Source organism: Pagrus major, chromosome 4 (genome assembly GCF_040436345.1).
Source record: "Pagrus major chromosome 4, Pma_NU_1.0".
Lineage (NCBI taxonomy): Eukaryota > Metazoa > Chordata > Actinopteri > Spariformes > Sparidae > Pagrus > Pagrus major.
The window spans coordinates 5,829,343-5,899,980 of record NC_133218.1 but is presented as its reverse complement, the minus strand read 5'-3'; the positions used below and the strand labels follow the sequence as shown (position 1 = coordinate 5,899,980).

The 70,638-nt window shown below is 38.5% G+C and overlaps 6 protein-coding genes across 9 annotated transcripts; 2 read left to right on the top strand and 4 right to left on the bottom strand.

Moving 5' to 3' along the window:
• Positions 1-1,897: 1,897 nt before the first annotated feature.
• On the bottom strand, positions 1,898-4,422 carry mibp2 (muscle-specific beta 1 integrin binding protein 2). 2 transcript variants are annotated; one of them, XM_073464139.1, is made up of 8 exons: positions 4,156-4,422; positions 3,480-3,570; positions 3,217-3,265; positions 2,806-2,995; positions 2,652-2,723; positions 2,450-2,556; positions 2,242-2,330; positions 1,898-2,158 (listed from the first exon to the last, which is right to left on the bottom strand). In XM_073464139.1, exons 1-8 carry the CDS (start codon positions 4,179-4,181, stop codon positions 2,150-2,152), a joined length of 633 nt encoding a protein of 210 aa, XP_073320240.1. In that variant the 5' UTR covers positions 4,182-4,422; the 3' UTR covers positions 1,898-2,149. The 2 variants fall into 2 exon arrangements, with proteins under 2 accessions (XP_073320240.1, XP_073320241.1); XM_073464140.1 differs by lacking the exon at positions 3,217-3,265 and having other exon boundaries at positions 4,156-4,389.
• A 6,828-nt stretch (positions 4,423-11,250) lies between these two features.
• Positions 11,251-14,069, top strand: LOC140994953 (uncharacterized). 2 transcript variants are annotated; one of them, XM_073464813.1, is made up of 4 exons: positions 11,251-11,339; positions 12,050-12,230; positions 12,331-12,569; positions 12,872-14,069. In XM_073464813.1, the coding sequence occupies exons 1-4, from the start codon at positions 11,316-11,318 to the stop codon at positions 13,193-13,195; spliced, it is 768 nt and encodes a 255-aa protein (XP_073320914.1). In that variant the 5' UTR covers positions 11,251-11,315; the 3' UTR covers positions 13,196-14,069. The 2 variants fall into 2 exon arrangements, with proteins under 2 accessions (XP_073320914.1, XP_073320915.1); XM_073464814.1 differs by having other exon boundaries at positions 11,272-11,333.
• Positions 14,070-15,011: 942 nt separating this feature from the next.
• On the bottom strand, positions 15,012-16,784 carry LOC140994794 (hyaluronan and proteoglycan link protein 3-like). The gene is made up of 5 exons (XM_073464576.1): positions 16,664-16,784; positions 16,334-16,556; positions 16,097-16,242; positions 15,556-15,858; positions 15,012-15,301 (listed from the first exon to the last, which is right to left on the bottom strand). The coding sequence occupies exons 1-5, from the start codon at positions 16,782-16,784 to the stop codon at positions 15,012-15,014; spliced, it is 1,083 nt and encodes a 360-aa protein (XP_073320677.1).
• Positions 16,785-20,662: 3,878 nt separating this feature from the next.
• LOC140994987 (lactadherin-like) lies at positions 20,663-36,531 on the bottom strand. Of its 2 annotated transcripts, none has more exons than XM_073464860.1 (10): positions 36,347-36,530; positions 32,074-32,199; positions 30,877-31,008; positions 27,376-27,489; positions 26,832-27,013; positions 26,599-26,754; positions 25,194-25,338; positions 24,305-24,489; positions 24,045-24,200; positions 20,663-22,631 (listed from the first exon to the last, which is right to left on the bottom strand). In XM_073464860.1, exons 1-10 carry the CDS (start codon positions 36,420-36,422, stop codon positions 22,488-22,490), a joined length of 1,416 nt encoding a protein of 471 aa, XP_073320961.1. In that variant the 5' UTR covers positions 36,423-36,530; the 3' UTR covers positions 20,663-22,487. The 2 variants fall into 2 exon arrangements, with proteins under 2 accessions (XP_073320961.1, XP_073320962.1); XM_073464861.1 differs by having other exon boundaries at positions 22,397-22,631; positions 24,305-24,507; positions 36,347-36,531.
• Positions 36,532-39,125: 2,594 nt separating this feature from the next.
• LOC140994450 (monoacylglycerol lipase ABHD2) lies at positions 39,126-61,949 on the top strand. Its single transcript, XM_073464078.1, has 12 exons — positions 39,126-39,328; positions 41,191-41,269; positions 41,784-41,825; positions 42,398-42,613; positions 46,893-47,068; positions 48,469-48,636; positions 49,974-50,157; positions 51,275-51,367; positions 52,349-52,450; positions 52,639-52,708; positions 52,803-52,887; positions 57,296-61,949. The coding sequence occupies exons 4-12, from the start codon at positions 42,405-42,407 to the stop codon at positions 57,502-57,504; spliced, it is 1,296 nt and encodes a 431-aa protein (XP_073320179.1). The 5' UTR covers positions 39,126-39,328; positions 41,191-41,269; positions 41,784-41,825; positions 42,398-42,404; the 3' UTR covers positions 57,505-61,949.
• Positions 61,950-64,208: 2,259 nt separating this feature from the next.
• LOC140994793 (retinaldehyde-binding protein 1-like) lies at positions 64,209-70,421 on the bottom strand. Its single transcript, XM_073464575.1, has 7 exons — positions 70,387-70,421; positions 67,555-67,714; positions 66,894-67,098; positions 65,448-65,626; positions 65,185-65,343; positions 64,984-65,094; positions 64,209-64,355 (listed from the first exon to the last, which is right to left on the bottom strand). Exons 1-7 carry the CDS (start codon positions 70,419-70,421, stop codon positions 64,209-64,211), a joined length of 996 nt encoding a protein of 331 aa, XP_073320676.1.
• Between the last annotated feature and the right edge of the window lie 217 nt (positions 70,422-70,638).

The window sequence follows — 70,638 nt, the reverse complement described above, 5'->3', positions numbered from 1 at the left end:
AAGAGCTGCTTTGTGCTCTGTGAATAATACAACACACACTGTCTTTGTTAAACCTCCATAATATCAACATGTGAGGGCTGTTTTATTCCAGTGACACATTCAGCAGAGGGAAAACAGTGACTATTAAATGGAAAAAGATCCAAAAATATCATTTAGCTTGTTTTCAAAGGTAGATCAGTCGAATGACTTGTTATAAAAATAAGTTGGACTTTTTCTGAACTAAAATGGATACACAACATAGTGAAAGTGATCTTTTAAACTGTAACTATAATGGATTAGAGTCTGAACTCAAACTCTGTAGCAAAAGTACAAAGGGGAAAAAAGGACTTCCCACATGTAGGCCAGGAGGTCTGTTCAACGTACATACAGCTCTGACCTACTTCCATACGTGTCTATAATAACATTACATAACGTGTTCTTTCACAGCAGAGTGAAGAAAGGACAGCGAGAAACCGATTTCACTTCCTCAGAGGGGCCCGACACACCCAGCTCACTTCAGACTTCTGTGGACGATGAATTCAGATCCCATCAGCTGTATTTTTCCATTACAGTAAAATAAATGTTGTCCTTACACACGAACAATATTACTTCACAAGACGAATGCATTGTCATGGCATTGCATAACTTCACCAGCTGGCAAAGTTTCTCAGTTTAAAGCTTTCCCTTCTGCAGGCAAAGATGAAAATTTGTCTTACACTTACATAACACAGCTCCTCCTCATAATCCACGGCATTAACCACATATTGTGTGTAGGCCTATTATACACTGATGGAATTTAATTAAGTAAATTTACTCAAGTGCTGTGCTTAGGTGCAATTTTGGGATGCTTGTACTTTACTTTTCTAGTATTTTAGGCCGATTTATCCACTCCACTACACTTGGGGGGTAATTATTGTAGCTTTTACTCCACTACTTCACTTTAGTTACTAGTTACTTTGCAGATTGCTCACAGCATTAGAGTCCAAGTAGCACATTTTTAAATGAACAAAACAGATTCCAATAATCAGAAAAATGCTGAACATTGGATCTGATAATTCACTATAATTTATTTCTACTTGTACTTTTGACACTTAAGTACATTTATTGCCTGAAAATTACTTTCAATACTTAACACATTGACTAAACTTTTAATATCAGATACTTTAAGACTTTTACTTGAGTGCTATTGGTATGAGTGACCATCACTTTCAGCCAAGTAATATTTAAATGATGAGTCTTTACTTTTACTCATGTATGACTTTTGGATACGACTTATGCATACACATAAAACCCTGTGAATGTGTTGTTGCAGTAATAACACAAGCTGTTGTTGCAATCAAAAGGTTACCGCAGCTTTATGGAGCATCTGACAAAATGGTTGACCATTTATTGCAATTGAGGTGAAGAAAATTTCACAATAAATGTCTTTGGGTGTCATGTTAAACCACTGCTCTCAAGTCATTCACTCAAGAGTGCTCCAAGCGATCTGCTCGCATCCATTTATATTACTTTCCTGCCCAGAAATTCTGGACAGCGACAAAAACAAAAACTTATAGCCCAATATTGTGACACCATATTACATACAGGAAACAGGCTATTGTAAGTAAAAAGATCTTTGAAGTTGTCTTGTTCTACGTTAATGTTCAAGACACGCTTCTAGGAAAATGGCCCCTCTGTGTCTGAATTTAGATAAGAGTTGTGCTGTAAACCTAAGGTCACGAGGTTCAACCTTGTGATTCCACTTATCACTCCCGTCAACTGTTGCCTGGGAGCAAGATAGTGAAAGCTGTCTGCACGCCGTGCCTAACATAGCAACGGCCCGGGGCAGTGAGTGTTGAACAGGAGACCGTATTGAAGACTTCATAGAGTTACATTTTAAAAAGGTTTCAGCTACTTATAAAAATCACAAGAGAAGATAGTTGGTAGGAGGTCATTTATTGACGTATGCAACTAAATGCAACCATCTTCTGAACGCATCATCCACTCTCTTGGAGTATAGGCTGTAACAAAGCAATAAATATGGTCGATATAAAAATCATGCCAGCATTTGATGCCGTCAGTTAAACATTTACATATAAATCATAGCAGTCAGCTAAATGAGCTGCCAGGTAGAAACTTAAGGCAGGGTGGTCTTCTGCTTGCAGGCTGAGTATGTGTTCCCTTTAGCCGATCATACGACCTGCAAACCAAGAAAGAATGTATCAGAAACTCACATTTAGATTAAAAATGTTTTGGAACAGGGTCGCTTGATGATTGGTGTACCTTTGTTTGAGATGTCTGGATGTTGTTCAGGATGTCGCCGTAGACAAAGTTGAACAGTTGTTCCTTTGACTTGGTTCCATCTAGCTGCACTGTAATAGCAACACACAAACATTTAATCAACAGGAGAAACTTTCACTTTTAAATATGAAAATGTAGTCACATGCAAAATAAAGAATACAAAATGTAAAATAAAAATGTATATACTTACAAACGTCAACACTTGATGTCTCCATGATGTTCTTGTGTTGCAGATACATGGGCCAGACGTGGCCATCGAACAGGCCGGGGGGGTCTGGCACCGTGTAGTTCCTCGAGCTGCAGAGAAAGAAAAAAAACACCAATTACATGTGGTAGTGAGACAGCAGGCTAGACTACACAAACACCAGATAGAACAGTGTGAGAACACTTACCACCTCCTCTTTTTGCATTCTTCATATGGGATGGAAATAAAGTAACGTTGGTTCAGCACGTCGATCAAAGGTCTGCGGGGGTGGAGACAAATTAGCCTCAAGGCATACTGGTCCCAACACAAACAGAAAAATAATTATCACACTTGCTTCTTACCCGTAGGTGTAAAGCAGGAAGCCCTCCACAATAAGGATGTGAGTCTCCTCCTCCTCCTTATGGTCAGACTTGGGGACGATCTCATCATCCAGGGTGTTATTAACGCCATGAGATTTCTCAAACTTCACCGGGTTCTCCAGCCATGCGTAGATCGTACTCATCATGGCGTCCATGTCCAGAGCAGTAATGACTGAAGAGCGAAGCGGAGGGGGGAGGATGGAAAGAAAACGAGAAGGGAAACGTATAGAAAATTGCAAAAGAGTATGTAAGAAACATGTTCAGGATTTAAGTTTGTTTATTTTGCATGCAGATTACAAACGTTGCAGCAGTAGCAAACACACACACACACACACACACAAACATACATACACACACACACACACAAACCCTTTCATAAAAACCCAGGCTTACCATCGTACTGCTTAAAGCCATCTTCACCAACTTCAATCTGATCTTGGGGCTGAAACATACATGGATAAGATGTACCCAGGTACATTCCACTAGTGCTGCACTTTGCTATATGGAAGGCTCTGATAGCGTTTTTACACACTAACACAGGCAGCAAAGTGTTAACTTCATACCCCACCAACTTCGGCTACTCAGAGCAATCCCTTTTGTTAACTATATCCATAATTTCAAAAACAAGAAAAATGTGTGTTGTGCATGTGGCTCACCTTGAAGAAGTCATCCTGGTGCACCACACAACAGTTGGGCAGGTTCTTGATCAGTCTGTTGGTGAGGGTGGTTTTCCCTCCATTGGTTACGCTGAACGGAACAAAGCAAAACATGGCAATGAATGGAAGATGATGCAACACACATAGAAATATTAATTACTACACCATCACATCAAAATACAGTGCCTGGGGCATCCATTTGACAGTGCAACACCTATCGTTAAATATGTAGAATTGAACTTGTAACTGATATAAAAGCAAAACAAACAGCAATAAGTCATAAACGACCACTATTTTATCAGTTATTTACACAATAATACATATTTTGCACATTTTATTGATATAAGGCATTAATATCTACTACATTAAGCCGGAACAAAAAGGGTGGGTCAACTGGCCATATGGCGGACTTCCTTATCTCTATAACATGTTTGTAACCCTTAGCTTTAGCTTTGTTTATTCGTTAACCAGAGGTGATTAGCAGAAGCTGTAAATTAACACCGACATATCTGGTCACTGTACGGTTATAACTGCGGTACAACGAAAAAGGAAGCGACCATTTGGCGGATGTCATGACCGCCCTTCCCCACGTGTGCCGGGCTTTCACGGCCTAGCAGCTCCGTTAGCCTGCTAGCATGTAGCTTAGCTCCCACCCATTCATCCTGCCGGAACTCACCCGCCGATGCCGATGATGTACTTCATGTCTGCGGATGGTCGAAGCTCGTAAAAAAGGTCAAAACGTCAATAAACCGGTTCGGGATCACAGTGATCAGACGGAAGAAAGCTTAAAAAGAGAAGGTTACAGCAGGAAACGTCAACTACTTGATTCCTCCATGGCACTTGAGTTAAGTGAGTAAGGTAAGCGCTGAGACGGGCTGTCACACGGACGCGGTCTTCCGCCGAGAGAGGGCCGTCAGTTCAATGGAGCTGCTACACATACTGGAGAGAGCGCCGTGATTGGCTATTTAAACACCTCGAGCCGCACGGAAAACTCACAACCAGCCAATCACGAGCGAGTGCGACCGCAGCTCCTTCCCACCTCCCACCTCCGCTCACCCCGCCCTCCAAACCATAAACTATGATGTAATTCATTCTTACAGCAAAAAATGAACACAACGTGAACTTCACTTACTTTACTCCAGTTTGTGCTATTTTATCCCTCCACCTAACTATTTTTAGAGGCAAACATTGTACTTTTTCCCTTTCGTCCTTTATTATCTAATAAAATGGGATGCATTGTTATAACATTGCAATAATACTAGATATATTACTGAAGTTACAAGTAAAACTACTGGTATTAAAATAATACTTAAGTAAAAGTATTCTTCTTAAAAGTTACTCAGTATTACTTACTTTTTAATGTAATTAAATTTGACAGCAAAAAATGAACAAAACCTGTACTTTACTTACTTAACTCCAATTTGTGCTATTTTATTGCTCCACTTCACTCTCTTTAGAAGCAAATATTGTACTTTTTCCTCACACTTATCTCACAGCTATAGTTACTTAGCAAGACATTTGATTAATTGATAAAATAGGATGCATTGTCATAGTACAAACTATTTAAAGAAACAATGAAGAGTATTGAAAATCTGTACTCAAGTATGAGAACAGTTACATTACTTAAATATTACTCAATTTCAAGTAACACTACTGGTATTGAATAATACTTAAAAGTACAAAGTATCTTCTCAAAAGCTACACAGAATTGGCCTATTAGTTACCTTTTAACAGTTGTTATTTAATGCATTATCAATAGCCAGTGTATTAACAATCCAGTGCTCAGGGGCCATTTTCAATATAATTTCACAGATATGATATAAGCTACTTTTCATTTATAAAGATTTAAATGGACAGTTTTTTCTTGGATATAATTTTTTTGACAGATTGCTGCTGTCTTAATGTTAATAATCTTCCACGGCCATCCTTTGGTGTTCTGGCACAAACTACTAACATTTTTGAGTGCAACTTATAGATGAGAAAATTTTAATCAGAAAAGAAAGATCTTCATTGACTGATTTTTAAAAAAAAATTTTTTTAACAAACTTACCAAACAAACTGAATAAACAAGCTGACCTTAAAGGACAACACTGTTTTACCTTGTTTATATGTGGCGGACCCTGCCACCTATCTAGCTTCAAACAGTGCTCTGGGGACCTTATTTTCCTCTGAGAACAGTTTGTTTATTCACTCATGGAAAACCTAAATATTTCTGTATTATTACCTCATTAATATTGTAAAAATTTAATTTCTGAGTCTGAATTTCTTCTCCAAAACTACATAGTGCCCCTTTAAAGGTCCTGTATTATGGCCATTCTCAGTATAGAGAAGCCATGACATCTTGTTTAAAGCACATCTCTGTATGTGGGCTGTGTACCTCTCTGTGGATGAAGCTTTTTTGTATATTTATACTTTTCTATACTTTATATAGCACCTAACCCTGCTTATTAATGAAAAAGACATGAAAATCTCACTTTCTATCATGATTTTCTATCAAAATCAAAAGCTACCATATTGAGGTACTGCTTATCATTCTGCTTCTGCTTCATTTTAAATGCAAAACATACTATACGTTTTTTTAAGAAATTATGTTTTTCTGCAGTTTAAATCACGTGGTATTTTATAAATTAGTTATACTACAGCTCCGCCTGAGCCACACTACATTAAAACACTGCTTACATTAAAATACAAATCATTAAGGCTGCGAAAGGGACCCCTCTTCAAAGCCACTCTCAATTTTCATACTCAAACATATGGAGCCCAGAGCCAGCTTTATTAGAATGATGATGTAAACTTGAAAATGATAATGTAATGCCACAATACAATTATAATTCTGTTTTTGTTATTATTTCTATTTCTGTAGCAAAAGTAGGTCCTTAGTATTTGTAGTATTTTTGAACTGTGTTGGTGCCACTTTCACCTGAGTTTTGCTCATCACTAAATCTTTGAAAAATGAATCGATGTCGTAGACTTGATTAGAAAAGACTAAAATAGACAAGACCTTTGTCGTCACAAGGATAGAGAATATAAGTTTAGTATCTAAGGAGGGGAAAATGCCTTGAAAAATAAAACCTAAAACCATAAAAGAGGCGGGTCATTGTTGGTAACATATAACTTACATATAACATATAACTAATCTACAGGACGACAGGGCCTCTCTTTACTGCTAGGACCTTAACAGGTATATGTTAACTACAGTCACCTGTCACATTTTTCCCTTAATTAATGTTCTGTGTCAGCCTAGTTGCATTCAGCAGTGTTATCAGTGTACACATAATATACAAGATAAGGCTGCCATACCGCCAGACGAGACAATTCCCTGTTAAAAGGTTTTTTTTTCTCAATATGGCAAGTTTTTCCTCACTCGACTCGAGGGTCGAAGGACAGCGGATGTCGTTCACTGTACAGTTTGTAAAGCCCACTGAGGCAATGTGATTGTGATTTTGGGCTATATAAATGAAATTTATTTGATTTGATTTGAATTCATATTAGTGCCTGAATCAGGGACACACAATAAACAAAACACAACAGATCTGAACGCAGTACATTTTTGTGGTGTTTATTTCACCAGCTGACCTCTCCATTTTTTGTTTAGAAACTTCCCAACCAACTCCATGACACAGTTTCCTGAGGTTACACCAAAATATTACTTATGTTGGGGTTTACACCCTTGAGAACCTCAACTATGAAGAGGAAGTCGCCAAGTGTGGAATTGAGCTTGTAAGATTTCTATTCATAGATTGACTCAGATTCATTCTGTCAGTTTGGAGCCTAAAATGAAGATTTTCTTGAACAAAACAACAAAATTTTCTGGGACAAAATGTTGCACAAAGACATTTATATTCATGGATTGAATCTGGTATAATGTCTCAAGGGGGTCAAGCAAAGATAACTTACCCTCTCCACTTTTACTGATGCTATGATAATGGCTTGATATCAGCTATTTACAAGCATCCCTGGACTACCATGTGATATATTGGCAATACTGTCACCTTAAAAGCAACAAATTGTGACTTCCTGGAGAAAGATCACCAAATACTGATGCCTTTGGGTTGGCGTCCGACCCCAGCTGCCAACTGAAAGCGTCAGCATTTGATGACCTGGAGATGAGACTCACCAATCAACAATCTTTTTCCAGGAAGTAACATTTTATTGCTTTGAAATGCGACTGACATTCTTGGTACTTAAAGGATACCAAGAAGGCCTAATCTTGTTTTTCATGCAGTTACTCAATTTGGTAAAGAAGACTTTTTCTGTCAGTCTCTGTGTTTGTTCCATTTGTGATGTAATGTCATGTAATGTCTGCTGAGTTACGCTTGAAACTCTTCAGAAAGTCGCTGGAAATAATACCTTCTGATTGAATTAGATTGGGGATGTCGAATTTTATTTTATTAACTCATATTTTTATACAATATTTCAATGTCTACTATGACAAAAGTCAAGGTCACTGTGACCTCACAAAACACATTTTTGACCCTGGCTCAAGAAATTATAAGATAATTACAATACAATTTCACACAAATGTCCAATAGGATAAAATGATGAAGTTACGACATTTGATATCCAAAAGTGGTTAAATGCACTGTGACATTATAAATGTTCTTCATTATACGCCATAACTCAGGAATGGCAACTTTACTCATGCGGAGGAGGAGGAGGCAAACAACTGTGAAACTGTAACTCTAGTTTAGTATTTTATTGTCTGGTTGTCAATATTTCACTGTTCAAAAGTGATGGGGGAGGCAATATTTCTTTGATGGAGAGAAACTAAGAAATAAATAAGTTTTTGTAAAATAATTAGTTTTTTGTTTTTGTTTTTTTGTCTGACTTTACTTTCCTTGCCCAAGAAGAGTTACTAGGGACTTGCTTGAGACGTGGGCCAAATTACTTTGGTCACATGTCTATATTTAACCTCATCATATGTTTTATATATAAATTGTTAAACTGAAAAATTACGAGCAACTATAGCTATCAAATAAATGTAGTAAACACGGGGAATTGCAAGTATTGGTATAAAATGGCATAAATTGGAGCACAACTGGACCTAACTTGCCAGATGAAATGATATGAATCAATGTAAAAATCAACAAGTAAGTAGTAACAATAAGAAACTGAATAACATTTTCAATCAATATGGAGCTAAAAGTGCTTTACATGTTCTAAAGTTATAGAACCTGAACACTTATTTTTGTGTTTTCGGCTTTTATTTGATATAATATTATTTTAAGATTTTATTTTGTTTCAGTTTTGTCAGAATGATTTTGGGGCATTAATACAAATGTCTATGTACTGTGGCTGTAAAATGACACTGTTTGCTCTTTTCTTTTCCAAACTAATACAGCTACAGTTACTTAAGTTTGTGTCATCCTAATGTAAACTGGTGCCTTTACCTTTCACATGACACTTCCTTACCGTTACAAGTCTGTCTATGGCCATTTTGTGTAATTTACATGCTTGTATGAACTGAGACTCACAGCACTGAGACGTAATGAACATCCAGCTGTGACCGATTTTATATGTGAAGATTATGTCACTGTGTTTCCTGACATGAACCTAACAAGACCTGAGATACTGAATCAGCTTCACAGCAAATATTAAACCGTCCCACATATGAAAGTCTCATAGACGTGCAAGATACTGCAGGGTCTGTGGACATACTACACTGACTGTACACTGTGTTCTTCTCTGCTTTTTTTCCCTCCTCCTCCTCCTCCTCCTCCTCCTCCTCCTCCTCCTCCTCCTCCTCACTGTTCGTTCATCACATTTCACCTCAGATTTTCAGGAGTCACGTACGTGTCATCCTGCATTCTTCATGTTTAATGTGATTGTATTTCCATGAATGTCACATTTTCTGCATGACTGTAGTGTTAACAGTGAATGTCAGGAAATCTAGATTTTCTTCTATCCAGTCTGGTCAAGTGATACAGTTGGTTGATCACGTTAAGTCAGAGCAAAGTTAGGATCTAGTGTCCCTCAAGATGTCTTTTTTGTTTTAACTAAGAGATTTAAGGAAGTTTAATAGTTTCTGCACATTTTGTTCTGTTCATTGTTAACTGAAAGCAGCCAACATCTGACTGCCATCTGCTGGCTGTGATTAAAACTCCATCTGAGAAGTTTTCTCTCTATAAAGACCAAAACACAGTTTTGTTTTATGCTTCTTTCTTTCTTGAGCTTTTAATTTCAGGATTTTTTTTTTAAAACCTGAAGAAGAAATGACCATATCTTGTTGCATCATTTTCCTTTAAAAGCTTTCCAAAGACTTTTCATTCTGCAAAAAAGATGCATGCTTGAATGCAATTACATGCAATAATTCTGAACAGATAAAGGCAGAACGATGTCAAGAAAGGAGTCTCTCCAGGAGGGGCTGACACATTAACAAATTGATCTTTCTCATTTTGTCACACACATTAACAAAAAACAGCATGTGAATGGAGTTAAAAGCAGAGCAAATACTGGGAAACAGCTCAAATGTAAGCATCCCAGGAAGTGATTAGATTAAAGGATCACACCGAAACCCTGTGACAAAACCGTGCTCCCTGTTTATAGAGAACCAATTTCAAGTGTAGAAGTCAATATACAAACATATACCGTATAAACAAAAAGGGAATTTCAATTTCCACAATACATGTTTAAAATAAAAGTCAAACTCAGGAAGGATATGATCAATTAATAAAACAACATATCTGTCAAGAAATAATAGACACCCAAGACAAGTGCAAAATGTGCCTGATTTTCAGTTCAGTGAGGTTGGGGAAGTGTTCACTGTTCTCTTGGCTATGAAATGGGTGAAAGAGGGAAAAAGTAGAGATGTTGTGTTATCAAGAGGCAGTGGTCCTTGAATTCCAGTAAAGATGAAGATTTTGTTTGTGTGGGTTCTTGCTCATGTGGGTCTGAAGGTAAGTGAGGAGCTGGAGAGGCGAGCTGAACAAGCTTTGCAGGGAGGAGCTGGAAGTCAAAGGTCAGGGGAATAAATTGGAAGAGAGCGGGGGTGTAGTAGTGAACACTAGTGAAACACAGACAGGAGGGTTGTTTTTTTGTCCTTTAATAAAAAGTAAAAAATGAACAATAGTGGCACATTGATATTATCTTTCACTTGACAGGAGATTATTTATCAAGACACACAATTAATGGGAAGTATGGAGATACTACTGGTTTCACGGTGGGTGGATATAAAAAGATAATTGGATCTAGTTTGTCTGCACTTTCTAACATTGCTCTAGCAGAAATAATCATGTAGACAAGACATTGTGATGAACATCGTTCACTTATTATAGAAACTGAGGTTTTTCCCATTTGCCTCGTGTGGGCTGGGAAAGAATATTGGAAAATAAGTTCACAGTATCATGTGCGATATTCTACTGTTGATTGTAGCATTTATATAGCATTTATTTATATATGCTCACCTTGTAAATTATTACGTATTGCAGCATTACCCAATACTATCTACACTGTAGATATGGTGTAGTACAAGTCACATGTCTTAACATCTATATGTCTAGTAGCTTTTCTATGTGTATATATAGTATATTTCAAAGGTGTCACATATTATAGTTTTAATGCACATATTTTTCACCGTTATCATGGAAACTAAACAATCTTCTAATTAAGTACTTCAAATAAACTTTATAGAATAATATAATCATATTAAAATAAGAATAATCGAGAGAATTTAGTTTTTATTCGTGTTTTATTTGTGCCGAGCGTCTCCTTCACACTCCAGTCCAGTAGGTGGCGGTAATGTCGCTGGTTTGCCATCCGTCATTAAAAACCGGAGACGAAGAAGTAGAAGAAGAAAAACACCCATGATAAAACTTATTTAACTTTTCTGCGGGAACGATGGACAGTGGTCGACAGGTAAAAGTAAGATAACACACGAACAAAGTCAATGATTATCATATCTTTATAATTATAACAACTTATGAATGTGTGACCGTCGTGTTAGTCTCACTTTTCAGCCATGTAGTAGATGAAATACCTCAGAGAAGTTGTCTTGTTGACTTCACTTCGCCAAGCTATTAGCTAATTGTTTAGCTAACATAGTTATCGCGCAGGTAACGTTAGCCAGCTAACGAACGCAAATGAAATTAATGTGTATTTGTTGGTGTTAACTTTTGAATTTCCTCCAAAGCACATAGTGGTGATTTAGGAGATCCGAAGACATAATGCTATTCTTAAAAATGTAAAGGAAAAACACGTTTAACACGATAGAAACTTAACACCCGGCATCATTCGTAGCCAAAAGTTAGCAAGGCTAGCCGACTAATATCGTTAGCCTTTAAAAAGTCATTCTGTAGAAACAAAAGGGCTAAAACTGTTAAAATCAGAAGCAGACGCTTGTTCATTGAAATGAAAACACACATGTGCATTGTTGTTGTTTTGCTTTGCATTTGCCATAATAACAGATGTTTAGATATTAATTATATCGTCCTATCACAATACTGTCTAAGTAACTCACATTTTTAAATTGGCTGTATTTCTCTTACAACCAAAGCAGACAACATGGCTCTTCGTAGGCATGTAGTTCCTGGATGTCTCAGTATTATTAATAACTCATGTTTTATCTATTCCAGGTTCATACATCGATCAAGAAGGGATTGTCCATTCACACTCTGAAAAAATGCGTCAACTGCTGCACGCCAAGCAGATATCATTGTCCAATATGTTCACCTGTTGATTTCAACCCCACACATTACCTACACAAAGCTGAGAATCATATGAAATATCATCTAAAGAGAGCCGTTTCCTTTGAGGGTAATGTTTTTACATTCTCCCATTTATGATTGATTAACAGTGTCAACAAAATGAGTCATTACTAACTCTTTCCCAATTTAATGTGTTGTTCATATTTCAGAGTACACGATCCTAATATGTGGGCTGCAGTGCAGAAAACTGCGGCATTACCACTGTTTGTACTGCTCAGCCACACTGATAAAGAAAAGAGATTTCACTGACCATCTACTAGCCTGCCGCCATAACCAACAGAAGAGAGCTGAGAAATCATCCCAACTACAGACAGAGGCGTCAAAAAAGGCGTTTCAAACTGCTCCATTGCCGACTCCTGGAGAGAGTAACGTCCTTTCAAATGACATAGTAAGGCTGTATTCACGTTTGATGCACTTTAAAGTGAGCTTTTTGTCACAAAAGATGTGCATTCATGTCTCCTGAATGCATACTGTTTGTCATGACACTTTTCCAGATTTCTTAAAGCAGTTTTCTAAAACCTCCTTTGCGTGTTTTCATTGTGTCATGTTATCTATTATGGCTGCAGATGTTTCTTAAGGACATGTGGGGGAAAACTCACTTTGATTGGCTATGTAACTAGATCTGCAATTAAACCCTAAAGATTTTCTTTTTTTTCTTTCTTAAAAAAAACTTTTTTGTTGTCCTCACAGGAGCTCAAAGATGACAGTGAGGAAATAACCATCATCTCGGATACAGACGACCAAGACGGCCAAGGAGCGAGCAGCAGCCAGTCAGTGACTCCAGTCATCCCCAAGTCAAATGAACTGGACACTGTGGACATGATGAGGAGGAGTACGGAGCCAGAGCCTTCAAAATGTGACCGAACTGTACAGACAAACCTTGAAAGACCACAAGACTGCGATGAATTCTATTTCATGAACCTTGTGAAAATGTTTAAAAAGCTGTCCCCTCAGAAAAAGTCAGTCGTCAGGATGAAAATCGAGAGACTCCTCTTCGAAGCCGAGTTTGAGTAGGGAAGGGTTTACACACGCACGCACACACACACACACACACACACACACACACAAACAAAAGAAAAAAATAAGCTATTTTTTAATTTACTGTTGATTACGTTCGATTGTATCTTTGTGCTAGCCCACTGCATCTTCAGTGGAGGTGAAAAACTGGATTGTTTACAAGTTCTAGTTCAAGTTTTTACTACCGCCTCAGCTAAGATGCCTCATTGCCTTCTGCCAGTTTCACCAAATTTACTACATGCAAGCAGCATTTTGCAACATAACATGACTTCCTCTTGTGGTCATTTTGAAATATTTCATTGATTAAAACAAATCTCATACTTCTCACCCATACATTAGCATGTAAAAGACCAGTAGGACTCACAAATTTAACCTCAATTTGTTAGATATTTGTTGAACACTGCCACCATCTGATATTTGCTTGCAAATCAACTTGTGAAACTGGCCACTTGTTTGTTTACATATTATAAAGTGTGATTTTCTGCAACAAGAAACAAGATAAGAAGGTTGGACTGAAGTCAAAAACAACCTACCCCTGGATTTTATGAATTTTATGAGTTTATGTTCTTTATGTTGCTAACGGCTGCTTTTCTTATATCGTTATACCTACAACTACAGAGTGAATTTAAGGCTGATATCGCCTACTAATATGTCAGTTGGGCTCCAATGTTAACACCTTTTAAGTGTGAAACTGTTCGATGGAGAGAGAAGATGTTTGGTTGTTGCGTACCTCAGACAGTCAGCTGGACATGACTGACACTTGGTCCAGTGTTCTCTAGAGACTGACTAAATGAAGCTGCTATTTGTAAAAACCTGAAATATATTGTTGTTGTTTTCTATTAAAATAAAGCTCCTGTTTTGAGTTGTTCAAGCAGAGTTTTTTCATTCCTTCTCGTTAAAAGAGTTGTGTTCTGTTGGTGTACAAACAGCTTTTGTCTCAAGATGAGAATCTTCTGTAGAAGCGCTTTAATGGTTAGGAAAGACATTTGTTATACAAAAATGAGTTATATAAATATTGATCAGCCAACAACAGCCTTTATTGTGAAAATCACCTGAGACACATGGTTATACGACAGGCTTGTCAGTAACAAAATCTCAACTCAAGGCTTCTAACTAGCTTTTTCTGAGCTTTGAAATGAATGATAAAGCCTACATCAGCTGATAGAAGCTCAGGTACAAATGTTAGCTTGCAAATGCTAATTTTAATAGCTTATAATTGGTGAGTCAATAGAAAAGTAAATGCTTTGCCCTTATGGACAACAAGAAATTCACAGAAAATGTATGGGTGCAATATGTAAGAATTCATATTCATTTGAATTCATACTTCAAACAAACAAGGAGCCGCACATCACAAGGGTAACTCCGAACTGCTGGAAACAGTAAGCTAGTTAGCTGAGTTAGCCGTGCAGCTAGCGGTCTGGACTCGGAGGTTGGAGTGGTATGAGAAAGGATGGACTGGGGCTAGCCTTTAGCATGCTAATTTCAGTCAGTATCTCTGCAACACAATACAAAGACTTCTCTGACTTGACATCAAACTGTTAGTTCTTTGCATTCTTTTGATAATTTAAGTTCATTTCTGGATGTTTTTAAACTTTAATTCTTACATATTGCACCTTTGATAGAAAAATACAATGAGACAAAGATATAATAGTAAAAATAAGGTTTACACCAGTGGTGGTGCATTTTTAAGCTTGTAAATGCAAGAGATATTCCTATAAAATAGGAATATCTCTTTTATGGTCATAAGAAATCAGTGTCGTCATCACATTTCTGCACAACACAAGATGAATAAATGCAGGGCCCTCCCCTGCGTTTATTCATCATCTGACTTGTAGCAGTAGGCTCCGTGCTTGTGGTGGGGAGGTGGGAACCCAAAGCTGCGCACCCCCGGCTCTGAGGGACCACAGTTTCTTCGTGGCCTGGTGATTGCATACCGAACGCTCCCATCGGCCAGCCAGCCGGCGTCACAGTGGTCCATCCCTGAGAACTTCCAGGCGGCGTAGAGCTGTCCGACTTTGGCGATCTCTGCACCGTACTCCTGACACGTCTGCTGAGCCTCGGTCAGGTTCATCTTGTGAGAGGGCTGAAGATAGTAGACTGTACCTTTGAAGGCAACACATTTATTGGTATATTTAGATAAACCTCACGCTTGTTAGATAGGGTCATGTTTTGGATCTCCAACATCAGACAACAGACACACATCTCACTAGAGTTTTTCCTTTTAGCCCTGGTGTAGGTGCAGTCAGATTCTCTCTCTACGAATCCATCCATCTTTTCTTGACCTTGTGACATTTTCCATCAGGATCAAGGAGCCCTGGTCACACACCAACCCTCTACTTACAAAAAGGCTGCCTCACCTCTGATTGAAGAGGAGAAGCAGAAGACATCGTAGCGATGAAGGTGCAGGTGTCTTCTGCCGTAGCTCCTGACACCCGGGGCGAGGCCGTGCCCCCCGCATGGCATTCTGGGTTGGGTGATGGGGTACTGAACTGTCCCGTCTGCCAGCCAGCCTGCATTGCACCAGTTCAGGCCCTCCTTCCAGGACTGGAAGAGCTGCGAGAAGGTGGCCAGTGTGGCGTCCTGCTCCTCACAGGCCTGCTGGGCTCCCAGGAAGCTCATGTAGTAACGGCCATGAGGGTGCTGGTAGGGGAACACCACGCCTGGGTGGAGGAATTCATTAGACAGATGTACTATTACGCAAAGTATGTGTGTCATTCTCTGCAGTCTTGTAACATGTTTTAAAGATGACTCAAAAATGAAATGCTTTCTAATTCATCTTTTGTCAGCGTGTTTAGTTTAATCTCTTTTATCTCTGATTAGAATTAAAAGTAGGATCTAATGTTTGGTCTCACTCTGAGAAAGGAAGTCATGGTGTCAGTGTAGTTGGACATATTGTACCTCGTAGCTCCAGATGAACTGAGGAGCTCTTGTCCTCCAGTCCGTCCACCACCTCGCAGCGGTACCAGCCTGTATTATTCAACTGGAGTTCAGTCATCACAAGAGCAGCATCTCCTGGAAAATCCTGTCTGAGCTGCACACGACCTCTGACCAACAAAGAGGCAGACATAATGTGAGTTAACATTCAACACAGTCATACAGAATAATCATACAGTTATTATTTGTCATTTCATAAACCTGAACTCTCCAAGACTTCGACTCCGGAGGCCAATCGCCACCAGCACGTCTGTCTCAGGTCCCCCTGCAGCGGGCAGCCAGGACCACTTGACCCGGACCTCCCTCGGAGGGCTCAGCTCAGGCTCGTGCCAAAACCTGCACGGCATGGTGGCGTTACCCCCTCTGACTGCAAACACTGACGGCTGAGCAGAGTCCACAAAGAGCTTCACACCTCTGAAGTGGACTGTAGGAAATACAGACAGAGTGGAGCTGACTAGAAAAACACATTGTACCTATGTGTATTAAAAACATGAGCCAGATAAAATACATTATTATTGAACATGTGCACACTTTCTTTGTTGATGTTTCCTTTGAGGAAGTTGTGGTAGAAGAAGTTGTCTGGGTTTATGGCAGCAGTCGAGGCCCAGCCTGAGAGAAGCAGCTGAGCGAGGCCGCAAATTATCATCATCATCCTGGCTGTGATGGCAAATCCTGATCATTAATGTCTGTTCAAAATCCTCAGTCCTGTGGAGTGAAATGTGATTAATCTGATTTCAGTTAGCAGACAACCTAACTGTAATTCGATGCTCTCTGGCATCAGTAAAAAAAACCTCTCCTACTTCCAGGTCATCCGAAGGTCACTGCAAAAGTTTTGACTCGGGCCAGGACCACTTACACTGGATACCTGCTTCTTTTAGGTTTTAATCAGAGATTTTATTGATCACTTTATTGATTATTTAATTGATACATGCTTTTTAACACATCTTTTAATGCCGTGTGTATCTTGCCTCTCCCTGAGATCCTTGGACTCGTCATTCCTTGTTGTTTCAAGGTTTATAGGTTAATACACAAAGGTGATGAGCCCTGCAGTCAGGGCTCCGGTTAGGGTTAGATAGAGATCAAGGCTGCAAACTCAGTCTTGTCTTCAAAATCAAAATCACTTTAAAAAAAACCCACTTCTTTTAATTTTGCTTTGCTGTGATTTATAACATTCTGTTTTATGCTTTGTCTTTGTGTTTCATGCGTTAAGGTTTTATGATTTTGGTTTGTTTTATTCGCTTTGTGTCCTGTAAAGCACTTTGTAACTGTGTTTTGAAAGGTGCTGTATAAATGTATTATTATTACTGTATAGTTATGAACATCGGATGTGATGACAGGAGAGGGCCACTAGAGGGCAGCACGAAACTGTGATCATGAGCTCTAACCGTACCACAATTACACTTGGACAACTTTGATGCGCTTTAAAAGTTAGTTAGATTGTTTTATTATAAATATTTAAATGTCGATGGTTTGCATTTTAGTTTTCAGCAGCTTTGCTCCACATTGCAGGTAGGCTATGACTATTTAAGTAACAATACATCATTTTTTTCGTGTGGAAAACACACCTGCGACAATGTGTGACTCAGTTCAGGACACACACCATGTTCGAGGCTCATTCATCATGTTTAAATTGAATTTATTCACTTACCGTAAAGCACCTTGATATTCTGCTCCTGTGGTTTAAAAAAAACCTCCAAAGGCAAACTTCTGGGGAGCAAAAGGAAAAAAGAGACGCACAGGAGTCAGACGACTGTCTTCAAGAGGACGCAGGAGTTCTGATGTGTACGGGCGATTTTCTGGACCAAAACCTAAAAACATCAAGAAAAGGCAAACGTGTAGTTTTCCTCCAGTCGCTGTCGATCATAAAAAGGTGCAACTACGGATAATAACTGTATTCTAACTGTTCACCTCACCAGGCTGCACCCTGCCACTCCAGCTAGATGTGCGCACCTGAGCGCAGACAGCAACCCAACCCAACCCAACCCGTGACCCAACCCGTGACCCAACCCCAGCACAGAGCTGCAGCACACCCCTGATGCGTCCCTGAAGTGGGTGCACACTACTGTTTTAGCTGAGCAGAGACAGTGCAGATTTCACCTTAAAAATGGGTGTAATTGACGTCTTTTCAAATAAAATCGGGGCTTTTGCAGACTTGGATTACGCCGGACCAGCTGCATTGAAGTATTTACATTTTCTATTGTTTTTCTACATTTTAAAACAAGTCCCCGTCTACTTCAGTTGTTTAGCAGAATGCTGCAACGCTTCTTTTGAAGCTCCAGAAATGTTTTGTGGATTATGAAACTTCACCTGACTTTCCATCAGCATGAGTGGAGCATTATAAGAAACTCGAAAGGGTCGTGAAACAGTTTAGAAACTGTTAACAAGTCTCTCATAAGTGCCTAAAAAGTCTTATAATCTATAATGTAACAATAAAAGTGTTTAATAAAAACTGACCTCTTTTTGTAGCACATTACTGTTTAAAGCTAGCATGAAGGAAGTTTCAGGAGGGGGTGCTGTTCTGATTTCTTGCACAAACTGTTTGAACCACACAAAGATGCTGTGAGTCTCCTCCATGCTGGACAGCCGGTGTGACGGTGTAACTGGTGTTCATTTTTACTGGCGAGGGTCCCAGATGTGCTGGAGGTGTGGTTTGAGAATCCCGTCTCGAGAGGAGTCCTCGGCCCTGTCCGCTGACCAGGAAAAACATTCCGATCACCCTGCTCATCGATCCAAGTCATGTATATGTATATTAATGTTGACGTGGCTTGAACACTAGGCTACCATTCCACACGGAGATGCCGGGGTCTGCGACCTGCAAGCCACTTCACAACGAGCGCTACAGAGCACACAATGACAGTATAGGTGACGTTCCCCCTGTTGTAAATGGTCAAATGTAATGATATCAGCCTGAAAATCACAGGACTTATCTATTGTGGGGAAAGAAGTCAGCAGTATGAATTTAAAAGGTGTGTGAGCCTGCTTTCATATCGAACAGAGGGGGAACAGTATCTGACAGTAATACTCCAAGCTGTCAGGATGTGCTTTACCTGCTATAATGGAGCTGGATTTAAGACAACTATGATACAACACCTGTCTTTCAGCCTGCTGTTTACAACAGTAATTACTCCCTGTTAGACACTCATGGTCCTGCTCCGCTCACAGTCCTGGTATGTTTGGCCCCTGGCAACAGCTTTCATCTATGAAATGATTGTGGTGGAGGACGGAGCATCTCTCACACATCTGTCCTCGCTGTGTACGTCTATACTGTACGTGGATGTGCATGTTTTCCACAACATAGCAAGGTGTCCTATAAAAGATCACAGTGCTTCCAGGAAAACACAGCTGCTGGCTGGAGTCTGTGTGGGGACGCTCTGCAACAAACATCTGCTTTTTGACTGTTGGAGGTTTTCACCCAACATATTCATCTTTAAACAGCTGCATGACAGGATGCGTTTGTTATGTTTCATATTACTGTAATAAGAAAAATGTTATTCAGTGCTTTATGTTGGTGGGAAGAGGACCAAAACAACACATATATGCATTAAAGGAACAGCTTACAGAAAAATGGAATTTCATTATAGAGAAGTTAGTTAAACTCAATAACTGTGTTTTAATGCTATTACATTTAAAGCAGTGGATAAAGCTCTTAATTGACTTATTTTTTGTGCCTCAGCAATCTAAATAGACAAACTTGCGACTGAACAAACTGAATAAACAAACTGACTTTAAAGGGCAACACAGTTTCATACTTTGTTTATGTGTGGCGGACCCTGCCACCTTTCTAGCTTCAAACAGTGTGCTGGGGACCTTATTTTCCTCTGAGAACAGCTTGTTTATTCAGTTATGGAAAAAATACATGCTGAGTTTGTGTCATTACCTCATTAATATTGTAAATATTAAATTTCTGAGTTTGAATTTCTTCTCCAAAACTACACAGTGCCCCTTTAAACAATTTAAAGCTCATAACGCCTCTATTCTTACATTCTTATGAACGTCTTCTTTCTCACTATTCATTTGTGTGTCTTCTTGCTACTATTATTGTTATTATACGCCTAAAGAAATCTAAATAACTTAATGGAAATAAACACACGTTAATCATCTTATGATATCTTACAATGGCCTTTAAAGCCTATTAAATAATGCTCAAGTTCCTTCATATGAAACAACACTGTACTTTTGCAATTTGAGCTTCAGTATGTTGCTCATGGATACCTCAATGTGCAGCCAGGGAATCGAACCAATGACCTTCCAATTACTCTATGACCCACTCTACCTCCTGAGCCACAGCCGCCCCAAGCATGTGCCTCTCCCTCATGCTGCCCCCTTTAACTCCCCTGTATGTGGCCTCACTGATCAGTCTGTTCATGCAGAAATCAGCCACCAACACCCTGACATGGACATTGTCTGACCGATGGGACTGTATGACCAGCGATGGGGAATAAACTGTTACATAACTGGTGACATACATTTATGAAGCACGACAAAGACTTTTTTTTGTGTCTCCTGATTGAAAAGAAACACACACAAAGATGTATTTTAACATTTAATAAATGATCTCAGTTTCAAGACCAACAATGAATAAAAAAATGTAAAACAATGTTTATTTTCTACACATATTTCTATATATTTCACATTTGTTGTAAAAAGAATTAAATTACAATGAAGTTATATGTAAGACTGAAGCGGAAAAATCTGCTATAATATGTTGTGCTAAAAAAAAAAACATTAAAACTTTTAAAAAGCCTTTCAGTTTTTCATTCCATGTTTTGATCGACAGAGCTGTGTGCTGCAGTTTTAATTTTCTGCTCTTGGATATGTTATCTCTTCCAGGACAGTTGGAAATGCCAAAATATTCTTTGCACAGGCCTTCATGTTTGTGCTTGAGTAACTAAACAGCAGTTGGATGATAGTGAGGTTGGATGTTTATCCTCTGCAGACTACAAGACTACAAGAAACAGCAAGGTTGTAAATTGATGTGTAAGTGCAAAGGAATGAAAGAAAAAGTTTGAAAACTGGCAATTTAGCTTGAAGTAAAACTGGAGGAGGTGGAGAGCACTGTTATCAAGTCCAGACTTAAAGGGACAGTTAACCCTTTAAAATCAAAATGACATCTCTTCCTCTTGTGGTACCTGTAGTGCTGTTTATCCATGTAGATTGTTTTTTCTGTGTGAGTTGCAGGGTTTTAAAGATGTCTACCTTCTCTTGAATATAATAGAACTAGATGACCTCACCTCATCTTGTGGTGCTCATAGGGCCAAAAGATACATTTGAAAACTTCATCAGCAATGTCTCTTTCCAGAAATCATAACCAGGTTACTCAAGGTTACTCAGTTTCATGCAGGAACTATTTTCTCTCTGTATCACCGTGCAGGAGGAAGCGTGCATCTGCTCATGATTGAGAAGCTTGTTTAAACATTAATTGCATCCTTATCAAACTTTTTAGATCAGTCTACTTTATTCTGTAATTCCGAAGTAATCAGTTTCCTGACTTTTTAAAGTAAAGTCAACTTTTAAAATATACAGCGTAGTGATTTGAACCCGAAACATGATATTTCTTCCTAAAACTAACCAAGTGGTATTCTTGCCAAAACCTAATGAAACTGCAACTGTTACGCTGCAACAGCCATGTTGTTTTGGAAACAGTAATAAGAGTTGTTTAGTACTGTATATTTTAAAAGTCGACTTTACTTTGAACAGTCAGGAAACCGATAACCTCAGAATTACCAAGTAAAGTAGACTATTAGAGTAAAGTATTACATGTTAACATTTACGAGCCAAAAAAACAATTTAAAAATTACTAGTCTAGTTTGCTTGGTAGTTTTGAGGCAATCGGTTTCCTCAATTTTTAAAAAAAAATAAAGTTACTTTGTTAGATTTTACAGTGTGGGAGCCATGACAATCGACCCTCTCGGTTGTTTAGGTATGAGGATGTGTTGATATCTTCAAAACCCAGCACCTCACACCAAAACAATCTAGAGGGATAACAGGTAAGAGGAAAAATGTGTATTTTTGATTTTAAGAGAACCTGGAAATCAAGGAGGAGTAAATAATTTAGATTAAAAGCAAATTTCTGCTAATTTTGTTTATATCTAAAACTGTTACAGTCCAAATCATGGGTGTTTCTTAGTTTGTGAGCGATGTCAAACAATTCTATTAACATGAACATAAAAAAGTCTCTATATTCAAAAAGTGCTACAAGTGTTAAAGTCCCAGCAGCCAACAGGATCTTTATCCAGAGAAACAAATGGTGCACAGAACAGACGGTTCTGTAGAAGATCCATTCCTCTGCTGCGATTGGAGGAGATGGAGCCACTGGATGAGGATGGAGCACTGTTAGATGGTGATTGATGAGTTTCTAGTCATCGCAGCCCAGCAGCTCCATGCGTAGAGTGATGCGCTCGTGCCACTCCCAGGGGACGACTCGGACGTACCGGGCGTAGAACGGAGGCTCGAACAGATTCTTCTTATGGGAGTTGTTGTCGATGTTACCTTGGAAAAGCTGCAGAGAAACAAGTTTACAGTTTAGCATGTTCGTTTTAAAGAGTGACCACTCTTTAAAAAACCGATGATAAGGAGGAAGGAAGGCAAAAATAACTTAGGCCTAAACAAGATGAACAATTTCATGATACCAAAACAACAAATGTCTTATTGACCATCTGTCATCAATCTGAATTGTGTGGACTTCTTACAGTCTAAAAAGTCTCAGCCCCAACCAGATGTTTAGACAACAGCTTCAGGCAGCATCATTAACATCCCACGAGCCTGTTAGCTCTGTGCTCAGTAAAAACATCAAAGCTTCTTATACAGTTTTATTGGATTATCTCAGAGAAAGAGGCTACGATGAGGAGAACAGGCTTTACATTCCTCCAGGAAGAACCCCAAATATCTCATCATAAAGGGAAAGAGAGAAACAGAAACAGAAGCTGACAATTTGTGTGACTTTTTGGACTTCTGTGGGCTGAAAGACTGACGATCGTGCAAAAAACTTCAGAAAAGTGGTAATAAATCATAAGAACTGGGCCAAGAGACACTACAGGCGAACAGTTTTCTGATATTTTATATTTAAATATGCAAATGAGGTATTCTCTAGTTGGAAATGCACTAATTTGCAAACATTTCCAAAACAGAAATCTGAACAATGGATAAAGCCCGGCTCAAATTTCTTGTTTTTTATTTTGTTGACATATTGGAATTAGAATAGGAAAACTGTCATCACATTTAATTCATGAAGTGTTTAAATGTATTTCTTGTACATGTATATATTGTCATAGTCATGTCATCGTACGTGTGTACAAATAAAACAAAATAAGAAATAAAATTTAAAAAACTAAAATTTTGGATATTTTCTTTTCATCACTCCATAAATCAGAAATATATGTTTTTAGGAATAAAGTGTTATATAAAATCTGGCTATGAATGATATATGAACAAACCCCTCTGTAAAAACCTTCAGAAAATAGATAAGAACAATACTGGAGACTTTGGTGTAAGTAAATCTTTCTGAAACTTGTTTTGAGAAAACTGCCTTTAAAGATATGTTTTGCCAAATTCCATACATTTTTGAACAAAAATGGTAAATAGGGTAAACGTTTAACTAACAGATATCACCATGAAATGTCCCCAGTTGATTACTTTATTAAGACAATTGAGTTTGTTGATGTTTGATGTTTATATGAATATGCAAATGAGGTGATCTCATTAAATATGCACACATTTGCATGAGTTAATAAACACCTAAATGTGTTTTTAGAAATATCCTTTCCACTCGTCTGAAAGAAGACATGTTATTATTTTATTTTTTTAATAACCAAAATCTCAAACTGACAAGTGCATTTTCACCTGTTGAAATGGGGCTAATTCACTAAGACCTACATATGCAGTGTACTGTTCTAGGTGATCACATATGTCTGACCTTATCATCGCCGGTGCTCTCCTCCTTCACGATACTCCACGACTCTCCATCGTTACTGTAGGCGACTTTAAACACCGACACAAACTGCACCACCCCGAAGTCTTTGGCCCCCTGAGTGATGATGCCTGTGAGGCGCTTTGTCTTCTCTAGATCGACCTGGAGAACAAACAAAGACAAAACAGTTATACTCTGCAACATCTGCACATTCAACACATTTTTTCTTTTTTTTACCATTAATGACACTTTGAGGTTTCTCTCACCTGGATCCACTCTGAGCGGTTGCTGTGTGCAGGAGACCAGGCGTTTGTCTTCCCCTGCTTGTCCAGTCGGGCAAACTGAGGGTGCCAGGTGAAAGTGTCGATGCCCCACGTGCGGAAAGAGCTGGAGGCCGAGAGCTGGCCGTCTGAGACGAGGCGAGACTTCATCCCCAGAGGCTCTGAGCAACCTGCCGCGTTTGAATAAACTGTGAATTGAAAGTAGACGGAAGGACGGAGGGAGGGGACGCCAAAGCGACAGGAAGAGGAAGAGAGGAGAGAAAATGAAGACACCCAAAGAAAAGACAAATTAACCTCACCAATTCCAAGAAAATTTCTATAATTCAGAGGAAAGTGACTGATTGAAATCATTTTACACCCACCAATGACCAAGAGGAACAGAAAAAGGTGCACAGAGTAGAAGAAAGCATGCAATAAGGTGCATAGAGCTACAGATGCAGTGTGTATACATTCACCATGTTTCTCTGTTGATGTCTTAAGTGTTATATTCAAAGAAGACAAAGGACAAAAGGATGACGCTGAGGAAAACCACGAATGTGTATTTCTGTCTCTGTGTTTGCCTTGGATTGCTGTTTTATTGTTACATAGTGAGGTCTACCCACAGAATCCTGTTTATACTATACATTTTCCATCTAACCACGGCTGGATTGAGGCCATGTTATGTAGTTTCAATAAACACTTTGACTGTCATTGTGCTCGTCAGGGCAACCACAGCAAGAAACAAACACAGTAAAACAAGGGACAGAGGGAAAGCCAGTCTTCAGGGGAAAGTTCACAGAGGCTACAACTCCATATCAAATGTGCTTTTCCAGCCAGCATTATTATCTGCCAAGTCCCTGAACTTGACGTGCTGCATGTTTTCTGTGTGTTTTACCATTGAGTTCACAGCCCACCAGCTCCATGCGCAGCGTGCAGGCCCTGCGGCAAATCACAGGGATGATTCGGATGTACTGGGCGACGATGGGAGGGTCAAAGAGGTTCGTCTTTGTGCTGTCGTTATCTGTGTTGCCCATGAAAACCTGCAGCACAGAGACATGATGGGTTAAGACAAGTAAGCTGAAGAAGGGATGCTTTCTGTGGAATCTGCTGTTTAAGATTATGCAAAAACAGCTGGAACTGTGAGCACTAAACCTTTATTTAATGTAGTGTGTGCATTATGCTCTGTTTAAAAAAAAAGAAAAATGGGGTAATTTATAAAGACTTAATTACTAGTGATTTTTACGGTTTTATTTTGGACAATAAAGGTTAGTGTTAAACTGTAAAATATCCTGTCATTGTTCTATATCTGTGTTATCTTTGTGTTTTATGTGTTTTCTGGGTTTTTGTTGTGTCTTTGCTCTGTGACCCTTCTGTTTTCTTCTGCTCCTCCCCAGTCTGCTTTCCCTCCACACCTGCACTGCATCTCCTCTGTTAGCCCAGCCCTGTTCCTAGTGTTTTTCCACTCATTACCCTAACCTGTGTTTCTCTGCCTCTCCCCACCTGCACCTCATCTCCTCCGTTAGTTAGTTTGAATTTAAGTCCAGTTTTAAAATTCAGCCTTTGTTGAGGCATTGGTTGTGTTTCCCTGATCCTGCCGTATTCCTGCAAAAAAAATTCCTAATCCACTGATATTCCTGCCTGCCGTAACGTGCATTTGGGTCCAGTTTATCTGCTCCAGCATGACAAGGTCATTACAAGAAATGCCTATCAATACCAATGTGACAGTCAAAAGTCGATCGAAAGTGCTTGTTTTTGTCACTGACAGGCTGAGGTTGTTATTCCCAGTGTCTGACAACATTATGGCAACGATTCCTACAGAGAGACCTTTTTGATAAATAATGAGATCCAACAACCTCAGCTTGTCAGTGACTAAATCAACCGTCAAAGTGGAGGTAACTTTGACAGTTGCAGTTGCCCCAAAGGTTTACATTGCAGCCATTACAGCTGTGTCGCGGCTGCCAGCTAAGACGATCTACTGCACCGATTCCAAATTCTAGAAATACCAGAAGTCCCCTTTAATATAACCTTTATGTGAAAGAAGTTGTTTCATAAATTTGTATGATTGAATTTGTGCACTCTTTGAAAAGAGAGTGTAATGAAGGCTAAATGACTTTAAAAACAGTTATTTTTTATAATAAAGATTTCTTTGGTTCCCTGGCACAAAAAGGGGAATTTAAAACAAAGAATAACTAAAAACATCAGTATCTGCATCAGCTCTCATTGTTATTTTAAACATCAGTATCGGCCAACAATTTCACAACTGATGAATCCCTAATTAAATTCAAGTGAAGTCGTCTAACCTTGTCCCTACGTTGGCCCTCCACTCTGTAGGTCGTGTAAGAGTTTCCATCGAAGCTGCTCGCCACCTTGAAGGCCTTGATGTACTCAGCTGTGCCCATTCGACTGGCGCCCTGAGTGATGATGCCTGTCAGACGCATCTTCTTCTGCATGTTAATCTGTTGTTAACAGGTCAAGTGTTAATCACAGCCCTCGCCGGTCAGCCTCGTTATTTTAAAGTGGTCCTTTCTCTCACCTCGATCCAGGGGTTCCTGTCGTGGGCTGCTGACGTCCAGGCGTTGACGATGCCCTGGTTGTTGAGTCGAGCCAACTCAGGGCCCCAACGCTGAAGTCCCAGAACGCCGTAGTGTACAGAGGACGCTGAGATCTGTGACTCCACGATCGCTCCTCCCTCCATCCCCAGCAGAGAAATGCAACCTGGGACACAGAAATTTAAATATTATATAGCCTTAAACAAGTGATTACATTAACTCCTGTATTTATTTTGGAGTTGCTAAATATATTTTTACCTCTCCAAACTTTTAATCGCTTGATTACAGAGCAAATTTCTTGTTAAGTGGCCACTGAAAACCAAAGTGTTATGTTTACCTGTGGTGGTAAAAAACTTGTTTCGGCACTTTATTTTCCACCAGTAAAATACTTGCTCAGGATATTACACCACTTTTTATTATAGTATTCATTAGATTTAACACACAGATAGTAGTTTGTCATTTTGCCAATTTAATTGCTTTGATATAAAAATCAAGGAAATTAAATGAAATGGTAGTTGGTGTACATACGTAGCTGGCACTGCTTTCCAACATACGGTGAGGGACACTGGCAGGTGTAATCTCCATCAAGATCTCGACATATCCCTCCATTGTTACAGGGCTGGTTGGCACAATCATTCACATCTGGAAAAGACAAGAATTTACTTTATTTTTCTCTACTCTTCAAACTAATGTCACCAAGTGGAATATTCTTCAAAACACAATCATACAAAAAAAGGATGATTGTTAGAGATGTAGTGCACACCTGCTGCCCAGAAACATCTCAGAGAGAGCAGACAGGGGTTGAGGCAGGTGCAGGGACACAAAAGCCTCAGTGTATAGTTTCCCTTAAATTCAACATGATGACAGAAATGTTCCTGAAGGCAACACTGACGAGACAGGACGCTCAGTTTAAAGGTCACAGCAGGTTAGGGGTTGATAGGCAGCGACTGATAATTGTATTTCATGCACACTCAGGAGATTTAATGAGGTTATATCCATGTTGTGTCACCATCAATCAGCCCACAAACTAACTCTGTGTATTGTAGGAACCAGATAAGCAAAATGGATCTCTGATTATCCCCAAAGATCAAATGTACAAACTGGACCCTTTAAAATAAACCTTATTTATTTCTCCTCTCCTTTCACGTCTCACTCTCTCTCGACTGTCAGTGCCTCACATAGCTCGTCAACCCCTTAAAATCATTGGATCGTTGCTCACTTATGTTTAATGATCAACACATATCTGTATTTTTGTTGTCAAAATCTGTATACAATGTGATAATCTTTTGACACTCTTTGTGCTGATGGTCTTTGTGAGACTTTCCCAGGTCACAAAGAAGACTTTGTATGCTCAGTTGTCCTCTTCTTCACAGATGTTCCTACTTGTATCAGATATTTTGTCACTGCAATCTGAATATTCTGTGATTTTCTTGGTCTGATCTGTACATGCAACATCTATTGAATGTCAGTCCCTCCTGGGAGAGGAATCCCTCCTCATACCTGAGGTTATTTCATTTCCTTTCATTTTTCGGTCCCTAATTAGTCAATACATGTCACATCTGAGGTTTTTGTTCCGTCTACTAAGGATCTTGTTTTACTCCACAGTAACCATGGCAACAAAACAAGTCTGTAGTCACTTCCTGTATCCTCTCTCCACACTATTAGTATAGTGTGATGCTTCCTACTCTCCACAAGGTGGCATACTTGCACAGCATGTCCAGATGGTTTATTTAGAGCAGTGGAAAAAAACATGCAGAGCAGCAAGTTTTACTTCAGCATATGTTTATCTTAAAAAATGACCTAAATATTTTCAGACTGATGCTAAACCAGATGTTAAGACAATCAAACAACATGACAGCCCTTACTATCAATACTATTTCTACATACAGCTGGATTCTTGAGTCCTGGAGGCACACCAGGTAACAAACTAGCTGATGAAACAGAAAAAACGGCAGTGGAGGAGGACCCGTATCATGATCCCCTGGTAATGATAGTCTTTATATATATACATTATGATCATGTTCAAAAACAGTATTTCTGTCTGTAAATTGTTGGTTTTGACTGGCTCTTAATGTATGTTTATGATGTTTCCCTCAACATATACACTGAGACAGTCCTCACTGCAGTAACATCAGGCAGAGTGCAGCAGCACTCACTGTTTCTTTCTCTGAGCAGATCCACTCCAAACCCACGGCAAAACAGTGATAACATGAGTAAGTATTAATTCACATGTTTATTACACTGAAGTGATTCCACTGAATGATGATAAATGAAATGTAGTGTTTGTCCAGCTTTGTTTTACCTGTCTCTCTACTCTGGAAAGCTCTCTCAGACATGTGAACTGAGACAGATGACAGGTTGACGTAATGCCACATGGATCTGTTTAATTCTTGTTCCCATTAACACTAAGAGGATTGCTCACAACTTAGAAACAAATGCCTGTATGTCTGTGACAACACTGGCACGGCGCAGCTAATAACACTAAGAAACAGGTGATCCTACTTGGAGGAACACCAAAAATAGCCTTATGGGTTTTTCTCTAGGATTATTTTTAACATGTTTTGACGTGACATTCATTCTAACTGTCAATCAATGAAATTTGGTCTCCAGAATAACTATCATTCTGACTTGCTTATTTCTTCCCTCATTGCTTTCTTGCTCTTGTTTACCTGCAGATGAAATGAAGCAACTGATTATTTCTTGTAAAGCAACCTCACCTTGTTTACCAACTACAATCATATAATTAATTTCAAGTATGAATTTAATTTATGTCTATGCCTTGTCTATGACTTTTTTGCTCCACTCATCATTCTGCAGTAAATACTGAATGCACAGTGTAATGGCTGTAGAAATGACACCATCCACTGACAGACTGGTTCCCTATGAAACCTCTCCTCAACTGTGATATCTGGCCGGGCTGGATTTTTCTTCTGATACTTTGACTTAAGTACAAGATCTGAGTGTTTCCACCTCTGGCTGGATCATACTGGATAAAAAATGGGACAGGTTTAACCTCATTCCAGCACCTCGACACCAGCCCGGCCTGTGACGTCTGATTGACTCAAAATTAGAAACTGTTTGGGAGTCAACGACCAGACTGTACAAACACTACAATTGGTGGTCAGGCTGTGGGCTTCGGGGCGAACTGCTCATTCACAAAAAATTCCTCTTCAGTGACGGCATGAGTCAAAGTCCTGGCAGCTTAAGTTATATTTTCTCTACTTATAACTATGATAATATAATAAATCTGCTCTCAACAGTCATAAAACTCCAAATTATAGCTGTCAGTAGTTTTTGACAATGACATTCTCACTTGTAGAAAATAATCCTCTATTTCCTTGCACTAATAAGCCCAAACTACTGCAACAATCATAAGCTAACTTGGTCATTATTTTAAGAGGATATGTAGAAATTCACTATTATCAAATTCTTCACCTGATTTGCTTCAAGCTTTGAGCACAAGCAGACGCAGTGTTGAACCTGTGATGAAGGCGTCTGCATGCTAAGAGACTTGGAGTGGCCTTTTACTAATTAGCCAAACAGAATGACCGCAGAGCTCGCTGAATGAGATCCTTTCATGAAACTGCTGAGCGGACTACACGTCTCTTTCACCAATGACGCTATGACAGGGTGGAAAAACCTCATGTGTTCACACTTAGAGAGAAAATCTGCTGCAAGTTGAGACAACTGCTACTTGTATTACGCTACCAAGAGACTTGTTCAGGCAAAATCTCACTTGACGTTCTCCCATTTGATGACTTTTTTCTTGTTCTAGGATCCACAAGTATTCTTATTGTATCTAGACATAAAATCCTTCATGTCAACACTTCTGGTTAATTAAAAGCTTTCTAAATTCATTGAATAAATAGCAAGATATCTCCTGGGAAACTGACAAAACAATAAAATGTGCGTGCTCCACTTAGAATGAAATTCACAGATATTTATGGAGAATGTAAATGTGTAATTATATAAGTGCACAGGTCAAGAACAGCAGCTCAGACAATAACATCACATCCAGAGGTAACCTACTGGTCTGGCAGTGCACTCCCTCAAAGCCCGGCTGGCACTTGCAGACGTACTCATTGAAAACGTCTCCTCGTCTGGTTGGAGCGATGATCTCGCATGAGCCATCATTCTTACAGGGGTTAGGACTGCACGGTCCTGAGAGAAGGAAGAAGAACACATTTCAACATAGCTTAAAGGATAAGTGTGTTCAATGTGTAAATAACATCTTTTCAAACCAATTTGGGATCTCAGGGCTTCCGGTGACTTGATTTACAGTGGATGAGCCCATTCATATCTTCTTTCAGTTGTCTTTTAACGTTTTGAAACAAGTCCCCATCTACTTCAGCAGACTGGTCCTACGCTGTTTTGCTACAAAACTTCACCTGACTTTCCATCAGCATGAGGGTGAGTAGATAATAACTGAATTTTCATTTTTGGGTGAACTGCTCCTTTAAGCTAACAACTGCTGCACAAAAGAGCTTTAAAATATAAAGTGAAAAGTAAAAAACACAATGAAAAAACACATCAATGAAAACAGTAAACAACAAGGGACAAAATATAAAGTTAAAGAGACGACAACAGATTAAAAGATTAGCGGGGCAGAAGGCCAGTGAGTCAAAAAGAGTCTTAAAAACAAAGATGGAGGGAGCACATCTAGTGTCTAACGGCAACTCATTTCACAAATGTGGAGCAGCAACTGCAAATCATCTTTCAGTTTTAGTTGTGACTGTGAGACACATAAGAGATTCGCTGTTGGACCTAAAAGACCTGCGAGCTGAGTGCCAGTGAATAAGGTCTGTGATGTCAGATGAGGCCTGACCATTAAGAGTCTTAAAATGAATCAGCAAGGTCTTAAAGTGAATTCTAAAATAAACAGGTAACTAATGAAGAGAGGCCCTGACTCAGCTGATGTGCTCACGCTTTTTAGAGCCAGTCAACATCCATGCAGCTGCATTTTGGACCAACTACAGATGAAGGTCTACATAAAGGGAGAAGCAATAGGCCAATTATGTTGTAATGAAGGCATAATTACTTTTTCATACCATGAGAACGACAGCACTGGCTTGAGTTTGGAAATTGTTCTTAACCAATGTTTATCAAGACAGAGCTCAGAATCAAAGATATTATTTGCATGTGACTTCACATAGCTCTGAGGTGACCTAGAGGGAAAGATCTTTGTTAAGGTGTGTGATTTAACCGTGCTTTTTCTCTTTGCTGTACCTGTCTCTGTCAGGTTGCAGGTGTCTCCTCCGAAGCCATCTGCACAGATACAGATGAATGGATCGTCACCTACCCCCGTCACACATGTTGCTCCATTATGGCAAAGATTCACCTTACAGAAGTCACCTGAGGAAATGAGAATAAGAAAAAGAGTTAGTATGAAATCACTTTAATAAATATTTTAGTGGCCATTTGCCAAGAAAAGAGCCACTACCACATTATAGACATGTAATGCACAAAGGCAAAAGAAGTCTGCTGTCCATGCAAAGTTTATATTTTTGAAGGTTTGGGCACTCCCCAGTTTAGATTCAGGGATGGGAAAAGGGATCTAGCATGCTTTCTCTTTGTTGCAGGAGTGTCTGGCCTGAATGTCTGTAACAACAGAGCTGCTGCAGGCCCAAAGTGCTGAGTCACAGATCCTGGCTGGATCAGGGAAATAATGGCAGAGACGTCCAGAGGGAGCGGCAGGGCACAGTTATGAGTCACAGTAGAGTAGTCAAAATCACCAAACCTCAACCTCGTAATCTTTGTGTTTTTTAAATTTTTTTCTAACCAGCCCGTAGACTCATCAGCTGCCACGTCAGAGTCACTGTTCAAACCCTGAACAGCCCCAGGTGGAACTACAGGAGTTTATTGGTGAGTTGGTGTTGGTGAAAACTGCTGTACCATCACAATTACCAGGCATAGAAATGTGAAATTCAGTGTGTGAAGTTGATCATTTTGCTGATTTTGTCACTGTATACAAACTGTTTCATACTAGAACACATGTGACAGTCTAATCTCTGAGAACTGGGCAGACTGGATTTGCTAAACAGGCAATATGTTTCAGCAATGAGAGCAGATCCGAACACAAGCACTGTGACAAAGTAATTAACCAGAGGGAACAATTTATACAGTAAGAAGTGTGAGTTATGATACAGTTTCACATGGTTTAATGAAACATGTGGTTTTGCACTGTGAACAAATGCTGGAATCTAATCATCAGATCAATCTAATCATTTAGAGTAGAAGTAGTATTGCTTCACGCTCCATATTTAAAGGAAAAGTTCACCAAAACATTTCTGGAGCTTCACAGTAAAACAGCTTTCTTCCAGCATTCTTCTAAACAGCTGAAGTAGCTGGGGACTTGTTTTAAAACATAAAAAACAACTTAAACATAAAATGGATTCATACAGAAACATAAAAAAAAAGAAACATAAAATGGATTCATACAGCTCATCCAGTGCAGTCCCAGTGTCCGGAAGCCATGAGATCCCAAATTGATTTGAAAAGATGTTATTTACACTCTTTTTCAAGCCGAAAACTTCACTGTAGCTGCTAAGCTAAAAACATGAGCATGCATGCCTGAAGTGGGTGCACAAGCTCGATCATACGTTGATAATGTAAATAACGTCTTTTCAAATCAATTTGGGATCTCTGGGCTTCCACAGACTTGGATTATGCCGGATTATGGAGACATTTTATGTTGTTTTTCTGTTGTTATTTTTAAATTTAAAAAAAAGTCCCCATCTACTTCAGTTGTTTAGGAGAATGCTGCAACCCTGTTTTGCTGTGAAGCTCCAGAAATGTTTTGTGGATGATGAAACTTCACCTGACTTTCCATCAACAAGAGGGAGAGTACATAATAGCTATATTTTCATTTTTGTATAAACTCAGCCTTTAAGCCTGTTTAAATATATGTGGCATGAAAACACGTCGTGAGAACAGTGAATTTCTTATCCCATAGATACTGAAGATAATACGTAAATAACAACAAACAAACATTTTTATTTAGCCAACACTGACAAAAGGACATGTCTACGTGCTGGATTAAGAGCTTGCAGGATTAGCCGGGTTGCACAGATGCATGCAGCTCTTTCAGGAATGAGCAGTTACACAACATGACAGTGCAGCAGCTCACAGGTGGCTCAGGACACACGCAAACCTGACTGACAGGTGGGTGATAAGCAAAGCAACAGGCCGCGGATGTACACAAACATCACGGCCACTTAGAGCACAGACAGTCTGGGAGTCTCCCTGTTTGAGTTTTAAGTGCTCCTGGTTGGCAGCACAACCCCAGGTTGAACTAAAGGTAAGGCTGAGGACAGCTGGTTCATGTTGACACCAGGAGAGAGCACATATGGTGTTATTTTACTCTCCATCTGCAAACCAGAAGGGTTTCCATGGGGACATTAAGACATTAAAATGTAGGGACAAATAAAATGTGTACAAATAAGTGCTGGTAGAAATGATACAAGACTATATATGGTCTTAGATTTAGGATATTGTTATTTCGTGATATGACATAAGTGTTTTCTTTTCCTGGTTTTAAAGGTGCATTATTTCGTCATTTCCCAGATTGTTCTTCTTGTTCTAATACTGGTCTTTACACACTTAGTCATTATATCCACATTACTGATGATTATTTATCAAAATACTGTGTAAGTACCAAGAGTCATCCTTTTTGTTTTGTTTTTTATCCTGTTTTATTATAATGAGTAAAAAAATAACGGTACGAAAAATCGAATCACTGTTTTTGTAAATTATGACAATTTCATTAAAAATAAAGTTATGCCTCTGTTAACTAGAAATCACCTGACTTTCTTCAAGAAATGTGTATTTGTAGATTAGACCTACATTTACAAGGCCATTGTGTGAAATGTTAATGTATCAAAACATTATACATTACTTAGAAATCATTACCTAATCATCACATACTGCATTTTAACAGCTTATTTCTGTAGAAATTAAGGTATGATTTTAAGATAAGACAAGATCAGATAAAATAAACTAGACCTTCATTAATCCCAAAGGAAGTTGTTGTGCCAGAGATTGCTCCAAAAAATGTACAGCACAACAGAAAACCAGTAACACCCAGTAACAACCCAGGGTCGGGGTGACACACTGGGCCCAGTTTAAGACCATAAAGAATATTAAACAATGGTGAAATACACAAAATATAAAGTGTTGATAAAGGAGTTAAATGCAAAAACAAGTGCCTAATACAATGACAATAGAAGTAAGACAAGCTAAGTACTAGAGTAAACTAAAAATGAACTAAAATAATCATAATAATAACATATTGCTAAATGGTTAAATGTTTCACACCTTAAATTTAAATGTACACATCAGAAAAATCTGTGATCAAGACAATATAACACTGTTAATTTTAGGGTGACTACTTGCTTGTGAAATTACTGCATTTTCCCATGAATTTGACCAACTTTTGTATTTTTACAGTAAAATGTTGTGTTTTCTTCATGAAATATACCCCTGTACAGTTAAGCACTGTTTCTTGATTTAGGGTAAATCAATGTATCTACTGCAGTAGCATAATACTTTGGTTTTTATGGTATTTTACCGTTGCTATTAGACTTTTTATATATATATATCACAGATCGTAATTTAGTCAAAAATAATTGAGATATTTGATTTTGTTGCCCAGCATGAGCATTTATGAAGTACTTACGAGGAGATTCAAAATATCAAGATATATATTTTATAGCCTCAAAATATTGCAATTTTGTTTTACGGCCATATCCAGCTCAAGTACAAATCCATTATTTACAGGGAAACCACCTGTAGATGCATCATCATCACATTGCACAAACTGTAATGTACTGTGGGTGGTGCACACAAGACAAAAACATACACCAGAACTGCTCATGAGTGACAATTCTTTTACAAACCTGCCTCTTATCCTACAATATAATCACTGAGTCCAACAGAACAGTTTAATAACAGAGTCTCACGTGTAATAACAGAGCAGTCTCACATTTAAACACTCATTCTACCTGACAATGATAAGATGCATCCTGGGATGAAGGACATACAAATTACACATCAACTGCTGTCAGGAAAAAGTGCTTTATCTCATGACTGATCGCTGATATTGAAGGTTATTTGGTGATGATAAATGAGAATATGTTGATAATTATGTTAAAGCAGCACTACAACTTAAGACATTTGGCAAGTATAGTAACTGTGGCTGTTAAATGACCACTCTGTTGCACATCTCCCCTGTTTGTCATTCATTAAAGCGCACACTTTCCACCAGGAGACACACAGCAGGAAAACAAAACTGGATCGCCATGAGTCAGTAAAAGGAAAATGAAAAAAAGACTAGGTGGCACAGCTCAGTGCCAAAGTCTCCTGGTGGATTATGTGGAAAAGTGAATGAAGTCTGGTGTTGGAAGAAGTAGAAACCTGTGAGATATTAACTGAACATAAACAAACAAACAAGAGGAGTTGAGTAGTGAATGCGAGTAATCAGATTAGTCTGAAAAACACTTACCTCTGACTGAAGTCAGGCACAGCAGAAGAGTAAATGTAGCTACAGCCGCTGTTATTACATTTCCCGGACGTTTCATATTTGTTTCCTCTCTGTCTGTCTGTCTGTTTGTTTGTCTGTTTGTCTGTTTGTTTGTTTGTCCCGCAGGGTTGTTTGTCCGGAGCGACGCCGCGCCGCTAAACTTCCAACCGGTGCTGCCTTAAAGTGCTGTCGGAAATATCAGAATTCTGACTGGGGTGGAAAGAAACGCCGAAGTGTTAAATGAGCCACCGGGATTTTTCGATAATACCCGAGTTAACGACGTGTGACGTCAGATGGGCGGGGAGCTCGGAGCCATGTCGGTAAACAGATAGAGACAGTAATATAAGGAACTTTCCCTAGCAGTTTAATTCATGATTATCTTGTTGTTTGACATTTGAAACTTTCTGTATTTTTGCTTATTGGTTCATTTAGAGGTGTCTTGCATTTTTCTTTTTGCCATTCTTACACCTTGAAACAACAGCGAAAATTTCAATATTAGCCAACTTTCTTTGTTAATATATATTTTAATTGAAGACTAGACCTATATATTTTACTATGGGCTAATATCAACCTAAGTGAACACGTAAACTTGAATATTCTAATCCTGTCACTTCGAGATCTCTGGTATCTGTTTATCTAAAATGAAAAGTCACTGCAATCCATGAAACGGTCTAATTCCTGATAGTAATGCACGATTAATAATTTGTTTTATAAATAACCTGTTTTATGATGAGCATGTGAAGGCACCACCGACCCCGCACTGACAGGGTAGGCGGGGTTGTGAATGGCCTCTCGGATTATTGACAGGATATTTTGGGATTATTGACAGGATATTTTGGGATTATTGACAGGATATTTTGGGATTATTGACAGGATATTTTGGGCAGCACGTGTTGCGTTTTAAACACGTATCAAAGAAAATAAAAAGTGAGATTTATAAGGTCTGAAGATAGGCCTGCAGGATGTCCCAGTCCCACAACATTTGAGAGAAAAGTGTGAATAGAGGGTTTTAACAGTGTGGTGGTTCTTTGAATTAATCCCCGTGGGAAAACGCTTTATATAACCCTTGCCAAGTATTTAGGAACTCAGCAGGCAAAGTGCAGCCAAACCAGCTCCACTTCTCTGACCATGTCAAGGGAACTGGCAGGAGGAGGCTGTGAACACCAAACATTAATATCATTCATTAACTGTGGATATTTGGCAACACTTCATGTTAACCATCATTAATAAATGGTAAATTTAATAGGCAATGGTTTATTGTAAAGTTGAAACTGATGTTTATAAATCTTTATAACTGCTTGACACATTATTTATATGAATGTATTGTATATGAACTATCTAATTGTTTACAGTGAAATTACTACTGAGTACTTACTAGTTTAATTAACTATAAATTCACCATTTATCAATGTTGGTTATCATAACGTGTAAGACTATATATGTTCCACCAGAGATTCTGATTCAAATGCAGCTACATAGGAATGATTTATCTTGTTTCCAGCAGTGAATTTCACTCTGATCTCACATTTTTTGGCAGAAAAGTGAAACTGACATAGTTAAATTGTATAGACTTGAAGATTTGAGACTCGCAGAATCAGTGAAATCTTTTAAATCGCTTCTCAAAAAGTTAAAGTTTAAATTCTACTAGCATACATCTTTATTTCCAACTCCCCTGTTTGTATTTATTATTGTTTTTATCTTTTGTTATTTTTGGGTATTTTATTAAATGAATTTTAGTTTATGTTACTAATCTAATTTTATGTGCCTCATAACAGTCCTGAAATGACATGATTCAGTCCTGGTTCAACCATGCACTTTGTTTTTAAAAGTGATTGATAAGTACTTTATTATTATATTATATTTTAATCATTACTATAAATGGGTATAGGTGAAAAATATGGCAATTGGCTAAAAATAACCAGAAACATAGGTACAAAACTCGTGATCTCTGACAGTCCAAAGCATCATCATAACATTTATCTTAGAAATTGCAATTCTTTGTTTGACAGGGAATTAAGGCATCATTCAACTTTATTTTACTGTATTTCGCTGTTCATCCCTGGTGTTCAGAACTTCATGTTAAACTCTGTCGCCACCTAGTGGATGTTTAGGTGTATTGGCAGCAGGGACTAAATCTTCTGTTGTTCTTGTCCCAATAACACTCTTCTGCAGGATGTATCACTTTAAAGCTGTGATCAATTAAATAAACCAAACAGCAGCATACTGTACATACAGTAAGTAGCTAGTACTTTAAAATTTACACTTTCCATGCCTTACAGTGTATGTGCAAGCCCTTGAGTGGATGAAGAATTTAAAATTAAACTTCTGATAAAGAAATCCTGACCAAAGAGTGGTAGCGAGTGAAGTACAACTTAAGTGCTGGTACATTCCAGGACATATATGAACATATATGAAAGGTTATGTAACAGGTTTCTGCTCACGTTCCTGTCACGTTCAGAAAGGAACTGGTCGATTTTGTGTCGAACGTACTAAAATGATTATCTACACACATAGGAAATGTTGTGAAATGATTTGATTCGGCCTATCGAAGCCTATTTTGTAATAAAAAGATACACCACGACAAAAACATACATTACTCTTATTAAAAATGAAATATAATAAATAGAAAATCACTCATTGTAACGTTTCACGGATAGGGGGCGTGGAAACTGACTGACATAAAGCTCGAACGCGACGTCATCGGTCGATTGGGCCAATCGGAGCGCCGGAATGCTAATTCCAGAATCTTCTCGGAAGTGGAATCGGTGATGATGTCGGAGCGGCTGCTGCTGCTTCAGCTAGTGTCAGCGCTGTAAACCAGAGGGCGTCAAACCCACCGGGCAGCCATGGTTTAGAGGAACACAACACAAAAAAACAAAACAAAACAACAACATGCAACGACCTTAAACAAGGCCTGTCGCTTTGGAGCAGCAAGGAGGTGATTCATTTTACCCCCCAGCCGAGGTAAGCAAGCTAAAGATGCTGGTGCTGTCTGTGTCTGAGGTTTATCGGTGCTCTCAGATGATGTTACTTCATCAGATCGATGATTAACGGCAGGAACACGGACCCTTAAAGACTCTGCCTCCTGGGACAGGCTAGATGAGAGTTAATTAAAAAGAAATCCGGTCTAACGGGGCTGCTTTTTGTCTTAATATTGCCTTTATGTGAATTTCCTGCGCATGACATTCAGGGTGGGCAGCGAGCTCATCCCAGAAAGCGATTTGGTTTTCATTTTTGTACGTTCATGCTAACGAAGATGCTGCGGGGACTGACGGCCTCCTCTTAGACAACCATAGCACAGATTCACAGACTAACCCCCTGTGTTTCCATCCGGTAATGTGCCTATTCATAACCCCTTTCTCTCGGTTAGCTAGCTAACGTTAACGGGAACCTTAATAAATGTACCCATGATGGTGTAAACTCCTCTCTGGCTTGTTGTGAGTCGTGACCAAGGAGGAAGAGCTAGCGTGAATGTTAGCAGCTGTTCTGTGGCTAAATTGGATCGTTTCTGGATTCAAATAAACACACTTTCTCACGGCATTAGCTAGAGACAGCTGTCACAATACTCACTGTTTGCAGTGGGTGGGACAGTATTAGCTGTGTGGATCTGGGATGAAATATTCAGAGGAGCTAATTTTATGCAGCTAGGTATCATGTCTGTCTGGGCTGAGCTGTGTTTACAGGTGTACAGGATTTAAAGCTCTTTTTCTATGTGATGATCTTAGATATAAACTTCCTTTTTGTGGCAACACTCCTAAACAAATAGAGGACACACTGTCAGTAATCAGTAAAAGTTGTACTGATATTTATTATTATAAACAGCCTGTATAATAATGTTATTATGACGATTTCTAGAATAAGGAAGTGTGTACTTTCCTTGTTTCTCTTCATTCATTCACAGTAATAACACTACCACCACAGATAGATACAATGGGAAAGGGAGCATGTTAATCTAGATAACAATTAAAAACAACAAAAAATCCCCCACGCCAACAAGCAGAAGGCATAGTGCATAGAACAAGCCTTTTACTCGCGATGAAACAACCAAAAATAAACAATATTAATAATAATATTAGTACTACAACCAAAACTAGGAATTATACGGCTGGATGTGGAACAAACACCAAACAATCTACAGCCACCACTGCAACAAAACAATTACAGAGGAAACACTGCTTTATATCTTAATAGGAACAGGAACATGCTTAGATGAATATAAATGCTCCAAGGGCACAACATTTGCACGAGGTCCAACCAAACGTTCCAAGTTATGAGTAGATTAACTTTATCACCAGTCAAAATCAAGGGTAATCTATTGAATGGCTGATAAAATGTGAACATTTACTCACGATTTGTTGGTGAACAAGAATATTAGTTTTGGGCTGGTTTGAGGTCAGACACACTGGTGTAAAGCAGTAATCCATTCAGGTGGAGTAAATATGTTGGTAATTACTGATTTGTCTCTAATTACCTCTGACTACCAGTCAAAAACACACCAAGTTATCAAAATTAGAACAGAGAAAAGCACGTACACGTCATAAATTTGAAGCTTTGGACAGTGATTTTAATTAGTAAATGACAAACAATCAATCCAATGTCATAACTCATTAATTAAATTTTAACCAATTTAACACTTAATTGAATCACTGTGGTGATGCCGTGCTTACTGGTACATATTACATGGCAAGACACTGGAGTGAGAGTAAACAAAAGAGGCATCATAAGGACGCTGTTGTCGAGGCATTTAGATGAGACTTTCAACACAGTTTAAGGAAAAAAATTGGAAAAGGGCTCAATGCATTTTCTTTGTTTTTTTTTTTATTTAGGTTTGACCACATCACTGTGACTTACCATTTACAAAAGTGTGGAACAAGTCGTTATTGGAGGCTAACTTGAACAGAAAATGTAAGTAAAAGCAGTGTTTTTTCAACTTGTATTTAAATCTTGTGTGATAAATCATGGTCTGTACCAATGGTAGCAACACTAAGCACATTTTATTTTATGGTACTTTTTATGTGGCTATTTGATGAGAACAGTGTCGTCTATTTTTGCGAAATCCTGTACCACAACTTCCCCTTTTTGCAATAACAGAAGATGGTGTGTCCTTTGTGTACTCTTCACAGTTCCTGTTCTTTTTTTCCATCATCTCACAGCTGGGATGACTTTGTTTAATGCTTTGAATATATATATATCTAACATTTGCGTAAATGTGTTAAGCTATTACTGTATTGGTGTTTTACATTAAAAGTGATGTTACTCAGTCCAGAATCACAATCTGTCATCTGTCAGTAAAATGTCAGGACCAATATCCCTTATGTAGCAAGTCTTTCTATTGGCCCTTTGTACGCTGTAATGTAATTAATGTGAGTGTGTTAAATAACTGACTGTGCCTTATCTGACTGACTCTGTATTCCCACAGATCTGTTGCTACAGCGCCTTCAGCACCAAGAGGACTATTTAGGTCAGTCAGACATCATCATAAATTTTTCCTTTTTCTATTTTAAAGGGGCTCTGTGTAACAATTTGTAGAAATTTAAATTATTAGTCACTTTTATATCAATGTTCGCAGATGTTACATGTCGTGAGAAATAAGACCTTCCTTGTCTCTCGGTTGCCTATACAAGCCTGAGGACGATTTGTTTAAGTTGTTTAATGCTGCTGGACTGTGGATTTCTTTGTGAAGGCCTCTGGTCGGATTTTCCGCGACAGTCCAAAGGATTTGACTTTATGCACGTTCTCGAGTGCTTCGTCTTAGTACATCTCTCCGCTCCGCTAACAGAGAGCAACAGTAGCTAATGTAAGTTTAGAAATGGAGTCTACTAACATAAACCGATGACCGATTTCACTGAGCCCATTTAACCAAGAACTCAAAAGATTAATTTTATCATTGTGTACAAGTTTAGATAATGGAAGGGAGTACAGGTTCATTTTATTTGTAAAGATATCTATGATTGAAATTTTCAATTTAGATTAAATGGATTAGAATAAATTAAAAGTACTGAAAGAAATGTGGTCCACTGTTTTGCTTTTCAGAATCATCATGAACACCCACGAGTCAGACGTGCACACCATCTCACCGGAGCTGCCGGCGATGTTCGACGGCATGAAGCTGGCGGCGGTGGCCACGGTGCTCTACGTCATCGTCCGCTGCTTGAACCTCAAAAGCCCCACCGCTCCCCCCGACCTCACCTACCAGGACACGCCCCTCAACCGCTTCCTTCTCAAGTCCTGTCCACAGCTGACCAAAGAGTGAGTCCTCAGCTCTCTCAGTTTCTTTCTCTCAAGGCATAACCATGGAAATGCTTCGCCTGCCATCTGGGGCAGCAGTGGAGGTAGCAGTTTGTCTGGCGGTGGTCCCATCTGTCATCAGTGTTCCTGAGCATGCCACATGTCTGTACCAGAGATGTCTGGCTTCAGCTCCGGCATGAATAAAACACCAGTCTTTGTTTTTGGGGTTATCCAAAAGGTAGACTGGGTTTGTTTGTCTCGCATTACAAATATAGACTCATTCACTGCAGGGCGAGGACATTTGCATATATGATGATGCACGTCTCCCCCTCAGGCTGTCTCTCTGTCTACTATAATTTGAATCTTCCATTGGATATATAATAACTGATGCAAACCAGTGGTTGTTCCAGAGCAGTGTGAGGCAGGTATTCCCTGTGTAGGCTAAACCAGGTCAGCAATGTAATGTACTGTCCTGCCCTGTGGTCTGCTGGTGGTGTAATACTCCATAGTGACTTTCAGCTCTGCAGGGTGCCCCCCTTCAAGCCTTCATCACGAGTGTCTGCTTATATAACCGATTGTTACTGAGCCCTTTGCCTTTCAGCTGCAGTGTCAGTGAATCTTAAGGCCACACTGATGTTTACATTTGTGCCTGGATTGTTATCATTCCCTCCTGAACAGCCATATTTTACTCACAGTGTGTAGCTGAACTGAGTTAATTGAAGTTCTGGACCCCGTCGGTATCATCTGTGTGGTGTCTCTGTGTTGTTGAGGGTTCATGCTTGTTTGTTGCTCATAATGACATCCTGCGGCGTTGCATAACGGAGATCAATTTCACAGCGGAAAGCATAGGAGGGATGTTGTGAGGTTAAAAGAGTCAACAGCGTTTTTGTTTGGCTGCTTTTGGGGAAATGCATGCCAGGGTTAACGTAGGACGATACAGAACAAATACATTTTTCTTGATATGCATGTTCGTGTTAGCTTGTTTTATCTGTATCCAGAGCAACTTATTTTGCCTTTGATCGTGTAATTTAAAAGAAAAAGTCTGCTATGTATCAGCTGATTGTTCAGGATCAGAGATGCACTGATATATCAGCCAAACAATCAAAACTGTCTGATATTCCCCTTGTTGACTGTTGATAAGATGACGCTGGCTGATAGTAGACAATGTTTATCTGAAGTGTCGCATTGTTTTGTTCTGCCACATTCACAAGTTACTGGCTCGTGACATTCCTGCTATCAGTTTGAAAGGGCCATCTAGGAACTGAAAAATTCTTCTCAGTGGCTAGGTAGTTGTATAGCGGCTAAAAATACTTTTGAAGTAGTTTTTTTTTTAAAAAAAGGAAATCATTTTTATGTAAAAGAAGGTTATACTAAAGGTTGTTCATTAAATTAGTATGATAATATTTGTGCTCTTTGTAAGATAGTGTAATAAGGGGTTGAAGGACTTTTAAAGGGACAGTTCACCCCCAAATTAAAAATACATATTATTTCTCTTATCTGTAGTGCTATTTATTCATCTAGATTGTTTTGGTGTGAGTTGCTGAGTTTTTAAGATATCAGCTGTAGAGATGTCTGCCTTCTTGGGGGTGAACTGTCCCTATAAAACTGTTCAGTTCTGTTTTTTATGATGAAGGTTTCTACGTTTCCCTGGCACAAAATGAGGAATAAATAACAACAAAAACAAAATAAACAACAACAAAAAACACTGGCATAGGCTATTGGCTAAATTGTTATTTTAAACATGCCAGATGGTATCAGCACATAATTTGTGCATCCCTATTAAGGATAGTGTTAATGATTTAATTTTAGTCCTTAATGTTAGAGCAGCAGAAATGTTGCATATATCAAGACAGCAGCCAACTGTAAACAGACTAATCCCAGAAAACAATATATTCAGAAACATGGTCATATAGAGTCAACAGCAACAGAGCAAAGTACAGGTAAAAGTGAAAAGAGGAAAGGAAACATAAATGAGGGCAAAGACCACTGGATAGATTCCAGCTCATGTTGACTCATTTACTGTCAGTAATATCTGCCTTTTAGGTATATGATACACCAGGCTTCCCTCTACCTATTTTTGTTCTTTAGTATTTATTTATTTATCAGTTTATTTGACAGGGACAGTACATGTAGGCACTGTTACATTTAATTGAAATGCAACTGATGCACAGTATATAGGACTTCTAGCCATGGCTAATTTGCAGTCTTTGTTTCTGTTTAGGCTTTTGAGGAATAAAACACTTGATACAACTCTCTTTAAAAAGACATCAAATCTAACAATGAAAAGACATAAACAAACAGCCACTACAGACAGTGATTGTAACAATGACTAAGACCAACCTTTAAGAACAGTGAGTGAAAATAATGACTAGGAACAGAGAAAAAATGTTTAGTGTTTGGTGTTTTCCCAGCTTTCTAGTATCACAAGCGTGAGACTTTCCTCCTGGACTTTGATCTGGACTTTAGATCTTTGCTTCATCAAACCACACTGACGCATCCATTTCCCCTCTCCGTTACCTAATAGCTTTCAAAGACAACAGCACACGCTGCATGAGAAGGTGACATTTACCAGAGGCAGTCTCTGTTATTCAAATTCAAACAAAGGGTTTGTCAGTCACATACATGGACAGATCGGAGCCTGCTGTCACTCCCAAGGTCCTTTAATACAGAGACTAGGACTCAACAATAAGTTAAGGTTTTAATGTAAGGTTTGTGTGCATTAGTAATATTTAAGGCTGCAACTTTCCTTCAGTCGACTATTTGATTAATGGACTAATCTTTACTGCTGTCATGAATGTCCAAGAGCAAAATAATGTGACACAGATAAACATCTGCGTCCACTATCAGTCAACGTCATCTTATCAACAGACATCAACGGGAATATCAGTTTCAATGTTTGACTGATATATCAGTGCATCTCTAATCCTGAACAATCCATTGATACATATCTGATTTTTTCTTTTAAATTAAACAATTAAAAGCAAACTAAGTTTAATTTGATCAAATTAAATGGATTAATGGACTAATCTTTGCAGCTCTAGTAAAATTCTACAGTGAAACGTGTTTTTACCCTCAAACCAGAAAAATATCAGAAAAATATTATTTGGGCTTATTAATAGGTATTTTTCAAACTGCATTGACTAAAGTACCAAAAGAGATAAGAGCACATTACAACAATGAGGTGATCCTCTTCCCGTAGTCATAGATTAACACTGCCGAGTACCTTCTGGAAAGGTGTGGTTAAGCTTCAGCTCCCCTCACAGCACATGCTAGAGGTGATTACATTATCAGCAAATGGAAGTAGTCTGCTTTCTGATTGATAGTTCTCTTATGTAATAGTGTACTTTGTAGGTACAGTAATTGTGGGAGGGATGAGGCAACGAAGAGTTAAAGGTTGGAGGGCTTGTGTAACTGTTAATGTAATTGAGCCCTTTGCTTTCTGAAGCTACTTATTGTGTCTGTGTTGTAAACACACAACTAGTGTCCACATCTGTGCTTGAGTTTACAGTTCTGCTGCTCTTGTTTATCTCATCTCATCGCCTCCCAAGATGGCCCACTCTTCTTCACTTCACTGTCAGCAAGTCTAATAAGAAAAAAAATGCAGATAGGATGTTACATAATCGAAGGAGAGTGAGGAAAAGGAGAGCTAATGTTTGCTAATGTGTAATTTGTAAAAACTGTGAACAAGGCAGGTTTCTTCTGTTAAAAGCTTGTGTTATATGAACTAAAATATTCTTGAATTCCCCTTCATCACCTTTTGATGGCTGCAACATTACATAAAAAACAGACAAATAGTTGTTTGGGCTCTTATTATGAGGTATGATTATGCATTGATGTGCTTTTCCTTTTTATCATATGATAAGCATCACCTTAAAGGGTTTTCCTGTCAAGTTGTTCTTTTGGTCTCAGCGTTGAAATAAGATGGTGATTCATGATAATGCACAACAAAAGGCACAGTATTTCAAAGGAATATTGCGTAATCCAAAGGCTTGACTCCTACAGCTAACTCCTACAGAGGAATGCAAGTACTCAGCTTCTCAAAACAAAAGCAACAGACTGACGTTAAACATTGATGTCTGCTGGGAGTTTCAAAAGCTGCTACAGAAATGTGACTCTGTATGCAAAATATGTGCCAGACTGTTCATGTCATGGACCATCAATGCACATGTTTTGCTCAGGATAACAATGTGTTAATGTTATTTCTGGGAACTGACTTTGTGCTCTTATTGAATGCATTAGCAGAATCAGCTCATCTTTCTAGATCAAATTTAATAGCAGAGTTCTATTTTGTGTTTTCCAGGTACATTCCTCCCTTACTGTGGGGCAAGAGTGGTCACCTCCAGACAGCGCTGTATGGGAAACTGGGGCGGGTGAGCTCACCTCACCCCAGTGGAGTCAGAAAGTACTTACCCATGCAGGATGGGGCCACATCGACCTTTGACCTCTTCGAGCCAATGGGGGACCATCGAACAGGAGGTGAAGCATTTGACCAAGATCTCCTTTTTCTTTAACAACAGCTCATTTGTGTTGGTTGCTAGATAATGGCTGATTGACTCTTCACTGTGATGCCAAACATAGAAATATCATATATTTTGTAGTTCTTAGTTGTATGTGAGTTATCAGTCAACATTTCAATTAAACGAAGCTATCCTCACTAGTCTGCACCAGAAATACTAGTCCTTAAATCTTATTTTATTAATGGTCCCAATTAAATTACATATTGACATAATTTGCACTAAAATGTCATGTCTTCCTAGTCAAATGTTACATTAAAAAACACGAGTATCCGCTAGTAACGTAAACAACTTTTGCGTCCAAGATGTGTGTGGGTATTTGATTTTGCAATTGTCTTCAGCCAATGAGATGAAAATGTCTGTGTTATAAACGGGCATATTTCCTCAATATTTTCTGTTACGTTGAATATTGTTTTCAACAAATGTAATTGTTTGCTTTTATTTAGTGAGTTGTCGTATTTTGTAGGACAATATACAATCGTGATAATGCACTGTGCAAAGTGCCACACAATTTAGGGCATTTGGATATGCTGTGATTATTGAAGACTGCTTAATCTTTTCAAATGGCTCTTATAATATACAGAATATACATTTTTAAACCTTTTAGTTTAAATTGTGCTCAATGTTGAGTGTTTTTAACTTTTTAAATCATTGACAAGTCTAAGTTTACACTTCTGCTTAAAGATCACGGAAATTGGTCATTAGGATCATCCCTAATTGCAATTCTACTTCTGCTACTTCTGTCTAGTCTGTTCATGCAACATCTCAAAGAGGGTCCTCTACTGACATTCCTGAGGTTTCTCCCATTTTGTTGTTCCTGATAAAGGTTTACCTTATCTAATTCGAGGGTCAGGCATGGAGGCTTGCATGTTAGACAGATTATAACTTGGACTTGGGCTGTATAGATAAACTGGAAAACAAACCCATCAGTTACATCCACTAGTGTTATTATGTCCAGCTTTAAATGTTTTTATCAGGTCTTCCAGTTCTGCAATTCTAATACTTAAAGCCTTAAGTCATTGATCTTTAAACTGCATGTTTGTAATGCAGTTGTGTGAAAGGGGTGTGAAAGATTCCTTTCTTTGAATGCCTCAGCTGAACCCTGAGCCATCACCTCAACTTTGACCTGATGATCTTCTCAGAAAGCTTAAGACTCACATGACATTTGGTTAGAAAAAAGTAGTGTTACTATTTAGATTCTGTTTTGCTGAAGCTATATTACAGTCTAATCCTTTGTTTTGGATCGGCTGCAGAGCTTTGCCTCGCTTGAACCTTTTCAATATACTGATGTGCTGTTTAGGAGAGTGAAATGTTCTCGTGCTCACATTTTTCTCTCTCTGACCCATCTGCCTGTTTTACCAGATGACATCACCATGGTGATATGCCCTGGTATTGGTAACCACAGTGAGAAGCATTACATCCGAACATTTGTGGATTACGCTCAGAAGGACGGTTACCGCTGCGCTGTGCTGAACCACCTGGGAGCTCTCCCCAACATCGAGCTCACCTCTCCACGCATGTTTACCTACGGTGAGACCAAAGATCTGACTTCAAGTTTACTTTACTACTGAGAAATGAACCTGTAATAGGATTTCCAGTATTTCCACTTTATAATAATTTGGGTAATTTTGCAAATTTGAGAAAGAAAATTATACCTTTTAACTTATTATATACTGATATAGTTAACTTATTTTGGGTAAATACACACAAAAAGGTGATATTAGGCATGTTTTGGTTCAAGTTTGCCCATTTAATTGAACTGAACAGCAGCACAATCTTTCTCCATCCAGCATCCCATTAAATAGTAATAAAGTAAAATTTCAACTCTCTGTATGCACAGTGCATTCTCCCGTCACATGCTCAGCCCAAACTACTGGCAGCAGCACTGAACTGTCTGAGCCACAGGCTTCCAATCAAAACTAGATTATATGACTGGAATAAACTGCTGCAATTGAATGACATTTTTTTTTTTCATATTTATTAGAAAGGTTTTCAAATCCCTCTGCTTATAATACAGTAAAAGGTTTGTTTCTATCTTCTTATGACATAGTGAATGCAGCCTGAGCAAATAACCCCTATATTGACATTTATTCCTGAAAGAATGATTCCCATAAATTTCCATAAATTCCTGTTACTTCTATTGAATATTTCCACAATTTTGCAAACCTAACCTGTCACTTCAGAATGACTTCTTCGCATTAGGCGTATCTAGTAATGATAACCCAGTTTTAGAATAACAAAAAGTATTTGATTTCTGCTCCTCTTATCCAATTATCTGTTGTTGTTGTTGTTGTTGTTGTTGAGGCTTAAGAAGCTCTGGCCAGAAACAAATCTGATAGAGCTGAACCCCAAATTGCCCCTGATGAGCAGTTGGCACCTTGCATGGTAGCCTCTGACATCAGTGTATGAATGTGTGTGAGAATAGGTAAATGTGACAAGTGTTGTAAAGCGCTTTGAGTGGTCTGTAGACTGGAAGTGCTATAGTAATGCAAGTCCATTTAGAGCACAGCTGAAATATTTGTTCAGTGCAGTTTTTGAAAAAATGATATCCTTTGGTGGCACCTTGACTTCATTTTGATGTGACCTGGTCAAGTTAAAGGTATTTTAATATCCTGATTTTCCTGAATATAGACTAATCTCAGTACAACATCATTTCAAAGTAAAATCTAGAAGACTATCTGAGCTACTACAGCTCACAAAGCTTATACATTTTCAGACCTGAGCTTATGTAAAAGCACTAATAGAGACACAAATTTAATACCCTAAGCTGAAGGCACCTTCAGCTGGAACTGCTGAGCAAGAGAAGAATGCTCTTTCCTTTAAAGGTGTTATGTATTGATTGGTAACAATAACTGTCTTCCATACAGGGTGCACATGGGAGTTTGCATCCATGGTTGGCTACATTAAGCGGGCATATCCGCAGACCCAGCTGATCGTGGTGGGCTTCAGCCTGGGAGGAAACATCGTGTGTAAATTCCTGGGCGAGAACAGGACGAACCAGGAGCGAGTGCTGTGTTGTGTCAGCGTCTGTCAGGGGTACAGTGCTCTCAGGTGGGTTGTTGTACTCTCATCTCTTAATTAAAATGCATTGTGTCACCAAAGCCCCTTTATAACCCCGGCACTTGATGTGCATACATTTCTAAATATAAATGAAGCTCGGCATAATGCCACGAAATGATTCCTGGTTGTGTAATGTAATCATATATTAGTCACAGGTTTACAGAGCGTCTCCTGTCAGCTGTCGTTCAGCTATTCTATTTTCTATTTTTGTCTTGATTGATAGCTGTTTTGCTGTTGTTTTGAAGACTGTTTTTAAACACAACCAACAAGAAAAACAAGTTGTAAACGGTTGTCATGAAGGGCCATCAGCCTCAGAGTTTTGTTTACTGCTCTGGACTCATTTTTTCGAATGTTTGCTCTAACTTTGTCATGTGGATGGTTTGTGTGTGTTCTATATTGTGCTCTTTTACCTAAACCCTTTTGCCAGTACAGTGCAATGAACTGAACTGGCTGTCTGACAACATGCCCAGAATAACTTGTTGTGCACATAGAGTCACATTTGAGAAACACACAGGACAAACAAATCTATTACGACTGTTTTTAAACCACCAGAGCATGTGGGTGTTCGAGGCAAGTCTGCACTCTGTGTTCATGTTGGACTGAGCCACACCTTCTGTGTTTTAAATGCAGCCAGCGTCTCTTGGCACAAATGACAGACTGGGTCTGTTAAAGTTTGGATGTGGGCACTGGTGAAGGGTGTGTTGCAGGTTTTTTTTTTTTCCATTTAATTGATTCTCCTTTCGTCCAAACCTAAGCTGGCCCTTCTGTCAGTATTGAGGGCTGTTACCATCCCTCTTTTCCACAAATAATGTGTGATCAACAAATCATACTTCCGATAATTTGTATTTCACCTCAAATTGTATCAAAATGTCAAAAAGAAAATGGAAAGCAAGTTATCTACTGGTCAGATATTTGTAGTTAGTTGTAGTGCTGGTTTGGTCTGTCTGTGTCAGTGAGCTGCATACTAATGCCTGACACCATTGCTACTCCCTCCACCAGCGTGACTCTTTGTCCAGTGGATTACACAGGACATTTGGTGTGTTGTTTGGAATGCAGACAGGCTGCACAAAGCTCACTTCCTGTGTGTTTGCCTGTCTTTATCGCTCAGGGCCCAGGAAACATTCCTACAGTGGGACCAGTTCAGACGCTTCTATAACTTTCTCATGGCAGACAACATGAAGAAAATCATCCTCTCACACAGGTATCACTGTTGGTCCTGCACAGTACAGCACTGTCACTCCATATTAAAATAACTGACATCATGGTTTGTCAATTCTGTAAACATTTCTGAATCATCCACATAATAACTATGGCGCAGCCTGTCGGTGCAGCAAAGAAGTTTTCAGTGCATCACAGTCATTTTCAGATTATATTGGACAGGTCACAGTTAAGATCTGTGCAGGCTTTTATTCTGCTCTAAATACTAGCACTATTTTTTCTTTGTTTCAAAAGATCAAATACCAGAATAATGGAAAGTGTTTTTCTATTAACATATTGAGATTAAATGTTAAGTTTACACACTATCTTAACTTATTTTTTCTTTGCTCATTTTTAGTTATTAATGGTAATCAAGTAAGTGACATCAGATATAAAGCACCTTTTGAGAGAAGAGATGTCACAAAGTGTTCATAGAGGCAATAATGTATAAACATACTGTACATATAAGGCATGAGATGATAAAAATGAATATCACGATTATCCTGGCCAAAGTAACTGTAATTCACAATATCTCATCAAAATATGGTTAAAATGGCATTAAAGAATAGAAATTCACCACAATCAGTGTTTTTGCCATGGTCCACAATATCTTATATACTAACCAAAGTCTAAACAAAGTCTTGGTCTCTTAAGTGGAATGAGGCAGAGTTCCAAAGTGTAGGAGCCACAACCTATGTCTCTCCTTTAGGTGACAGTGAATGATGTTGTACCAGTGTAGTTATATTATTTGTAGATGTTGGTCTGAGGATATTGCAGTTTTTATCTAAGACAAGAAGAGTGTCCTAAAACATTTTTTTCACTTTTTAAAAAAGTTAAACATAAGGATCAGACCCCAGAATATTTTTTATACAGTCCCTTACTGCATTACACTAATGGTTGAGTAAATGACTACACACTGAGCATTAATTGAATTAAACATTTTTAGTAAATAATGGTTGTTTGTGTGTATTTTTACTTGTTACAGGCACAGTCTGCTTCGAGGGAGCTCAGTTAAAATGGTAGATGCAGATCTCAGTCGGCTGTACACAGCGACGTCTCTCATGCAGATCGACGACAACATCATGAGGTGTGTGGAGAAACAAAAAAGAGAAAGTTACAGCTCTCAGCGATTTATTGTTGTGGATAACACATCTGTGTTATATCTGTTGCTAGCAATATTGTTCATCCATTTGTCAATGGTGAGAGTATAAAATGTCTATGATGTAATTGTTAAGTGAATTAATTTAACTTTCTTTTTTTCTTGTGTTTCAACAGAAAATTCCACGGCCACAGCTCTCTCAAAGAGTACTATGAAAAGGAGAGTTGTGTACATTATATTCACAATGTAAGATTTGCATATGCTTCACAACATCTCGTATTATGTTTCTCTCTTTTGTCTCTTTGTGTATTTGTTTGACATATGTATTGTTATCCTCCAGGTAAAGGTGCCACTGCTGTTAGTGAACTCTGCAGATGATCCTCTGGTCCATGACTCACTGCTCACCATCCCTCGCACACTAGCAGGTAACTAACAGCAGCATGTTTCATTACAATAGCAGAAATATTAAACCCTAGTTTTTTTTAAACATGTTAACTGTAGCAACCATTTCAGGAATGGGGACAAACAGTGAGTGAGGTGGTGGGCGTGTTGTTGTCATGCTGTGGCTCTGCAACAGATGTTTAAAAAAAATTCCTAGGTCAAACTTTGCATGGGACATGATGAAAATTAAATGTCATGATTATCCTGACCAATTATTATCCCAATAATCATCAGAATATGCTTAAAATTCTTAGAATTGCTTTCTAACTTTTTAATGAATTGTATCACAGATAGGACTCACATCTTTAGTTTGAAATCAATATAGTTTTTTCACTGTGAGGATGTTCAGGATGATTTTCCAGATATTGGAAATTCAGCTCGATTAGCTTTTGTCCTTGTTTTAATTGCAACCTGCGATAAAATCTTACATTGCCTCATGGCTTGGTCAAACTAATGACCTTCAAGGACACAGGTAAGAATGTATTTTAGTTTAAAAGCCGCTATAATTAACAATACCCAGATATATTGGTTTGTTTTAAACTAATTAGCACGAAAGGAAAAGGTAGCAAGAATCTCTGATCCTTACAGTTTAGAGCAAACTCTGCCCTTTTTTTTCCAACAACTGTTCAGAATGTGCTTTCACTAATAAAAAATAAGCCAAAAAGTGGAGAAAATGCTCAAAAGCTGCAGAATATCCTGCTGATAAAAGTCACTATATGTGTTTCTAGAAAATTCTAATAATATGATGCAAACTACAGGGTTCATTTATTAGTCTTAATATAGAGTAACACAGGATTGTACAATGAAATGTTAGTTGTAGTCCCTTTATGTTCTCACAAAATTAAGTTATGTAAATGAATAAAAAAATAGGTCGTAAAAATAAAAACTAAGATTTACAGTAATAATAATAATAATAATAATAATAACAATAATAATAATAACATTATACACATTATAATGAATAATAATAATCTGATTTTGAAGAACACTGACAATCTAAAAAAAAACTTGAATACTGCAGACAAATTCCAAATATACACCAAAAATAATGGTATGTTTTCGGGTCTGCACAGCGCAGCTCTCTACTTGTGTTTGTTGAGTAGTAGATGTACCTGCAGACAGTTGGCGGCACATATTTCCAGTTGAACCCTCTATTAAGTCTTTTAAATACAACAGGCCTAACCTGTCTGTCTAACGGTTCCCGTTAACACATTAGATTTTGATCTCAGAAAAAACAAGCCTGCAGTCTGAAAGGCCCTCTGATGAGTTGGTTCTGCTCTCTGAACAGGGTGTGGCACAGAGGTCAGGACTGTGAGTAATGGCTTGGTGTGGTACAGCAGCTGTAACAGTCACTCACACAAATACCTGAGTGTCCCTCCTCTGTCTATTTAAAGCGAGTTTAAGTCCTTCTGAGATTCCCAACACCTTATATTCTATTCTGCAGTGCATCCACAGTGTTTGAACCTCATTTTAAAAACAAGAAGAGGCAATTTATTCTTTGACTGCTTCCACATGACATGGTGTTTATCAAGCGTTCCTTCTCATCAGCCTGTGTGCTATATTTAAACTCACTAACCACTTTTTTAGAAAAGGAAAATCCCTCATGCAAGGGTTTGTGTGTGTGGGTGGATGAGTCCTGACTAAAAGTGACTCTATCCTGCATGAGTCTCTGGAGAGAAACACTTACTGGAAAGAGGATCAGCTGCCCCTCTGACCTAAAACGAGATACAGTCACTCAGTGATAATAATGTAATTAGCTTAGATTAGAGATGTGTGATAAGAAGAGTTTACAGCTTTCTATGAAGTCACGTATCTATCTATCTATATGTGCATATATATATATACACACACACACACACACACTCATATATATATGTATATATGTATATATGTATATATATATATATATATATATATATGTATGTATGTATGTATGTATGTATGTATATATATATATATATATATATATATATATATATATATATATATATATACATATATACATACATACATACATACATACATACATATATATATATATATATATATATATATATATATATATATATATATATATATATACATATATACATATATACATATATATATGAGTGTGTGTGTGTGTGTGTGTATATATATATATATATATATATATATATACATATATATATATATATATATATATATATATGTATATAAAGGAAAAGTTCACCCAAAAATGATATTTCAGGCTTTATCTACTCACCCTCAAGCCAGTGAAAATTTGGGTAAAGTTTCATAGTCCACTAAACGTTTCTGAAGCTTCACAGCAGAACAGAGTTGCAGCATGTTCCTAATCAACTGAAGTAGATGAAGTAATAACTGAGAAAAAAAAGACATAATGGCTCCATACAGCTTGTCCTATGTAACCCAAGTCCCCAGAAGCCCAGAGATCCCAAATTTATTAAACAGCCTTTGTTAAGACAAAATCTTCATTAGCATTAGCACCCTGTCTGGAGTGGGTGCACAAGCTCAAATGCTTTTTGAAGGTGTCAATAACTCCTTTTCTAATCAATTTGGGATCATTGGGCTTCCAGAGACTTGGATTACGCTGGATGAACTGTATTTTTCAGTTGTTTAAAAAAATGCCCATCTTCTTCAGTTGTTCAGGAGAATGTTGCAACACTGTTTTGCTGTGAAGCTCCAGAAATGTTTTGCAGATTATGTAACCTTACCCGACTTTCCATCAGCATCAGATTGAGTAAATTCGGGATAGACCGGCTTGGGTCCGGCCGATTATTGGGGCAGATATTCAGCATTTTTCTGATTATCGGCATCTGTACTTTTTGTGTACAATTGCCGATAAAATTAAAAAATGCACTGCTTTGTCTCTGAAGCAGCATCCTCTGTCTGTTGTCACCACTCAGTGGTCTCACTCAATGTCCTGCCAACAACACTTTCTGATTAGTTACACATCACAAGTAGTAGCCTATCAGCACTGAATTATCTGAATCTGTGAATTAAGTAATAACTAAAGTTATCAAATAAAGTACAAAGTAGCATAAAATGGAAATACTCATGTAAAGCTCCTCAAAATAGTACTTAAGTACAGATTAAATTGTACTAAGATACATTCCTTCCCTGGTTATTCTACATTTTCACACCAAGATTTTTTGCATTTTTACTTCAAATGTATATTTGTTCTAAATATCTATCATCGTTCTCCTTGATTACTAATTATCGGTATCAGCCCTGAAAAAACAATGTCTGCAATCCCTAGAGTAAATAATGACTGAATTTTCATTATTGGGTGAACTGTCCCTTTAGTACGAGTCCTTCTCTAGACTGTTCTGTTCCCACCTGTCACTGAGCCCCCACTGAGACTGTGGCTGCAGCTCTGGACGAGCACCGAGTTGTCCCAGTGCAGCTCTGCAGCTGTCATGAATAGTGCACAGTGGTGAAAGCACTGTGTGGTCATAATCACTAGTCAGCTGCATCAGGCTCACCCACTAACCCAGATAAGAGCAGGAGAATAAAGAGATCCAGGCCAATCCTTTTCATAAGACCACTGTGCTTGGTCGCCCACAGCTGCATCACTCTGCGGAGGTTCATACAGCAAATCAGAAAAGGATTAATGCTTTCTACTGCAGCGTTGAGATGATCTCCCTTGAGTTCAATGCTTCAGTAATTTCAGTATGAATGGATTAGCGTCCCCTTCTTAAGTCTGTAAAAACACAGCTGTAGCGTCAGGAAACAACCATAGGTGTTAATGGAAGAGTTTTTAAACTAAATCCTGTCTTATCTGTTATTATTAATGATTACACTGTATGTGGTCATATTCTTAGTTACATTCCATCACTTCTTTCAGCTGTGGCAGAAGCCACTTAAACACAGTGTTGTTAAAAGAACCCACAAGTAAAATTCTTGAGTAAAATATTGTGTTCAATTACTTGGTTAAAGTAAAAGACATACATATGAATAGTACTCGAGTAAAAGTCTTAAGATAATTATGTAGTCTGTAATCTGCAAAATATAGGTAACTAAATTTATCAAATAAATGTAGTGTAGTAAAAAGTACACTATTTGGCTCCAAAATGTAGAGGAGTGGAAGTAAAAGGTAGCAGAAAATGGAGATACTCATGTAAAGTACAAGTACCTCAAAATTGTTCTTCAGTACTGTACTTGAGTAGATGAACTTAGTTACATCCCTTCACTCCTTAAACAAACCTGCCAGACATTGAGTCATACTGTTATCTGTTTGACCATGCAAACACACCCTCACTATCTGTAACAGGCATGAAATAATCCCTGTCAGGCCCATATTTGGACGTGCGTGTCCACTGTTGGTTTTCAGATACTGATGAGAACAAACTACATTGAAGTCTAATCACCGTATGTTGTGTCCTCCTTTAGCAAAGATGCCGAATGTGATCTTCTCCCTGACGCTACACGGAGGCCACCTGGGCTTCTTCGAGGGCGCGGTACTCTTCCCTCAGCCCCTCACCTGGATGGACAAAGTGATTGTGGGTTACGCCAACGCCATGTGCCAGTGGGAGAAACAGAAACCGCCGTGCCAAAGTGCACACCTCAGTGAGAGCTCCTGCGTGGAGGAAAAAGCTTAAACCTCTGACCTTTGTCTCTCTCTCTCTCACTCCTCCTCCTCCTCCTGCCTCCTCACCTCTCGCCCTCCTCTCCCACCACTGTCCCAGCACTGAGGAGACACCTGAATTGAACCTTAAACTCTTCTTCTCTGCCTTCTCCTCCGGTGCTACTCACCTCTCCAGACCCACACATGTCTCCACGCCTTCACCACGGTTCTCCTTTGTAATCACCATCACCTTACAGTATGTGAAGGAACAAAAACAACTAACTGCCTTTGTGCTCTTTTTCCTTTGCGAGGACTTTGAATTCAGAGCAGGAACATTTTCTTTACGTGTACACACCATTGGTCCTTGGCTAATGGAGGCATTGACCAAATATGATGAGAGGAAAGGAAAGTGAGAGCACCACTTTAGAGTAGTTCATGAAAAACAAGAGCACACAAGAAGCCTCCTATTACTGTAAACTGACTGTGCTGCAGTCGGTGCCCGTTTGCGGCACCTGTAAGAAGCTCACTGCTTATCACCGCCAAGGCCATATAGCCTAGTCTGCTGTCTTAACCAACACAGCGTCTTTGTAGTATGTATGTATCTAACTCACAGATGTAGTGTGGATGTCCGTGTGCGCCTGTGTCGACCGAGAGTTCAAGACCCCGTGACAGAGCATGTGATCTTTATGTTTTGGTAGACGTGATCCAGATTCTCTGCCCCTAAAATGTCCGTTCTTTTGGGTGAATTGTTGCTCTGTTGTTTGTAGAAAATGTACAGTAGAAAAATTAAGTATTACGGTGGGATTTTACATGTTATGTCCAGCTCATGACATCTTCCTGGCACGTATGTTTTGGCACTTGAAATGTGTTCAGACATGAGTGGGAATCAACTCCAGTGGGGATCCATGCACATTCCCACAGTCACATTCTATCACTTTGATTCAGTGCACTTTACATCCTGTATGACACAATCCTTTTACTCCCCGCCCCCCATAAGTCGAAGTATGTAGGTTATTGATGATTAAGCTGGAGAACTGGAGGGAGCGAGGATGATAGCGAAAAGTTAGATGACTTGCGTGTTCCCTGTGTCGTCTTTTGTCCGTGTCTTTGCGCCCTCTTACTCTGTCGCCTGCCTTTGATCAGCTGCAGGTCCAGCCAAGACTCTGATATCCTTCTCTTACTGCACAGACCTGCCACTAGCCAGCTTCTGAGTGGTTAAGTGCTCATAGACATCTTATTACATTTACCAGCAGATGATTCTGTGGTGTCGAATTTTGAAAATGCAGCCATTGTGGTGCTGTTTAAAGGGAAGGTTCAGTAGGTTTTTTCTTTATAATCTGAGCTGTGAGGTGTGATGAGTCAGAGGGCAGAGGAACTCTAAACCAAATGTTTATTTCATTGGACTGTTTGTTAAATTCTGGTCGTTTTCAATTAGATGGAGACCACTGCATGCAAGAAAGAAGAGATTTAATGCAAGGGGATATTTTTGTTTCTTTGACTGCATTGAAAAGCTTTTCTTTAGTGTTTTAGCTCCACAGAGTGGACTTAAAAACTGTTGAAATCCATCTTAGTTGTGTTTTGATGAAATCAAACTGCAATAATGGGACCTGTGGACTTTTTAAAACCTGAATCTAATTGAGAACTTTGTTGTAAGGGCTTAGGAAGCAGCTTCCAGTCCAGCCAAGTAATCTGAACACTGTGATGAGACAGATGGATGGTTTGAAATAATGAAGGGAGTGAGCTTTCTTGTAAGGCAGTTTAAGCCAAGCTGGGCTGCAACTAATGATTATTTTCATTGATTAATTTGCTGATTATTTCTCAATTAATCGATTAGTTGTGTGGTCTAAAAAATGTCAGAAAATGGTGGTGGAAATGGTGATCAGTGTTCCCCAAAGCCCAAGATGATGTCCTCAAATGTCTTGTTTTGTCCACAGCCCGAAGATATTCAGTTTACTGTCACAGAGGAGGAAAGAAACCAGAAAAAAAAATCACATTTAAGAAGCTGGAATCAGAGAATTTTGACTTTTTCAAGAAATTACTCAAACAAATTATCAGAATAGTTGGCGATTAATTTGATAACTGATAACTAATCGATTAGTTGTTGAAACTCTAAAGCCAAAGTTTGTGTGTTTTAAGTTCTGGGTTTGATAGTATTTGCATGAAGTAGAATTAATTTAAGTTGCAGGAGGTTTAGGATATCAGGACATTTCATATAAGTAGCACACACTGTCAGTAATTAAAGTGCACAAAATACAAGAAAATATGAAATTGTAAGAATCAAAGACCTGTGTTAATGCTAAACAGCTATTCAGTTTTTGTTTACACTCAAAGACTCCACTGACTCTGCATAGGAACTTGGAAAATAGTAGTTTGATCTAGGTTATTTTTCACAATGGTCAAATGAATGGTACTGTAATATTGATTCTGATCACTACTGATATCAAATCTCTTCTTTTTTCTCAAGGATAATTTCATTCTGATCTGTTGTAATTTTTTAGATGTCATTGTCTTAAATTTAACCTCCTTTTCTAGAGATTATTCTGTGCAAATACTATGAAATCCAGGTGTTAATCTCACAGACACTGGCTTAAAAAAATAGGGATTCACCGATCCAACTTTATCCCTCTTAACTCAAAACTGATCTGATACCAGTGCCCTCTTTTCTTCACATTTAAAATCCGTACAAACCACAGTCTGAAACTCATTGCAATCATTTTTATGTACTGTAAAGTAAAATGAGTCTGTGGCAGAAAGGCAGCAGACCATCACTGAATTTAAGGGGAGCTCCAGTATTTTTCAACCCTATTTCCCTATTGTCTAACCAGAAACAGCCCTTATATCACTCTCACTAAATCCACCTCCATTTACAGAAATGGTCATTTAAATTTTTAATTATTTTTAAAAAAATTTAATCAAGTGTGTTTTACGACAATAAAATGACATTTGATGTTTCTGTAAATGGAGTCCGGTTGTGTTAGGGTCAGGGTTAGGCTTTGGCAAGTGACTGTTTGTTGTTAAGCAAAAATGATCTTATTCTTTAACAAAAAGGGTCAATTCAAATAATTGTTATCCACATGAGACACTTAGACAAAAAACGTGGCAAAAGAGGGTCCAGTTCCCCTTTAATTCCGCTGAAAATGGAAACACTAAATGTTATAATGACACTAACAATGAAACTATTTAATTTGGATCAGTAGCATCATGGCTGCTATCTCAGGTGGGTGCATCCTAAGGACATTTTGGTGCATCCCTAACTGAAAAGTGTCAGTTTGAGTTTCTTTGCCTTGAAAAAGACTTTTCATCCTCCATTGTTCAAACCACAAATCACTGCTGCCATCTGTTGTCAGGGGGTCCAAACTACAACTGCCAGTCATTAATGGCAATCGTCCTCTCATTCGCCTGCAGAGAGGTGACATGATTCATGGTTCACTCTGTCCACAGCTCTCATTTTAACACAATCAGGTGTGGTTTGGATTTACTCTGGCTCGTAGGAAAATCAGAGGAGTATCGACGACACCAGCACAAAACCCAGTTTCTGCAGTGAGAGCCATTTGTGTTCTTTCTCAGATTTTTTTGCCTCCCCCCCAACTTTGCACAAAAAATGCAGGTTTGGATGTATTATTTGGATGTATTTTTTTTCTTGTCGATTATTTGGGGTATATTTGTTTTTGTATTTTGTATTGTTATTACGACTTCTTGTGTTATCGTGCAAATGCATCAGAGCGAGAGTGTTGACGAGTACAGTGCGTGTATACTGTGTCATATCACCACCTCTGATTGAAAACCAAAACTTCTTCACTTTAACAATGAAAAAGCTAAAGAAATATAATATAAATATAGTGTATATTCAAATATTTGAGGGAACAGTTGTGAAAATAAAGGCAATAACCAACCAGGAGGGATCTCTTGTTATTTTAATGTGACAGGAAATAGTGTCATCGTATGAAAGACCAAAACACGTCATAAACATTCAGATTATTTTCTCATGGAGTGTTGGATCTGATATGTTGGTTAACTGTGTTGATATGAGAATGTGCTCCGTTGTATTTATCCTGACCCCGGTGCTTCAAGCATCTTGTTTTGTCAAGATTGTGGGCTCACGTTTAATTTGAGTGGAAGAATTTAAATATAAACGTCTCCAATGTATAAAGAAATACACCTTGGATTGTGATGAACATTGTTCAGTGTTCTTCTAAAATAATTTTTGATTTTAAATCTTTTTAGCCCAAACAAGTGATGAGAGCCCACAGTGTGTTAACCCACAGCTTTAATTTTGTGTTGACAAACATTTTGATGCTGTGAGACGGTTAAGGGATGTGTCGATGAGATGAAGGGGCACACACAGTCACACAACATGATGTACTCGGATATTGAACACTGGGTGTTTTTGTTGAAGAAAACCAGTGGTGTGTGTGATCTAAATACGTGAGGAAATATGGTTATTGTGTTCCAAAATAAATTATTTTCTCAAAAGAAAAATGGTCTCCTGTTCTCTTTACTTGCCTAAATAGATGAAGAAGCTGTTATCTGATTAATTTGAAGGTTTATGTCTAACATGGTGACAAAATTGATACAGTTGAGCCCCCTTGTGAGAACCACACTGTACTGTACTCCTCACTATGTCTGTCCCCTGTACAACTTAAGCTACTTAAGTGACATAACAAACTCAGAGTTGATACCTTCAGATTATCTGTCTGACCCACTTGTATTTTAATAAACTGAGTAGCTGTTTCTTTAATTGTATTTAAGTGACATTTAAAGAGGAACAAATTGTGAAAACGCTCCTTATTTTGAAGTCACACCTATGGGTTTAACTCCTGTGTTAGCTTTATGAGATGTATTTGACATTAACTGCAAACTGGTTTATGTGCACAGTGCAGATGTAAGGAGGAACACTGAAAAAACACTGTTTGGATCTGGCAAATTGACTGTAACAACGGTTAAGCCAGTGTTTTTCAACCCTGTTCCTGGGCCCCCTGACTGCTCCAAGGCACCTGATTCAAATGAATGGGTTGTTAGTGGGCGTCAGCAGAGCTTAATGAGGAGCTGATCATTTAAATCAAGTGTGCTGGAACAGGAGTAGGATCAAAAAACATGGAGTTAAGCTTTAAGTGACACTAAGCCAAATAACTACCCTGACCAGGACCATGGTAATCTGGAGCAGTGGTAGAAAGTAACTACATATATTTACTCAAGTACTGCACTTAAATACGATTTTGAGGCACTTCAGTTCAACAACTTTCTACTTCTACTCCACATTTCAGACAACATATTATCCTTTTGCTTCACTAACCTCATTTGAGAGATTTACTACTTTCTAAATAAAAAAACAACAAACAAAATATATTACTAAAAGTTATGCTACACAGCAAGATATAAAGTAATTCAATTAACCCCATTTTTCCAGCTGCACAATTAAAGTTGAGTACTTTTACTTTTGATACTTTAAATATATTTTGGATACAGTCCTGATTAGAAAAACAGATCCTAAAACTGTTGTCGGTAAACACAGTTTGTTTGCAAATGTTTGCATTCTGCTTTTATTCATGTTTTACACAGGAACACAACTTCATTTGGAGTTGGGGTTGTCCTAACCCTAATCATTTGAATGCAGGACTTTTTCTTGTAAGAGCGTATTTCTACACCATGGTATTACTACTTTTATTGAATGATCTGAGTACTTTTCTACATCTGGCCTCTCCATTGTAGCTCAGGTCAGATCCACTGGTAACCCTTCCTTTTACAGTTCCCTAATTTCTAAGTATTTACCCAGTAAATATATGGTAAATCATAGTATATTATTGGTATATTGTATAGTATATAAAAATAATTTATAGATATTATTATGGTATTGGTACAGAGAAACTGCATACTACGAAATACTAAGAAAACCTCCACTATTACCCATCAATTCAAAAAACTACCATGAAGTTATGACCAGTTTAGATCACCAGGAAGGGGACTGTAAAAGGAAGGGTTACAGACTCATTTAAAACTCTTTTATGAAACACAATTAGCTGAAAATAAATCAGATTTCATGATGTAGGCCTGGTTTAACTAAACTTGCTTAATGAATCAGATTAGGTGAAACAACAAGATGACAAATGGTAAAAATGACATGAAAAACGTCAGACACACACAAAAAAATCTATTTTATTTAAAATGTCACAATCCAGTGCAAATTGCAGGATGGATCTTTGTGGTACGTCAGGCATCTGAGTGTCACAACTCAAACAAGGCTGTTGAGACAAAGAAGTGTTTCCGTGGCACTGAATCAGGATCAGGAGGCTCCTGCTCCTTAAAACATTAATTTTCCCTCTTCGTATCTTTCTAAAATTCTCCCCGAGACTATGATTCACTTCTGTACTCTTCATCTGACAGGACTGTAGGCATAAGGCTGATGTGTATGATGTGAAATTCATTTTAAGGCGAAAAACTCCCTCATTTTCCTCCTGCTTGTAAAGTAACAAGGAATGTCAGTGCTGTAACATTAACCATCAATTATTCTCTCTGTAACATCTAAACATCCTTTTTCTTTCCCATTTATCTCATCGAAAATTTGCAAACCACCCCCTTCTCCTAATTCTAGATACTTTTCTTTGCTCATAGGAACTGCCTGAATAATAATAAAAATGTCAATAGCTTCATATTAGACCACATATCTGATCTGATCACAAAAGAAGCATCTAGGATGAAGGACACTATAACTCTTGGGATTGATATGAGAGCACTGTTCTCTCAAAGAGCAGTGTCTTCAGAGCCGAAAACCTTGTTGGCAATGGCCTGGCAGTCAGAGACCGGGGCTTTACCATCGAAGTCTGCAGGCAGGATGTCTGCGTTGAATTCTTTGACGTAGTTGTCCAGCTCGTCACCATGAACAAAGACCTGAGGAGAGTTAGAAACAGTGTTCAGAGGAGATGACTGGAGCAAATTTACCACCAGAAGAAGAAAAACGGGTCATTATCATGTTATAACGTGAACATTTTGTTGTTGTAGTAGCATGTTTTTCATGTTAGATATTGAAAGATATTTCCACTTAATAACATACAGTCTAACCACATTATAACAATGAACTATTCATCTTGTATTGTGACAGCTTATATAGTTATAACAAGAATGTTTTCTTGTATATAGCCTGAAATATAGCCTCATTTTTATCTTAACATTAACCTCCTAATGTTTTAACGTGATAACTTATTGTTTCTACAGTGTTTCACATTATAATGTGATAATATAACGTCAAAATATCTGGTTATAATGTGTTATTTAAAGTGAAACATTCTATTTTATAACAATAAGATATCTGTTATAACATAAAATGTTTCATGTTACAAGAAAAAAATGTATTGTTATAAGGTAAAACCTTTCATGTTAAAACGTGATACTGATCTGTTTTTGTTTTCTGGCTTGGCAGCAATGAGTTTCCGTACGATTCGGATAAAACAGTTTTAACAGTAAATCTGAAAATCAGATTTAGATTAAAGCGTTAATGGGACATGTCCTCCATCCATACCCTCTCCAGCAGCTTGCTCTTCATGAAGGGTTTGACCACGTTGTACGTAGTGGTGAAGTACCAGGGCTGGTGAGTGACATGGACCGCCTTGAAACGGGCTGGGAACGAGTCCTACATAAAAACACACCAAAATATTTTTAAAAACAGCTCTGAGGTTGCACATGAAACAATTCTCAGCTTTCCTTGTGTGTCTGTTCTGACCTGCAGCATGTCCACCATCTTCTTGAGCTCAGCCGGTTTAATCCCTGATGCGTGCTGCATGGTGAAGCCCTTAAAGTTCTCAATCAGGACAAAGCCATTAATCTGGGTTTCTTCATTCTCCAGCAGCTTCTCCAGGATCACACAGTACGCTCTTAAGATCTGTGACACACAGACAAAGACATTTTCAGTAGAGTAAGTCCCTTTTCTTGGTCATATATATCAAAGAGGTGCTGCTGCGCTCTGTGAGGTTGATCTACAGCTACCTCATCGAATGTGATCTCCTCCAGGTCCCAGTTCTCAATGTTGAAGAGCAGGACCACACGGCCATACTTGTCCCTGCTGGGCAGAACCACAGGGTAACCGGCCTCGATGGTGCTGCGGACCGCCTCAGGGGTCAGGTTCTCAAACAGCTCAGGATACTCCTTCCTGAAGCGCACATAGCCTAGAGGACACACACACACACACACACACACACACACACACACACACACACACACACACACACACACACACACACACACACACACACATATGCATTCTGTTATGTGGCACTAATGGTCCACAGACCCTTTGTGTACAGTGAAGGTTGTTTAGTGCCAAACACAATGACACCACTGTCTCAGTGCATCTACAGTGTAGCTCTAAGCCTCCTCATACCAAGGCACCAATTAACCCAGAGTGTGTGTGGTTGTGTGTGTGTGCGTGTGTGTGTGTGTGTGTGTGTGTGTGTGTGTGTGCGTGTGTGTGTTCTGTGTTTTACTCGCCAGTAGCAATTAACCCCACGAAACAAGTTCACATCGCATTCCCCTCTCACACTAACAAGTTCTGATCCATATTCATAAATGTGTGTTTTCTTGTGTCATTGTGACGACCAAATAATCTCACAGCAACAGTAAGAAAAAAATACAGTACAATGACATTTGTCTGCCCTGACCAAGTAAATTTAGTCTGATTCTAGGTATTTTTTTAGCCAGAGATCTGGTTAGAGCCCGGGGCTTCAGCTGGAGTTTTGGTTCAGTTTACATCTAATATTAATGTCCAGGGAAATAGACTTAAGTTTAAATTTAAAAATGAAGGGAGAAGGAAGCCTTCAAAGCAGATTCTTTGGTCCAAATTTGATTGAAGGTCACAGTAGTGGTCAGTGTTAATTAATGTTGGGGTTTTATATACATAACTTTGAATTGGCACTTTTACATTTTCAAATTCAAGTATATTTTGATGCAAATGCTTTTGCACTTTTACTTCAGAAAGATTTTAAATGCACTACTTAAATTAAAAATACAGTTTTTTAAGCACATACAGAAACACAAGCAAGTCATCAGCATGGTATTTTGTCCTCTGAGCGTCAAACAACTCTTCAAAACCACTTTTTAATCTCATCTCCTCTCCCAGACCGACACAATCAGTTCCCAGGAGAACACTGTGGGTTCACAAGTGAAGTAAACTTGCTGTCCCATTTGGACACAAAGGAGGTCTTTGTCAGGGGAAACTCAGAAGCATTTAAAAGCCCCCAATTAATGAACACATGCCTCGCTGTCTCAGTGATGGGCAGGACTCATGCAAACGAGGAGCACAAACGAGGTCTCGCCCTCAATTACTGAAACTATTTGAAAATGTTTGCAGACACCGAATGAAAGCAAATCACTTCCAATATCTGACAATGAAATAAAAATCACTGATACAAAGATTTTTGAACTTCTGCTACCAACCCTTCATGAGCTCGTGGGATCTGACAACGTCAAACTTGCGAGCTCTGAGGAAGCGCAGAAGAAGAGAGTCTGGTTTGTCCCCAAAACGCTCCACCACCAATTTGGCCAGGTCGTCTCCCTCCGCTGCTCTCTCCTTCATCATGGCCCGCAGGTCCTTCAGCGACGACGCCCGCCTCTCATCCGTCTCATTCAGCTCATCCTTCGCCTGCAGGAAAAAGAGACAAAAACAAAATGACATCAAACACATCAGACAAATGTGGTGGAAGAAGTATTCAAAACCTATAAACAGCCTGTTTTCAGCTTTGGGATGAAACATTTTCCAGCCAATCCCAGAAGGTTTTCAAAGAGTTTATTTAGCTGAAGAAGGAGGAGATTTTTTCTCAACACATAAAGGAACTCATCCTTTAGTTTATCACAAACATCCGGCATCAACACATGTGAAGATACATGTTATAACTAGACAGGAGGATTCTGAAAAACTGGAATCTGAAAGGTAGCCAGCAACTCTGTCAGACAACTATAGTGGAGCAAAACGTACATTATTTGCTGTATGAAGAATAAAGTTTCATAAAGTAAATTACAAATACCTCGAGTTTGTTCTGGAGTACAGTACTTTTTAAAAATAATTAGATTTGTATATGCTTCAGTTATTATTTCTTACCTTTTGCACAGTGTGACCGGGCAGCTTGTGGCAGGGCCCAAACACTGGCCCATGATCCTTCACTGTCAGATGCTCCAGCTTAGACCTCATGGCCTGCTCCTCCTCCGACACCATACGGTAAGATCCAGTCTGTGAAAACACAAATTTGTTAAAAATGTTACTATCATATCAGCTTGTGCAGGTTATTATCATCAGATTATCTAATAGTTTCTTGGGTATACTGCCATAACTCATCCTTTACCCAGTGATGTAAAAAGTGCTCAAAAGTCACGTTTGAGTAAAAGTAAAGATTTTGTGTTAAAATATTAGTTTGGTAAAAATGAAAGTTACCCATACAAATAGTACTTGAGTAAACTTGAGGGTTGGGAGGGTTACTTTAAAAATGGATTCCAATAAAGTTACTAATTACCTCTACCTCTGTAACTTGATTACTTTCCGTTACTTTTGGATTACTTCAATACCAAACATGTGCAAATAAAGACGAGAGAAAAGACGTCAATAAGATGAATAACGAGCGTATTTGGTTTCACTCAGACCAGATTGATGATGTGTGACTCATGTAGCGTTGTCATGTGTACATGCGCATAGTTACAGACAAGTATATCATACTTTATTTCAAAATTGTAATCCTGTTTGTAATCCTCTTTTTTACTGAATGTATCTGTATCTGATTACTTCCTCTGTAACTTAACAGTTACCTTTTATTTTGTATCCTAAATCAGTAATCCAGTAACATGTATTCCATTGCTCCCCAAGGCTCTTGACATTAAATGCACTTAAGTATCATTGATACTTAAGTGGGATTATAAAGTAGCAGAAAATGGAAAAACATATAGAAGTACCTCAAAATTGTACTTGAGTAAATGTACTTAGTTACATTCCTTCACTGCTTCTACCCTTGTCTTTAACATCACAGCAGATGCATTTTATGAAACAAAGCGAGAGCGATATTATTATACATGCTTTACTGCTTGAACACTTCCACAGCAGCTCGTTATAATGACTTTTAGTCGAGAAACCTATCTGAGACCCCAAACGATTCACGGTGGACGGCTGCTTAATCTGCTTCACATGATTACAGAAAGGACTTCTAAAGCCACTTCTTAAAAAACAGCTTAAGGGTCCATCCCAGAGCCAGCATCTACCGGCACAATAACAGCTTTAAGCAGCATCATGCGCTGACAGTCAGACCTCCAGGAGCTGATGCTCCACCAGTGAAGAGAGGCCAGACTGTGATGAGAGAGCTTAAACAGAGACAAGGTGACACTGAAGTGCTCTCTGTTGAATTGTTTCAGAGTGATTAAACTTACAGCAGCCATGGTTGCAGCGTCTCACAGCAGCTTCACCAACACTGTGAAGACAGAAGAAGAATTGGCACGAACAGAACATGAGCACATCAAACTGCTGTGTGAGACTCTGCAGAGTGAAGTCTTTCTTTCAGAGTCGTCCAGACGTTTAGTTTGTTCAAGTCAGAGTTTGTTAGAAGAGGCCATGGAAACAGAAATGCATTAACCCAGTTATTGGCATATTGCGAAATCTACATAACTGATCAACACAAACATTTCTTATAGTAACTTCTTTATATAAAGCACCTTGAATTGCCTCTATGAGTGAAATAATTGTTTTGTATTGGCTCAGTGAAATGTTAAAGATGAAGAGAGGTTTCTTTATGCATCAGTGGAGAAGAACATCCTCTTACAAGAGCCTGACACAACTATAAAACTGAATAACCCAATCTAGTTTGTTCCTGTTGTATTACCTTTATTTAGTTTGAATGACATACTTAACCTGTTACCATTCCTGGACATTTATGTAAAATTATCCTAAAACACCTAGCCCCGTCTAGCCCAAATTAAATTCAAAACTGAATAACATGAATAGCATCTGATTTTTTGCAAAATAAGTGCCTGGTTTATATTTATAAAAACCCAGAAGATCAGTCTTTAAACAACATTTATGGCTGTGATAAAGAACTTTCCCAAGATTGAGAAACTCTGTGACTGAAACATTGATCATCTGTATTCCTTGCACGACAAACAGAGATAAAGCAGGTGGTGTGCATGTTGCCTTTGACTGTTCTGAAGTTAATTTCATAATCCTAAAAGACTCCTTAGTCGTCTGGATGAAAACTCTGTTAACTGCGACTCTATTCCCAAATCCAAGTGGCAAGGAATGACATATGTCTGTGCTCTTTCTGTAACTCAAATTGATATTTTTCTCAAAATATGCAGTAAAATTAATTTATACCAGTGAACATTAATGCAATGTTAAATTTTGTTTTTGGTAAGTCATGTTCACCTACTGTCTTTGTTCCAGACAGAGGCAAAACTTTAACTCTATCTAAATAGATTTACTGGACCTGGTACCTTTAAGTGCACAGAATTGTTGATAAAGCGAATTCTTCAAACTAAAACATACAGAAAAACATAGTATTTAAAACATATTTGGCCAAATCATGTCAATTTAGTCTGGTATAAAGCTAAATACTGATGTTGATTTAAAGTCCTTTAACCAAGATTCATGACACAGATGCCCCACAGCTCCTCTTAAGCAAAAATGTTGAGTGAGTGTGTTAATCAACCACTTGGGTTAAAGGCTTGCAACCAATTACATATTAAAACTACTATACTATCACTCTACTTCTACTATAACATAAGTGAAATACAAAACATGAAGTAGTCCATTGAACAAAACATCCAAAGCATGGACACACACTTTGTGACACATTCACTCATTACAAAATACAACGGTTATCTGTTATTGAAAATTTAACTCAAAGTATGGCTTTTAAGATTTTAATAATCACAATAAACAACACTAATGTCCCTGTACTGCTCATCATTCTTCCTGATCAGTCGAGGGGTCATTTTAGCCAAAGAGCCGAGCAGACTTACCTCAAGCAGACAGGATGAGAGGAGTGGACAGAGTGGCTGGAGAGACAGCAGGAGGAGAGAGGACCAGGAGGGGAGGAGTTAATGAAAACGTCACTAGAAGCGGGATTAAAATGACACACTGGATTACAATGAGTGGCTAATCTACATAATGCAAACTGTGGAGGAGGAGAAGTGTGTCGGTCAGGACTGT

Excerpts from the sequence above, each read along its gene's own strand:
- mibp2 (XM_073464139.1), bottom strand. The coding sequence starts at position 4,181 with ATGAAGTACATCATCGGCATCGGCGG. Across the intron at positions 3,266-3,479 it reads ACCAGGATGACTTCTTCAAG|CCCCAAGATCAGATTGAAGT; the intron begins GTGAGCCACATG and ends TGTATGTTTCAG. Across the intron at positions 2,557-2,651 it reads GAATGCAAAAAGAGGAGGTG|CTCGAGGAACTACACGGTGC; the intron begins GTAAGTGTTCTC and ends CTTTCTCTGCAG.
- LOC140994953 (XM_073464813.1), top strand. The coding sequence starts at position 11,316 with ATGGACAGTGGTCGACAGGTAAAA. Across the intron at positions 11,340-12,049 it reads ACAGTGGTCGACAGGTAAAA|GTTCATACATCGATCAAGAA; the intron begins GTAAGATAACAC and ends TATCTATTCCAG. Across the intron at positions 12,570-12,871 it reads ACGTCCTTTCAAATGACATA|GAGCTCAAAGATGACAGTGA; the intron begins GTAAGGCTGTAT and ends TTGTCCTCACAG.
- LOC140994794 (XM_073464576.1), bottom strand. The coding sequence starts at position 16,784 with ATGATGATGATAATTTGCGGCCTCGCTCAGCTGCTTCTCTCAGGCTGG. Across the intron at positions 16,557-16,663 it reads AGGAAACATCAACAAAGAAA|TCCACTTCAGAGGTGTGAAG; the intron begins GTGTGCACATGT and ends TATTTCCTACAG. Across the intron at positions 15,302-15,555 it reads CTTCTCCTCTTCAATCAGAG|GTACAGTCTACTATCTTCAG; the intron begins GTGAGGCAGCCT and ends TTGCCTTCAAAG.
- LOC140994987 (XM_073464861.1), bottom strand. The coding sequence starts at position 36,422 with ATGAAACGTCCGGGAAATGTAATAACAGCGGCTGTAGCTACATTTACT. Across the intron at positions 31,009-32,073 it reads CTGCAACCTGACAGAGACAG|GACCGTGCAGTCCTAACCCC; the intron begins GTACAGCAAAGA and ends TCCTTCTCTCAG. Across the intron at positions 24,201-24,304 it reads ACCGCTCAGAGTGGATCCAG|GTCGATCTAGAGAAGACAAA; the intron begins GTGAGAGAAACC and ends TTTGTTCTCCAG.
- LOC140994450 (XM_073464078.1), top strand. The coding sequence starts at position 42,405 with ATGAACACCCACGAGTCAGACGTGCACACCATCTCACCGGAGCTGCCG. Across the intron at positions 47,069-48,468 it reads GGGGGACCATCGAACAGGAG|ATGACATCACCATGGTGATA; the intron begins GTGAAGCATTTG and ends CTGTTTTACCAG. Across the intron at positions 52,888-57,295 it reads CATCCCTCGCACACTAGCAG|CAAAGATGCCGAATGTGATC; the intron begins GTAACTAACAGC and ends GTCCTCCTTTAG.
- LOC140994793 (XM_073464575.1), bottom strand. The coding sequence starts at position 70,421 with ATGACCCCTCGACTGATCAGGAAGAATGATGAGCA. Across the intron at positions 67,715-70,386 it reads ATCAGGAAGAATGATGAGCA|TAACATTTTTAACAAATTTG; the intron begins GTACAGGGACAT and ends CTGATATGATAG. Across the intron at positions 65,627-66,893 it reads ATCCCACGAGCTCATGAAGG|GCTATGTGCGCTTCAGGAAG; the intron begins GTTGGTAGCAGA and ends TGTGTCCTCTAG.